General features: G+C 45.2%; 1 protein-coding gene across 1 annotated transcript; it reads left to right on the forward strand.

The window, feature by feature from the left end:
• Positions 1-11,052: 11,052 nt before the first annotated feature.
• Positions 11,053-26,552, forward strand: slitrk6 (SLIT and NTRK-like family, member 6). The gene is made up of 2 exons (XM_080519598.1): positions 11,053-11,244; positions 22,803-26,552. Exon 2 carries the CDS (start codon positions 22,818-22,820, stop codon positions 25,347-25,349), a length of 2,532 nt encoding a protein of 843 aa, XP_080375724.1. The 5' UTR covers positions 11,053-11,244; positions 22,803-22,817; the 3' UTR covers positions 25,350-26,552.
• Positions 26,553-68,056: the final 41,504 nt, after the last annotated feature.

Below are 68,056 nucleotides of genomic sequence, written 5' to 3' on the forward strand. Positions count from 1 at the left end.
TTTACTTGTATATATGAAATGCAACATTGTGTTTTTTACTTGTATATATGAATGTAACATTGTGTTTTTTACTTGTATATATGAAATGCAACATTGTGTTTTTTACTTGTATATAGTTCAGAGGTCTATCTTGCGTTTTGCAGCATCTTGTATTTTGATTTGTTAATCAAATTAAGGCGAAACAAGTGTTCAACTTCCGCAGAAACCGTTTTGGTTTGTAAAATTGTTCATCTTTGAATAAAAATAGATTTTGCTTATCTTAACTTGCATTAACTTGCTTCCCAATACATTTAAAAGAAAAGGTTTGTTTCTTGTCCTTCATTGTACGTTTGTTTGAAGCTCCCAGCGGCCCAGATGTTTATTTAACCGCTCCATGACACACTTCCTGCATCTGGAGCTACCTGGCCGTCACTGAGATCCCCAGTCTGTTTGGTGAGGCGACCTTTAGTTGCTGGAGAGCTTATCGCCGGCTTTAAAGCCCCCTGCACCCCCACAACTAATCCTTGGAGCCAAACACTGCCCGCCTAATCCTCCTCCCCCCCCCCCCCCCCCCCACCCCCCCCCCCTGCTCCCCCGAGCTCCTTGCCCCACCGCTCGCTTTAATTGTCTTCAGGTTTGCTGCCCTCTGCGCGTCATTTGTGTGAATTTCACTGATCAATGCACGGAGCTTGACTCACTCTGCCTCTGTGTGTGTGTGTGTGTGTGTGTGTGTGTGTGTGTGTGTGTGTCTGTGTGTGTGTGTGAGAGAGAGAGGAGTGTGTGTGTTTATGCATTTGACCGAGACACTGACCACGCAGCCATCAGGGTGCATTTAGCAGGATTTCCAGTGTGTGGGAGGGGATCAGGACCGGAGTCCACGACCAAAGCTGCACGGCCCGTGAGCCCAGAATTAGCATTCAGTGTGTGTGTGTGTGTGTGTGTGTGTGTGTGTGTGTGTGTGTGTGTGTGTGTGTGTGTGTGTGTGGTCACAGTGTGTGGATGAAAGTAATTGCCAGTGGAGGGCAGCCTGCAGCTGAGGCCCAGGGATGCGTCAGCCTCTGAGTTTCCGCTGTGCGGCCCGTCGCCCGTCGCCCAGCGAGCTCGCGGCCGCGCGGAATCGCCGCCGCGTCTCAACGTGCACACGCACGCACGCCGTCGTTTCCACGCCCAATCTCACAATTTCAGCTCGTTGACGTGTGATTGCACACTTTTGCATTGAAAATGCACATTTGAAAAAAAAAGGAGGGATAAAAAGCCATACATCTCACAGTTCAGGACGAGCGTTTGATGTTGCAGGCGCTGTCAGAAAAGCTGAATTTAATTAATGACAGTATATTTCACCTCAGATTTTAATTGCCTTTTGGAAGGGGGGGGAAATTATTCAAGCTGATTGGAAGCCCGTCTGTCCCGGGGTTTTGGAACCGTGATGGATGATTGGGATGTCTTGAGGGTGAAACAACAATTAGTTGCTGATTAAATTCCAAAACACGGTTTATTTGCCACAACACAAACATGTTTTTTTGTTTTCTTAGCAGCGGTGTGTACAGGCACGAACATTTGCGGGGAAAAAAAACCTTCCTTTTCTTGGATAAAAAATCATTCTCCTACTTTATTACATTTTTACTCATAAATGCACATGCAAGCTTTGCCTTATAGTGGAGTGGATTGCTGTTGCATTTAATGGCCAGCAGAGGGCGATACAATCCAACAATTGGCAGCACATGTTCCTTCCAGCCTGTAAAGCTCTGATGGTGAAAACAGAGAGAAAAACTGCATCTCTCAGTAAATTGCAGTTTTTTTCCCCCCTCTGGGGTTTGCATGCATGAAACGATGACTAATGGCATGTTTATTGTTTGATCAACACATTAAACTTGCAGACAGATAAATATGAGTGTTTTGCTTGCAGAAAGGAGCCAAAATGGCCACCAGTGACCCGCTGTGACCGACGGCAGCAGAACGAGGGGAACCGTGGCGGAGGGCGAGCGCCCGGAGGCTTCTGCAGTCCTTCAGAGGAGCAGAGTCCTCGTCTGGATGGTAGAGGGAGCCGTGGCCACAAAAGGCGAGGGGGGGGGAGGGGGGGGGGGGGGGGGGAAGGGCGTCCTGATCACAATAGCCTCACATCCTTCCTTTTTGCGGACACAAAAGGCGGCGTTAATTAAAAGTGGTCCCCGGTGAACAATAAGCAGGATATTGCTCAGGTAGTCATCTTTTGTTGCAGGTTCTCCGGGTCGGGCAGGTGCTGGCGCTTATCGCCCGGTGACTCACGCAGGTGGCTAGCAGACCGGGGGAAGGGCACCGCGGCACCGATGCAACCAGATCACAAATACGATCATCTATTGTTCTTGTGGCTTGATGATGGTTGAATGAGCTGTTTGAGCATCGCGTGTCCGAGAACGCTCGGACCGGAGCGTCGTCCGACTTCACAGTCGTCTTGGTGCGAGACAAGATTTTCAAGGTGTTCGTGGCCTTGGGATGCCATGGTTTTGGTCCTGTCTGGGTCTTGTTCCCTTAAAGTCTTGGTCTCGTCTTGGTCTGGGGAGGCCATGGTTTTGGTCCTGTCTGGGTCTTGTTCCCTTAAAGTCTTGATCTCGTCTTGGTCTGGGGAGGCCATGGTTTTGGTCTTACTGGGTCTTGCTCCCTTAATGTCTTGGCCTTGTCTTGGTATTGTCTGGGTCTTGTTCCCTTAAAGTCTTGGTCTTGTCTTGGTCTCAACCCTTTAAAAGTCTTGATCTCGTCTTGGTCTCGGGATGCCATGGTTTTGGTCCTGTCTGGGTCTTGTTCCCTTAAAGTCTTGGTCTCGTCTTGGTCTGGGGAGGCCATGGTTTTGGTCTTGTCAGGGTCTTGTTCCCTTAATGTCTTGGCCTTGTCTTGGTCTTGGGATGCCTTGGTTTTGGTCTTGACTCAATCTCGTCCCCTTAAAGTCTTGGTCTTGTCTTGGTCCCAGCCCTTTAAAAGTCTTGATCTCGTCTTGGTCTCGGGATGCCATGGTTTTGGTCTTCTCTGGGTCTTGTTCCCTTAAAGTCTTGGTCTCATCTTGGTCTAGGGATACCCTACTTTTGGTCTTGACTCAGTCTCATTCCCTTAAAGTCTTGGTCTTGTCTGGGTCTCATTCCCTTTAAGTCTTGGTCTTGTCTGGGTCTTGTTCCCTTAAAGTCTTGGTCTTGTCTTGGTCTTGGGATGCCTTGGTTTTGGTCTTGACTCAATCTCGTCCCCTTAAAGTCTTGGTCTTGTCTTGGTCTCGGAATGCCATGGTTTTGGTCTTCTCTGGGTCCTGTTCCCTTAAAGTCTTGGTCTCATCTTGGTCTAGGGATACCCTACTTTTGGTCTGAGTCGGTCTCAGGCTAGGTGGTCTTGACACCAACACTACTGGATCATCTTGAACGACAGTAGAATTGTACAGTCTCTGTTCACACTTATTGGTCTGAAGTCCCGTTGGCAGGTTAAACCTTGGACACGGGGAAGACGTGGCTTACAAAGTTATACCAATACTTGAGTTCTAAATACTTTCTTGTATTTCCGAAGTTTCATGTCTACAATGCAGAGATAATGTTATTTTTCAGGTTTTATCTTTTTTGGCCATCTATAGTAGATTTAGCTGTTAGCATGTTTAGCATTTCTTGCTATCTGGCTGTTTTCACTCAGCTGTGCTTCTTCTTTAATTATTTTTAAAAGTTCCCTAACTCTATTTGACCAAATTCCATTGATTCTGTTTAATGATTCTGATTATGTTTTATACCTTTTGTGCGATTTAGTCGTCTGTAGCTACTAATTCTGCCATTTAAACACTTTTAGCAGTTTAAGGCAATTTTAGGGGTTCAGGCAATTTTTTTGTCTTTTGTAAGCAATTTTAGAAATTTAAATTGTTTTAACTCTCACCTTTTTTGTTGATTTTTAGTCAATCTAATGACTCCAAGAAACTTTGGCTGTTTCTGCTGTTTTTAAAATGATTTTAGTTATTTTGACTCTGAGGTAATCCCAGTAGTTTTGTTTTGTTTTTGCTTTTTATTCGCTTTTTGCCAATTTAGCAATTATACCATTTTTGCCTTTTTTTGTTTTTTAACCAGGATTTGAGAATTTTTGCGAAACGGCTCCAAGTGTCCAACCCCTGGGTTGCACACAGATTGATCAGACATATAGAAATAATGTGTTTAGTTCTGATTAATTCCACCCGTAAATTAACTACGTTCCCATGTACTCTTGCAGGGCAGGAGTTCCTCATTTAAAACCATCACAAGGCGCTGGATCCCATATTTGAGGTCTAAACCTTCCGTAGTCTGTGATTTCCAGCAACGATCCTCATAGAGGAAATAAAGTGGCACTTCTTTTTTCTGTCCTTTCCTGTCAGATCAGCCATTTGCACCTGTTTCCTCTCGCTCTGTCGTGGCCCCCGAGGGGGAGTGGGATCAAATCCGACACCTGCCATGTTCCCCCGAGCTGCTGCGTCTGTGCATCCGACTGCCACAAGTTCATTTCTGCCAAAAAAGAAATAAAAAATGCCTTGCTAAAACCGGTGACATTTTCCTGCGGTGGGCAGGCGATGGAAAGTCAAAACAAAGAGGACGAAATTAGAGCGAGTCGGTCTGCACCGTCGGCCTGTTTGTCAAAGAGGCGGGGTCTCAATCCCGCCACGGAGGAAGCGCTCTTTGTCGTCTCGCTCGCTAAGTCGCTGGGCTAACAGTGTGAACCAGCTGACTCCAAATGTCAACTGTCTTGCATGTGAGTGTACCTGAACACACAGCCTTTTATTTCAACCTCAACAAAAACAAATTACAAAAATGAACATGTTTACAGCTTTTGCTGATGCTCCTCGCCCGTCCTCAGATTTGTTGAAGCGGTCGAGGACGTTAGCCGCTATCTTCTCCGGCAGCTTTAAAGGACGACTGAGAAGCCGCTCATGCGTCCCGCTGCGGTCTGGCGCTCTGCGTTAGCGATAACCGAAGGTTTCAATGCTTTTCCTTATCATTAACGGCTCCGAGTTTGAACCGGAGAACACTTGTTGGGGAGTTTTATGTGCGTAGCATACGGCTGGCTCAGCCGTCGGCGGATCACGAGTACACTCAGCGTTAGCTTGAAGCAGGCAGCGCACGAGGACGCTCAGACCAATCAGAGGAGCACTTTTAGGCTCCTCGTCTCGCTGAGAGGCTCTCCGCCCGCTTGATGTGTGATGTATGGATGTATGGATGTATGGATGTATGGATGTATGGATGTATGGATGTATGGATGTATGGATGTATGGATGTATGGATGTATGGATGTATGGATGGCAATGAGGAGCTGCAGTCGCAACGGAAGCATCTGAGATGTGTCAAAGTCTGGTCAAATACACACCAGATGAATAAATGCGACGTGTTTTCCCTTTTTGAAAAGTTTTGCATTTACATGAGAGCAAAGTTGTTGTGCAATGATATTGTACGTTTTCTCCATTGCTTAGTGTTTGAATAAGATTCTGCTTTTGATTCGTTTTTCTTCTTCCAAAACATGTTCAATACAGTTTAAAAGAAATTATCGAGCTGATTGTGGCGAGGTACAAGGCAATGAGAGCAGTGGATTGTGGGTAATGGTGCATGCACTGTCCACTGCTTTTGTGATTTTGGGCGGAGGATAGAACCAGTGACGGGCCGTAGCATTTCAGACTCAGGCCTTCACTGCTGGTCTGAGTCAATCCAGCCCTCAATAACTGTTTTATGGCTACAAAATCCATGTTGCCATGCAGAAATGCAGTATAAAAAGCCTTTGCATCACAGAGAGATGCTCGTACAGCCAGAATAAATACCTTTACGGATGAAAAAGAATCCAAGTTCACGTCTCTTCTCCTGCATGAAAAAGCGTCTGGTATTCCTGAAACCTGTGGGGGTCGAGGAGGGAGACAAACATCAGCTTGTTGTGGTCTTGAAAATCATATAATCCTGAACCCTGTCATGGAGTTTGTAGTGAGCTCTCGTAAATTACACCAAACTTGTTCCTGGAGTGCTGCGGTGCGTTCAATGACCTCTTGGAAAAGTACCTCTTGAAAATTCTTTTCACAATAAATCAGCAACCTATTGTCTTTATCTTCTCCTTTAGTCATTGTAGGTTGACAAAACCGCTATTAAATCAACATAACTTTGTTTTTGTTAGTGCAGATGCGGCCAGCTAGCGCTGGAGAGTGACTCTCTAACCGTCCAATCAGAGGGCTTGAATACTAGAAGGCTCTGAGTCGCCAATATTATAATGTGACTGGTTGAAGCAGCAGCCTGACGACACTAGTTTTACACTGCAGACGCCTGAAGAATTGAACCTGAAGGCCGGAGGCAGATTTCTTTACCCGACAACAGGTGAGGCCAAAATGTGATTTGTTAAAATATATGTAATATATTGTTAGCCTAATAGCATAATTGCCTGAGTCAATTTTTGTCCAAATTATGACATCTGCCTAACTTTACTCTCCTAACACTGCTGCATCACCTTATTCTCTATGTTCTCAGCCTATCAGAACGCTTGCTGGAGTCTAAAATGACGCTACATTTTGCTTGTTTTCCGAAAATGTTAAATATGACTTAGGCAACTATGCAACAAGGCTAACGATATTGTCTAGTATATTGTCTAATATATTGTATTGTGGCGTAAACTGGGCCATATAGGCCAGAAATTACAGTCGGGAGCATGAAGACTTTAAGCCCGGACTCAAACTGGGAGTTTCCTCACCGTGAGGCAATAGAGCAAACCGCTTCACCGCAGTCGGAAGCTATTTAAAAGCCATTTGACACAATCACAGCTGTGAAAGTGAAGAATGGTTGTTATTGATGCGACCAAAGCATTTGGTCTAATCTCACATTAAACTGGTTTTAAACCCCGGGTGACCAGCTGAAACGACTTCCTCTTAATCCCACCATACAACCAGAAATAGACTTGAAAATAGCAGCTTGACTGTCGAAGCCGCGCTGGTGTCTGACTTTCTACCTCGCTGCAGAAGTGTCGGGAAAGTGGAACGGCCTGTTAAAAAACACACAATGTGCTGTGTAGCGCTGTCAGGCGGGGAGGAATAACAAGGTCTCTGCCGCTTTGTTGGGGAATAAAAGTGCATAATAAGTATATTGGGATCAATGCAAAGACTGCAAATGTCTATGGCACGCAAAAAAGTCCTCATTGGGGGGGGGAGGGGGCGGTCAAAACTTAGTCTCCTATGGCAACCAGTGTGTATGGAAGCAGCCTTTCCCTGCAGATTTGCCTTACACTTGTATTTTTTTTGTTTTTTTCTCCCGGTGATTGAGTGCAGGAGGTGAACAGTGCAAGAATCCTGCAGTCTGTTTCTGACGGCTACGCTTCTGACAGGAGGAATAAAAAGGAGCGAGACTAAATTTACCCCCCCCCCCAAAAAAATAAAAAATAAAAAAGCCTCGCTGATGCAGAGCATGCGAGACGTCTCACGCTGCAGCACGGGAGTGTGTACTGTAGGTGGGCCCAACACACACACACACACACACACACACAGATGGGGGAGGATCCTTCACTGTCTGATATCAGGGGCGGCTTTAACCCCTCGAGGGCCACGCGAAAGTCCAGAATGCATCGGTGTGATTCCGAAAACAAGCGCCACCCAATCGAGGACCGTGATTGTGAAAATGGAAGGCAAGCAGCTGTGGAACGCACTGATGATAATTGTGCACGTTGTTACGTGGCCATTATGCAAAGTAAGCGGGAGACTCTCAACTTTCTGAAAAACAAGAAATGATGCGTGTGATCAGTTGTAGCTAAGATACTGACTAGATAACAGGGGGGGGGGGGGGGGGGGGATTGTTCCGATACAACTCCTGCCATGTTCCCGTCAATAAACAGAGGTGACGGAGAGGTAGCTCTGAAAGCAGGGATTTAGTTTTATTTTCTAAAAGTTCCCTGGTTGTTCAGTCCGTGGTGATTCTGATGGAAGCGGGACAGACGCGTCTGAACGCTCGCCAACAGACGGTTCCTTTGCGAGTGTCACCCTACTTTTTTTGCCTTCAGTTCTGCCGCCGTGCGCCGAAGCGGCTCGGTGATTTCAAGAGAGAGCGGCTGAGGAGTCCCGTGGCGACCGACATTAAAGGGATTGGGCGGGAGAATCGCTGCTGACAGCAGCGGAGAGAAGTGACTGGAGAGCTAATTGGTCGATTCCACGCACATCCTGCCGAGTTAAATAATATGGAAATAAGAAAACAGCGATGACTCACGGTGTTTATTCCGTCCTATTTTTAGAAAATTGATGTCTTGACGCTTCCAACGCCTCCGAACCACGACCCTTTCCACCATGCAGATCTTGAGATGTGTTCATCCAAAGATCACAGGACTCTAACTCTGATGAAGGCTAAGACGCTAAACCCAGGATTACGCTCTCGGTCACGTTCAGATTTTGAGAAGTGTTCATCCCCGGACCTCCACAGACTCAATATGGCCCTGGTCCACTCATCCAGACCAGGATCCTGAGCTGGAAGACACTAATCCACAGATTAAGGTCTTGGTCACGTTCAGATTCTAAGACATGTTCGTTAAGACCTCTAGACCCCCCCCAATTGATCCAGACCAGGACCTTGAACCAGACCTGGACTCTAATCGGGGAACAACCATCACTGTAAGGTTTCACCCTCACTTCGGTATTGGAATTCTTTTTTTGGCTTGTGGGCCGTCTTGTTGGGTCGTGAAATTCAAGGCAAAACGTCGGTATTGTTTGTGGTGTCCGTGGCCACGACTCACTGAGAATGCAACGTTTTACCGTCAGAACAAATCAACTGGTACTCGCCATTGTTAATGTTTGTAGTGTATTTGCAACTGACGGCGCCCCCCAGTGGCCTGGCATGCTCACCACATCATCTTCAAAACGCTTTGAAGGCTTTTCAGTAACAAAAAATGCCAAAAACGACCAACACAAACTCACGATTCAGGTCTTGGTCTTGGGAATGAATGCAAATATTGAACCGCAATACGATCAATGTCAAGTAAGACCCGAGACAATAAAGCGATTCCCTCTGTGATCACCAAGCAGATCAAGTGAATAACCGCCGCATTAACAGCCAAGTGTGGAAGTGGCCTCCGTCCACAAACGCAAGAACAAAAAGCAACACTGATCTTATCTGCGGATCCGTTCCTGTGATTTCAGCGGACTTATGATGAAGCACCTGGGCCGCCGCCGGGCGCCACATAAAGCACGCACTGACAAAAGAGCCTTAATGGCTTTTAACAGATTCCCTGCGAGGGGAGAGTAGGTGAGAGCATTTTTCAAGGAGGCCCTGAAAGGATGGGGTGTATTTACTCTCAGGGAGAGTGGGAGGCCATCAGAGGGCGAGTCTCCTGCACAGCCATTCTCCAACCCCTGCTTGATGAAAGGGCTATTAGCACTTATATCGCCGGGGGGGGCTCCATACCTCTGGCGGGGTTCTTCTTGCATAAATCAGTCGCACGTCGACTTGGCACGTTTCGTTCCTCTCCAATAAAAGCCTGCGTTTGTTTCCAAGGTTGTCGTTTTTCACCGCTTCTTCCTCAGACCACCTCTTGGGTCAAACGCTCCGTTCCAGATGGGAGTCAATTTACAATAATCCCGTCACAAAGCCACTCCGGCTTCAAGCTGTGGATGAGTAAAAAGAAAACATAAAAAACCCCAAAAGGGTGGGGTGGGGGGGGGGGGGGTACCTGCTGCATCTGAAAGCGATCAGCCCAACCCCAAGGTTGCTGGTACAGTGGTTTGATCTGCCAGACTCTCTTAGTGTTCTTAAGTTGGGATAATGATGATGGATTTGTCAGCTCCCGCAGTAAGGGGGGGTCAGGGGGTCAGGCCGAGCCGCCCCCCAGCTGGAGACCGGCAGCGGCTCAGAGTCCTGCACAAGGACACGGAGCAGCATGAACCTCCCTTTTCTACTTGAGTTTTCTACTACAAAGCACCAAAATGTCCGAAAATATCTGCGAGGTAGAATATTAGTGTTGTTGGATTGCACTCCATGCTCATCCCACAAATGTGTGTCCTTCCACATTCTCCTTTACGTGAACACCGATCAATACTTTGAACCATTTTCAATTAAATAAACCCATTAAAGAACGAATCCGATAAAAATAAGTGAGCCAATAATAACATAAACATGTAATAACTATAATGAATAATGTAATAACATATACAGGACTGCATTACTGCAGTTATTTGCAGTTTTCCCATCAAAACCATTTGCTGGCACAGGAACTATATATCCGTTCACATTATGCAGTGCTCTTGATTATTGTTGTAATTTTTCATTGTTACATTAAAAATTGATCACGACGCAATTGTCAACTATTTTGAGATTAATAGTCACTTGCATGTCATTTTACGACACATCGTGTTGTCGGGATTAATGAAGCATTTCTCTATTCTATAAAACTATGTGCCCAAAATAAATAATTGCATCGGGGTTTGTAGCTGCATCCAAAGCTATTTAAAGCTCATCAATGCAAGATTTTTCTCTTTTTTCTCTTCCTTCCCTGGTGTAGTGAGAATCTCCATGAGGAGGAGCTCTGACTAACTGATATGGAGCGTTCCAAAATGTGTCAAAACACCCAGATTTACGCACGCAGGTGACCAGAAGCTTCACATTTTCTGCCTCACACACGGATAAAAATTTATTCTTTTTAATCTTGTGGTTGGGAGCAGTTTTAAGCTCAATGACAAACAAAACAAGAAATGATCAAATGATCAAATGTCTGGTGTGTTGCAGTGTTTGCAGTGGAGTTGCAGGACGCATAACGTGCAAAAGAAATGCGTCTTTAATTGTGAAGGTGTCCTCCGGATCTGCTGCTGCACACTCCCTCCGCCTTGCCTCTGCCTTACCCTCCTCCTCCAGTCCACCTCGACAGCATGTAAATTGCCGAGCAAGTCCAATATATCGCAGATTGCTTCAAGTACGCAGAGCGCGCGGCGCGGCGCGAGAGCGGGGCAGCTGGTGCGCGTTCCCCGAGCGGACTGTACAAGGATGGAAGAAAGACGCGCGCGTGTGATTACAACTCCGCCGCATCCCCGCAACTTAAAACCCTTCAATTAATTTGGGAGAGCGGGGGGGAGGGAGGGAGGGAGTGCAGGCTGCTGCGCTCATCATCCCGGGACTGGAGCGGCACCCGCACCGGCGTGCGCACCGGGGATCATAAGAGGGAGCTGTACAGGACCCCCGTGAAGTTTTTTTCTTTTCTTTTTCCTTTTTTTCTTTTAAGGAGAGAACTGCGAAAGCCTGTTCAATGCGTCGCTTCCTCACGCGCACATCTGGACTAACCTGCCTCTTTTGTCATCAGTTGTAGTCGGTAAGTCAAGAACCAGGGTCGATGGTTCCATATCTGTGTTTGGATGTAACCCCGGCATGCGAGTGGTGACCTATTTCCTGCGCATTTGGGTTTTTGTTTTTGGAGGGGGGGGGGGGGGTTGTAAAAGGTGAATCCAGGTGTCCTTTATGGGCAGGTTGTGACTGGCTGAAGTATGTGGCAACGGTCTGACTTTTACGCACGGCGCGCCCCAATAAATCAACGCATGTGTGTGCCAAGAGGATAGGCAGTGTTAAAAAACAAACAAACCAAAAAAAAGAGTATCACAGGCTTGTCGGGGAGAGTGGAGGGACATGGAGTTTTCCTGAGGGGGCTCCATTACCTCCAGCACACCTGGCTGCCTGCCACACGCAGTTACTGTATCCTACAGCGCTGCGCTGCCTTATGGTAATCCGGACACACACACACACACACACACACACACACACACACACACACACACACACACACACACACACACACACACACAGCCCTGAAACTTCGCTTTAACTGGCGCATTTTTTTTATTTTCTTTGCACATCTGCACGGACCAGATTGCTTCACCTTACCGTTTCTCCTCCCCGGCCACTCCAGTTTGGCGTGAACACTCAGCTAAATATAGTTCTTACTCATGCATGCTTGTAATTCCTGCTCCTGCTTAATCACAGGTGTATTGTTTTTTTTTTTTTTTTTGCTTTAATAGCGGAGGCCTTGCGTCATGGCTTGTGGCAGCCAATCAGACAGCTCCCTCGCGCCATCTCATTAGGTGTAGTGACGTTAACACTGTTGGCCCAGCTCGGTCTCCTCTTTGATTAAACAAATGTGGAAGAATTTGTGCCTAATTTAATCAGTTTGCACTTTGTCTCGCGCGGAGTGCGCATTTTGCTCTCTCTTCAATTAGACAAGGAGGTTACAGTTTAATTAAGTGCACATTAATGAGCAAAGTGCTGTCCAATTAGCTTTAAGTTGCACATGGAATAATTGAGTCCTGATCCCAATTTATTGCATGGATGAATCAGTGGTGAATGTATAGACCTCTATTTAATGTGCCTGAATGGGAGATTAATTAATGGTTGGTGAGTTTGGAGATATAAAGGTAGTGGGGATAATTGAGAAAGTCTGTGAAAATTCACAGGCCTTGCTTATATATATATATATATATATGTATATATATATATATATTCTGAACCTCCCCACGGTTTTCATGAGAGAAAAAAATAAAGCCCCTCACTGTTTACCTGTTGTGGATATCAGCCGGTGCAGTGGAGCTTTAGACCCGCGCTGAACAAACTGTTTGCAACGGAGAGAAGCACAAATATGTGTTTGAATAGGTGTTGTACGGCGTGCAGCAGCCAAAGGAAATCGGCCTGACAGGTGCGAGCAGCCTGCAGATTCTCCAGCGGAGGCAGGAGCTGCAGGCCCGGTGGAAGAATCCACGCTCAAACTTTATTAATGCACGCCATTTCCACACACACAATCCTGCAGATGCACTGGAGAAGCTTGCGGAAAGGAAGTAGGCAGCCGCAGAATATTGAATCAGTCAAATATGTATTGTTTAAAAAAAACCGGAGGAAGAAGAACAAGGGGCAGGAGAGTTGAACTATCTCTTGCCTCTTGAGTGGGCGGATGTCATAATTATCATTTCTCCAGGACGGCGGTGGAGCACCGCGGGCGCTGGCAGGATCTCTGCAGATACGTGGGTGTAGCGGTGGTGTCGACCCTGCAGGCCAGGCCACATCACTTCCAATGCAGAGGGAGGAGGGACAAGTCCCGCCGTAATTGGTGCCTGGGAACAGAGCGGGGCGCTCGGGCGAGAGAGAGGGAGAGTGTGTGTGTGTGTGTGTGTGTGTGTGTGTGTGTGTGTGTGTGTGTGTGTGTGTGTGTAAACAAAGACGAGACGCACACACACTCTGTAATCTGCAATCCCATGTCAGGCTGAAATGAAAAAACCCCTCGCTGGACGCAACAAGTCTCACTGTCTTGCATCTCACTTGTGATTCGCCGTTCCAGGCCTTGAGCGCCCTGAAGTCAGTCTCTCGGCGAGTCCTGGCCGGGAGTGTGTCGTCTCACCAACACACACACACACACACGGGAGGAAATAGCTCTTCCCATCAAGCTCCCTGTCAGGAGCAATAGAGGTGGTGTGAGCTCCAGGCCAGTGCATCTCTTATTGCAGTCTGGCGAGTCAATAGAGTCCTTGCACGGCTCCTCAATATAGTTTTTCTTTTTTCTTTTTCTTTTTCCTTACTTGGAGCCTTAGCAACCACATGCAAGTCTTACAGTCTCTTTTCGACACACCAGACTCATGATCTGCTTCTAAGATCACAAGGGGGACGGAAACAAAACAACAAGCACTATGATTTTGTAGTTTGTTGTTTCTGTTGAGGTACCGAGCCTCCAATCTGTCCGTTTCCACAAATTTCCTCATGAATATTGATTTTTAAAAAACCCCAAAAAACACCCAGCCACCGGGAGCGTGGCGTGTTGGCGGTGTTGGTCTGTGGTTAGCCGAAACGCTCAGTGAGCAGATTATTCAGGACAATAAACACCCCGCTGCCTTTGTTTGAGACGCAGCCCCCCCCCCCCCCGTGTCACATGGCCTCGTGCACAGGCAGCGTGTTGTCTGTAAATGCATTTAATCCTTAACGTCTTGTTATGGTTCCAAACATTTTTATTTTATTTTATGCTTGGCAGTTAAAAGAAGAAAAAAAACACCTTTAAATTGGACTTTTCCTCACAAGTAGGAGCTGGAGGTGCTGTCCACTGACTTCTACCCTACTCAGTGATTAAAGCGTCCACCACAAATCAACTTGACGTCTGACCGTCTTGAGACCATTGCAGGTCTGTTGGTCGATCCCAGAGCTCCGCCTCCGATACCCACTGTTCCAATGAGGCTTGTTCTTTCCTCCGGCTTCAACGCTGGATTCCCTTCAGCCGAATTTGCATCGGCGAGCCCGGGAGCGTCAGCTGGGCGGAGTTCTCCGTTCGACTGGCTCTGCATCACAAAGCAACTTATACCGATCCCAGAGTGACGCGGGAATGAATTATGGAAGTGTCTGGCGAATAAATCGGGAGAGGGCAGAGAACAGAGAGAACGGGGCGACGCCATCCAAGCACTGATTTCTCTCTTGTGGCTTTTATTTTGACAGATAAAACTTGCCAGCACACGTTCACCCAACAGAGCGAGGCAGCATGTGACTCCGCGCTAATCCTGTTTGCTGTCACAACTTTCCCTTTAACCCATGGAGACCCGGACTAAGAGTTTGACGCAATCTTGGCTGATGCAACGGGAACACGATTCCCAAGGTTTCACGACTTTATCAGCCCGGGATTGCTGCGAGAGCGAAACCTTTTCTCCAAACCACCTGGAGTGGACGCATTCAAATTCTCCCCCTGAGTTCAATGGTCTGACCTTGGCGCTTGAGAACATTTGTTTAGGTTTTGGTTTGGTTAACCCACAGCTAATCCTCAGGGCTCCGGTGGTTTGTGAACTTCGCCTATCGTTTACATGCTAAAATGATCAAATCAGGACTGCGGCCCCGTTTAGAAACTCTGAAAAAGATGTAGTTAGCATGTAGGGATGTTTAGGTTTGTAATGAAACCCCAGCTACATGCACGCACAAAACAATACGCTATAAACACAAACAATGGGAGAGCAAGGACATGCGTATGGACGGACCGCCATGACGGTGCACAGTCAAGTAGGGCTTGGCAAAAAAATCGATTTAATGGTTGATCGAATTTGTTCCGAAAACCATTTTTCATTTTGTGTTTTTGGGGAATTTTTCACATTCCTTTCTACCCCTCCTTGTGGGTTTCCGCAGTTGCCGTTGCACTTTTGCTTAAACCTGCGTTAAAGCTTCAATTTGTTGAACGACGGAGCCTCGTTTACTAATTACTTATATGCATTTTAACTCTGAGGACAATCACAGCAATAAAGTTGCACTTTTGATGAGATATCTGATGTCTGTTGTCATTTTTAAATGCATTGAGGGAAAAAAAATTGACAATCCAATCAAAATCATAGATTGTTTATTGTTTTTATGTCCAGATTGCCCAGCCCGACTGTCAAGTGTAAAAACTACCAAGTCCCAGGAGAATCTGCACTGGGAGTCACAACGCTCTTGTTCCATGGTGCGCATGTGTCGCAGTGGCGTTTCCGTCGTCTCCATGGAGACGAAGCCCGGGCGTTTTGGGAAAGCTGTGGTTTTCCACTGTTTTCAAGAAAACTTGAGTCATAACGCTTCCGAAAAGTTGCATTTTTCGTGGCTCCGAGCACCGTTGTGGTGTAAACGGTGCCCCCAACACACTACCAGAGTTTTGCGTTTTCACTTCCTCAGTCCCGTCGGTTGCATTCTTCATCGTCGGTTGGCCAACCTGTGGTCTTGGACTCTGGTCTGGGACTCTGGTCTGGGACTCTGGTCTGGCAGGACGCTGGGGTTTTGTCCTTCTTGCTCTAGAACAAGAAGAATACAATCCGGGGGAAACCTACAAGGTGTCAGACTTTGTCTTTTCGGAGGCTTTTCCCTGCTAATTGTCACCTGAGCGGATCCCATTCAGCTGTTACTAATGATCGCAGCCGCTAGCAGCTGTGGCCATAAAACAAACAGCTCATGACTTTGCAGTAAGCTCGTCCAATTAGTCGACTCAGCAGAGTCCCTACGAAGAACCGTAGGTGTGCGTCGTCATACAATTATCACCTTTTGATACGAGGCTTGTCGGAAACGACCCTCAAGCTTCCGTGATCTCACAAAGCAGCGGCTTTTTATTTGTTAGCGTTGGTTTGATGTCTTTGGCACTTCTGTTTAAAAGCATGTTCAGACCATCACCGGCAGTTAAAACTCTTTTTAAAGCCAAATTATGACGATTCAGTTCGCCGAATACTTTGTTTGTCGTTGTTTTTTTCGCGCCTCTGGCAACAGAAGCTGCCTTGTTAGCATTGTTGCGCGGGGCACAGAATGTCCCGGGTGGCGCCTCGTCTTTTGTTTCCCCTGTGCGAGCAGGTCCGTCCACCTACATTATGTGGCTCCGCTGAGACTGAGGGCCTTTTTGTCTATCACACGGCGGATCTTCACCTATTTCTGGAGTGAATCATAAGACTGTCATTACCATTAGCCCGTGGCCTTTTTCTCTTCACTGAGGGTTGGATGCTTCTCTTTAAACGGCCGATTGAGACGAGATAAAGATTTTAAAAAAGACGAGGAACAACGTGGTATTTAAAAGCGAGGAATGAATGCTCCCAAAATGAAGGACTGACACAACTTTACCGGAGCACAAATATGGAAACTGCGACAAATATGCTTATTTACTGACGTTTGCTGCTCGAGTATTCTGAACAAATGTATCTACAGTTTGCCAGTCCTGCTGGTGAGTCACTCTTGAATATTAAAAGTGTCCCTCTCGCTCATTCTCATTTTTTTTTTTTTTTTAAAGGGACAGTGGAAAATATACATGTGTTTGGCACAGATGGGTCTGCTTACGAAACACACCTCGACGCCACTGTATACACAGCATAATATGCCTGCTCATTTCTAGGGGAACTAATTACCGCGCATTAGTTAAACAGACCATTTGAAATGCAGGCCTGCGAAATCACGCTCGCCAGTGGAGCCCCCCCCCCCCCCCCCCCCCCTCCTCCTCCTCCCCGCTCCACGCAGCCTTTGTGTTCTATTATTAGTTCTATCGTGCAATATGTTCTCCGTCAGAAATGAAGGCCCACCAGCAGAGAGCGAGGCGGCGAAGACGCCGTTGCATTTTGCGTTGGTTTCTCTCGTCACCTCCGGGCCAGAGGGCGAAACAGGGGCTTCGCCACACAACTTCTGGTGAAGTTAATTTATTTTTTCTTCACACTGCACCTTCAGAAAGTGCCGGGAGTGAAGTGTCAACTCGTCTGATCGTCACGCGACTGGAGGTTTTTTATTTGGTATTTTTTGAACACGTGTTTACGTGGGCCTGACGGCGCAGCTCTCGCTCCGGCGAATTAAAACGTGCTCCTCTTCAACCTCCCTTCTTGTCAACATCCATTAATCACTGCAGCTGCAGGTAAGCTGGCGAGCGGGGGCGCCGAGGTCGCTCACGCTGAGGCCACTGTGAGGCTTTTCACAAAGCAACTTCAAGAAAACCCCCCCCCCCCCAAAAAAAAAAACTCTGCGTTATCCGCCAGATCTTTGGAAAACACAAACACGGGCTGACTTTTATCAGTTGTGACGGAGTTGGGGAGAATGGTTCTATCTGCCGGGTGCCACTAGGGATAACAAGCCTTTCATACTTGTACATCAAGTTGCCTCACGCTACAGAAAAAGGAATTAAGTCTTTCTGCCTTATGGGCTATTTGTGGCTCCAGCGTGCTTTACTTCCTTTGACAGTGACGAGGACAGAACTTGACTATAGCTACGTTCGTATTATCTAAAAATAATATTCTGAACCGTCAGGCGGAAAGTGTGCGCCGCTCCACGCCGCTCACATCCGCGTCTGCGTTGTGTCCATTGGGCGACAAAGCATGACGGACTCTAGAAGCTCGCCCACGACTCTCCGGGTGAAACACGTCGGCGGACGCCGTCAACGACAAGACGGCATCGGGGCAACTAAGGAGGGAATCACGAGTTGACCGGTAAAGGTTTGCGCTCCGGAGACAAGCCGCGGCCGTTAACGTAACATGTCCCGGGGTCTTGTTACGCCGGCTGGTTGCTGAGGGAAGAAATAACGTGGACATAAGTACAAAGTCCTTTGTAAGACTTCCTGTCTGGATTGTGAACGTCCAAACAAGACGTCTGGATGGCGTGACGAAAAATGTGTGGATTGGAATCTTGCCTGTCGTAAAAGAGGTTTGGGTTCGAGTCCAGGTGTCGTCGCAATTTATTACTTTCTTTTTTTCATCGCGTATCGTCATCCTGGGGTCTTGTTTGGACGTCCAGAAAGGACGTCCATTCAATGTCCAGGAAAGACGTGCAAGAACCCTTCCACTTCCCCGAAGACGGTCTTATGGGGGAATGGAACTGACGTCTTAAACATGTGATTTGGATTCTTTGCTCATTGGAAAAACTGGAAGGCGGTGAACCCGGCCCGACTTTTCGTCTCGCTTCAGCGGCCTTGAGCCCAAAAAATAAAATAAAAACACTGAATTATTCACATGTGCAAGACTTGTAGCTTCACCTGACCTCTGACCTCGGAGATGTTTGGGGAAAGTTGAACTCCAGGCCGCTGTTTAGGTTTTTATGAGGGTGCAGCAGATCCCAGACTAATGAGCAGCAACCGAGAGAACGACTCCACTACTTGATACGACGCTCACGAGGAACCACATCGTGACATTATGAAACACTTCGCTGGGCCGGAACAATACAGTTTATTGCAAATGAAGCATGAATTGGCTATTTATGGGCTTGTAAGTGGACAGAGCCCGTTGAGTAATAAATGTATATGTTTCCCTTCTCGTCTCCCCCTTTGCTCTCAAGCTCTCCCACAGCTACACTTGGTTTTATTTTTTTTCTGGTTTTGTTTGATGTGGAGACGAGCAGCGTCGCCCAGATGCACGAGGAGATCTCGTAGGGCTTCAGGAGATTCCTCATTCAACTGTACGAGCAGCAAGAGATGCACTTTTTTCTTTTTTAAAGCAAAAAGCGGAAGTGTTTCATCTCGCGCTCGTCACGTTGCGCCCCCCCCCCCCCCCCAATGCAACATTGATTGCCTGGAAAATGCATCAGTTCCAGAAGTCTGTTTGAAATGGAAGCAGAAAGCCCCGCCTCTCCAGATCTGCCCTCTGCAGCCGTCATGCAGCTTCGATAGCATCTGTTCATGCCGTCATGTCCCACAAGCCCTCGGGGTCGGGAAGGTGAGCGCCGGGCCGCCGCCACACTCACAAACAAGCAAACGCCGATCAATTAATGAAGAGACGGAGATATTTGGGAGCCTTCGTGCGAACGCTATCACCGGCGAAACAATACATATTTAATGGGGCTGACACATTATGCTGGGCGTTTATTTCTCTTCTGGTGACAAACGGGGAGCTTTCTAATCTAATGGGTCTATTTTTAACAGGCTGATAATAGAAGAAATGAAAAGGAAGACATGTTTCAACTCTATGCGACCAGTTGCAGTTGGTGTACTCGGATAATCTTCATGTGATTTAAGAAAAATGTGGATTATCACTATAATTTTGCATACAGTGAAGGGAGCGCAAAACTGTATATTATTCTTAACATCTGTAATATACAATTCTCAAAAGACTGATTGAAATGCAAAAAAAGAAAATCTACATGTCTGACTCATCAGATTCTTTACTTTGAAAATGAATTTATATTAATTAAAGAATATAAATGGCTAAAATCAAAACAAGACTGCTCTTTGATCCCACAGATGCTTGTAAAAAGAAAATATATATATATAAAGATGTTCTGGTTAAAATTGGGTCCCAATAGAGAAAGAAGACTGTTAATTGGAGAACAGAGACGTCGTAGATATTTCCGTGTTTGGTCATTTATCGCCCATCACGTGGTGATCGCAGTAACTGATGTAGACGGTCGGTGGATTGATGTCCTTTGAACTTGTTTGCCTTCCACTTTGATTCCTTTGCTCTCCTGAGGTGCAGGTCAAGGGGCAGATTCCCTCTCCTCGTCCCTGCAGGCAGAAACACTCCAGTAACTATTGATCGTGTCCGACGTCGTGCCGATTCCCCGTACAAGTCCGTCAGCGGAGGCGGAAAGACATTATCAATAATCGTTTGGCAAGAAGCATTTCAGATTCTTCTTCTTAATTGACCTGATGATGAGGTTTTCATGGTGTGCTTGATATTTAAATCGATAATCTGTGGAGTGAGGACTCGTGATCAACTGTGGGAAAAGTTACGGGAGACCTTGAAGTGCCTACGCCTGAAAACCCAGAGTACATCGGAGATTCTGTTGACTCGGTTTATCAATATATATATATATATTTCTTTCTTTTTTCCCCACTTTACCCAGAAGCACAGAAGATGCATGAGAGCGTGGCGAGACGGGCAAAAAGTGAGAAATAGAAGCAAAGTTGCAACTTCAGGGAATATTTCAGATCGGCTCTTTGCTTTGACTGATATTTCCCTTCAAGCAAGTCTGCTTATATCAAGTATTTATTGACATTGTACACTGCGGCACAACATAAAGAAAGCACTACTGGCCGCGGGCGGCTGTGAACCCTGGATGTGTGCACCATGTGTCACTCCTCTCACCAGGACGAGGGCGGAGGTCAGAGGAAGGTCGGGTGCTATTTAAGACGTCCACCTCGTGACTCAGAGCTTCTCCGTGGGACTGGCTCCAGCTCGTCACGCCCGGGCCTGCCCCAGGGAAACTGTGTTGATTTGATTGGGATTCCTTTAACAAGGCGAAGCAGTCCACGCTCAAGCCTTTGGAGAACTCGCACTGCCAAAACAAGCAACCTGCATCGTGCGCTGCCACAGAGACATTGATTGATGCTCAATACTAGAACTGAAACTTTGCAATCCACTGTTGTTTGTCTGGCCTACTGTCGATAATAACTCTGATATTGTTGGGTTGGAGAGCAATCGTTAATATTCTTTAACAACAGAACTATGGGCTGAGCAAAATAAAGTCATTTAATATATATTGAATTTGCAAAAAAGTTTATTTAATCGATATATGGACTTTGTCTCAAACAATTTGAGTCCCCCCCCCCCCACCTCCCCCCCCCCACACTGGTTTTGTTGACATTTTTCACATTTCCTTCTACCATTCTTTGTGGGTTTCCGTAGTTGCCGTGTCACTTTTTGCTTAAACCCGGATTAAAGCTTGTGAAAGTGTTGAATGACGGAGCCTTATGTACCTTTTATTCTGGGATTGTTTATAAGTATTTTAGTTCCGAGGACAATCGCAGCAATAAAGTTGCACTTTTGACGATATATCTGATGTCTGCAGTGATTTTTAAGTGCAATGAGAAAAAAAATGGAATCGAAAATGGAATTTTTCTTTAAAAAAAATCCTAGATGTGGGCCAAATATGTCTGTTTTGCTGCCAGCCATCAAGGCTCAATATACAATTCTGACCTTTTACACCTTTAAATGTGATCAAAGTTGTTTTTTTTATAGATTGCATTATTGAGAAGTGATAAACATTTTCAAATGATGGGTGCTGACACGGCAATAGGCTAACATGATACAAGCTAATCATGCGATCTACCAAAACAAGTACAATCAACGTGTTTATCATTCATGAATGCCGACGCAGAATGAAAATGCACTTGTGAGGTCAAGATTATCTATAGATCTATTATTCATACGCTTCTCCACATTTGGAATTCCTCCCGATTCTTGTACCGAGCAACCTCCATAGGGTAAACTACTGAAAAGACGGGTTTTTTGTTGGGTTTTTTTCCACCTTCAATTGTGATTGGTTGGAGTGTTAAAGGGTGCTGTTTGTTCTCGGAGCTGTGGGAACTTTCCCATCCTTACTTCTTCCAGAATACTCAGTTATCTCAGTGAATATTTGATTGGTGGACGTTGAGTTTTCATTTCACGAAGTGATGCTGGGCCCTGCAGTCGGGGCTTTATAAGGACTGTTCTTGCCGGTCTCAGTGTTTTTAGAGATCAGCGCTACACTAAATCTATGTTTCACTATACATTCTACCACTCTGGAATGTTTTGAGAAATAAAAAATCCACTTTCCCCCCCATTTATGTTCACAAAGTGAAAATATTCAAATGTAAGCAAGCGAGCGCCACTCTTCCCGGCGCTGTTCTTCCAGGAGTGCAGGTGTGGAGGCATAAATACACATTTGACATTAATTGTTGAATAAATTTCACGGTGAACGGAACATCGAGTGCTGAGCAGTCTTGGGCTGAATACATGTATTGCATGTGTCGTTCAGCCACAAAAGGAAATCGATTGATTCACTCTCCTGTTTTAAAAAAAAACAAAAAACATTGCTCATTATCATATCTGTAGGTAGAAAAGCGCTTCGACGTCGACTGACTTTTCGCTTCTCCGGTGACTCACACTGAGTAACTTCTAGTTCAGATGAGTCCTCATGGAAGAGGGCGAAGGAATGCCAAAGTCTTTTCTCTTCTTTTTTTAAAGCAGTATTGTCTTACTGTGAGTCATTCGGAAGAATCTTGCTCGTCATACTTTTGAAATATATATTTACACGCGAGTAAAATTCCGCATCCAGACAGAAAGTGTTTGTCAGGATTCTCATCAGCAGGACAGGCCACATTAATACCTACGCTGCTCTTGGGCTGCTAAATATAGGAGCCTCTTTTCACTGTGTGTTTGGAAATCTATCAACTTAATAAGGCATGCAGGAGACAATGCTTGCCGCTGCTATATATTTTTCATGCTTCTTCATTTATTTTCTTTTGCTATGTAAAGGCGTTTCTACAATGCACAAATGATTCCAAGATGACTGTGTCTTCTCTCCATGCATATAATGTTCTCATAAATGTGATTTGACACTCTTTTTTTTTTTTAAAGCGTACAACAAGGCGAGTCTATAACACATGCAACTTGGATGACACAAAGCTCAGACATTCTGTATGATTTTTTTTTGAACACTTCTTTTTCTGCCATCTCTCTGTGTCTGCAGATACCCCAGGCCGAAATGCTGCCCCGCCTCCTTTTCCTCGGCTTGTTTCTCACCGCGGCCCGACCCCAAGACGCCCAGCCCTCCGAGGCGCCGTCCTCCGCCGCCGAGTCCTGTGACTCCCTGTGCTCCTGCGAGGGGAAAGATGGCGTCCTCCACCTCAACTGCGAGCAGAGGAACATCAGCAAGATCTCGCAAGTCAGAGTCCCGCCGGGCGTGCCCTTCCACCTCAATCTGTACAAGAACGACTTGGTGGAACTGCGCGCCGAGGAAATGGACGGGCTGAGGAATGCTCTTTCGCTGCACATTGGGGGCAACAGCATCCAGGAGCTGGAGCCGGGGGTCTTCGGTGCGCTCGGCTCGCTGAAGAAACTGCACATCAACAGCAATTTCCTCGTCACTTTGAAGGAGGACACGTTTCAAGGCCTGGTGAATTTGGAGTTCCTCCAAGCCGACACCAACTTCATCCGGGTCATCGAGCCGGGGGCCTTCAACAAGCTGATCCGTCTCAAGGTCCTGATCCTCAACGACAACGCCATCGAGTTCCTGCCCAGCAACATATTCCGCTTCGTGCCCCTCACGCACCTGGACCTGCGGGGCAACAAGCTGCAGACGCTGCCCTACGTGGGCTTCCTGGAGCACGTCGGGCGCATCATGGAGCTCCTGCTGGAGGACAACGAGTGGGTCTGCGACTGCGACATCCTGCACCTGAAGATCTGGGTGGAGAACATGAGGGCGCAGTCGGCCATCGGGGACGTGATCTGCGCCACGCCGCATCACCTCAAGGGAACCATCCTGGCTAAAGTCAAGCGGGACGTCCTCTGCCCGTCCCACGCCGACATCAACCTGGAGGAGCCGTCCAAGTCCCTGGACATGGTCGTGACTCCCTCCACCAAAGTGTCCCAGATCCCCAAGCTGACTGACGCCAAAGACGACGCCGGGGCGCCGACGCCGTCCCACGTCCCCGACAGTCCGTGCGTGGAGCACTGCTCCTGCCACAAGCACCCGGTGGCGGGCTTTCTCATGCACTGTCAGGATCGAGGGATTCAAAAGGTGTCGGATATCGGAATCCTCCAGCAGAGCCCCACTAAGCTGGTCATGACGGGAAACATGATCCAGAAACTCTTGAAGTACGATTTTGTCACGTACGACAGCTTAGAGCTGCTCAACCTGGCCAACAACAGAATCGATTACGTCGACAACGAAACCTTCCTGAGTCTGAGCAGTTTGAAAAAGCTGTATTTGAACGGCAACCGCATCGAGAAGCTCTCCTCCACCATGTTCGTGGGACTTCACAACCTGGAATACCTGTACCTGGAATACAACCTGATCAAGGAGATCGCCCCCGGCACCTTCAATCCCCTGCCCAACCTCAAGCTGCTGTCGCTGAACAACAACCTGCTCGGCTCGCTGCCCGCGCAGATCTTCCGCAACGTGCCGCTCACCAAGCTCAACCTGAGGAAGAACCTGCTGATGCACCTGCCGGTGAGCAACGTGCTGGACCAGCTGGACTCGCTGGAGCTGATCTATCTGGAGGACAACCCCTGGGACTGCAGCTGCGACTTGCTCAGCCTCAAGCAGTGGGTGGAGCAGCTGAGGAAGGACGCGGTGGTGGGCTCCATCCTGTGCCACACGCCAAAGAAGGTGATGCAGACGGAGCTGCGGAACCTCCATCACGACACGCTGTGCCCCGGCTTGGGGACGTACCAACCGGCGGCGGGCGGGGAGGAGGGCGTGACGGCGACGGCGGGCCCCGGCGGCGGCGGCGAGCGGAACGTCTTCCTCGCCCTCACCGACACCATCCCGCTCTCGGCTCTCATCCTGAGCCTGCTCGTCTTCGTGCTCATGGTCATCTTCTGCTCGGCGGGGCTGGTGGTGCTCGTGGTCCACCGGAGGCGGCGGCGGCGGGCCAAGAGGAAGGCGGCCGAGGAGCAGCCGCGCGAGAGCGCCAGCGGCAGCTCGCCCATACACCTGCACTACAGCATGTACGGGCAGAAGACCACCCACCACACCCTGACGCAGCGGACCGGCTCCGCCACGCTGTACGAGGAGCGCTCGCACAGCCCCGTCGTGCAGATCTGCCGCAACCCCACCTACTGCTCGCAGCACAAGGACGCCGACCTGGACTACGGCGCGGACGAGCCCGGCGTCAAGCAGCACCTCTGCCGGAGCATCATGGAGAAGGAGAACACCTCGCCGCTCACCGGCAACCCCAGGTTCCGCCAGGCGGGCGGGGAGTGCCCGGCGGAGTTCGTCACGCTGGGGAACCCCGGCTCCTTGTACCGCAACCTCCTGGAGCGGGAGAAAGAGCTGCAGCAGCTCGGCATCAGCGAGTACCTGCGCAAGAACATGCCGCAGCTGCAGCAGGCCGTGGACCTGCAGGTGCCGGGCCACCAGGAGGAGCTGAAGCTCATGGAGGCCATCATGTACGCGCGGCCACGCAAGGTCATGCTGGAGCAGACCAAGAACGAGTACTTTGAGCTCAAGGCCAACCTGCACACCGAGCCGGACTACCTGGAGGTCCTGGAGCATCAGACTGCCTTCAACTGAGCAGACGGCCACTCCAGACCTGGTCCGAACCAAGTGCCTTTGTCCTGTTTGCCCTCTTTTACTTTACACAGCGTGAAACAGAATCTAAATATATATGATAGTATATTATATTATATCATGGGCACATGTGTTTCACTGTAGCACAGAATGTAACTGCTTGATTTCTTCTGTTGAAAAGGTGCAACACATTGGGCCAAAGGATTTTTGTTCCTACGATTGATTAGATCTCCACAAGCAGCCAAATGAATTGACCCCCCCCCACCCCCACCCCCACCCCCACCCCACTCCTCTTGTCTACATCTTATGGGATCAAGTCGAGAAGGAGTGAATTCCAATCACCACTTGACCCAGAACTCCTGTTTTTTTTAATCAGCGTGACCCGATTCCAGCGTCTCGTCAACACGACCAGCTGGAACGCTGCGACCTGAAAACGCTGGTGGTGCCGCCGAGTCGGCAAATTGCCAACGTGTCCGTCGGAGAAACCAGTCGGCCACCGAACGAACCCGCAGCCAGAAGATCTATATTTATTTACAGCTGAGATTTCTATCTATCTATATATTTCCCCCTTCCCTCCAGTCGGTTCAGTAGTGCACTTCGACGATATCCACAACTGTAACCTTGTACAAAACGCATTGCACTAATCAAACGCCATAAGATGGTGCATGACAATCAAGAGTCCTGCTGAAACTCCTTAGTCTGTTTTATTTTACATTTTTATTTGTACCAGATGGAATGAGCCACTTGTGTGTGATCATTTAGTGTGTGTGTGTGTGTGTATATGTGTGTGTGTGTGTGTGTGTGTGTGTGTGTGTGTGTGTGTGTGTGTGTGTGTGTGTGTGTGTGTGTGTGTGTGTGTGTGTGTGTGTGTGTGTGTGTGTGTGTGTGTGTGTGTGTGTGTGTGTGAGAGAGAGAGATGCCACTATTGAGTTTTGTTGACGTTGGACCGTCGCAGCGACATTTCAGGATTTATACAATTCACCATTCAAAGCAGTCCATGTACGCACACACACACACACACACACACACACACACACGCACACACACACACACCATGTAGCTTTTCTACCTACTTAGATTGAATTATTTATTCTGTATATTTTGTACATACCTCGGTTCCATTCTCTCTTTTCTTTTGGTTTTTGTGTGCCTTCAGTGATGTACAGAACATAAACAGAAGTTGTAACTGAAAACAGGAAATAAAGAATTGCAATACGAGCGAAGGTGGAGGTGTGTGTGTGTGTGTGTGTGTGTGTGTGTGAGAGAGAGAGAGAGAGAGAGAGAGAGAGACTGGTGGTTCTCCCCAATAATCGAGACGCCAGACGGTAAGAGAAAGGCGTTATCGTCTCTTCCACAGAGCACATGTGTAGAAACAACATCCACTGTTCTTCCTGCAGCGTGAATAATTCAGCCCCCCCACTGTGGCCCCGGCCCAGTCCTTCATCACACCACGGCGGCTGCAGGCTTTTCTGCGTGACATGTTTTTTTCTTTTTCCCTCCGTCTCTCCGGGGAAAACGGCAGACCTCCACTAATTCCTCCCGTTTCTCGTCATAATTGATGCATGTGACGCTTTGGCGTGCAGCATCCAGAGGTCCGACGTCCCACATGAATTAATAAATGTTTATAGATTGGGTGTGTGCGCACATCTTTGAATGCACGCACACAAACGTGAGACACTAGCAGAGTGCAGAACTCTGTTCACAGGGACTATTTACCTGCTCCCATCATGCAACAGCACTGGCCAAGTTGATTTAAGACAAAGACGTTGTGTCACGAGTTTGATCATTCAATCTGAGTCCCATGTTTTGAGTTTTGATGTCTGCAAATGTCAGGGTGACTCAGGATTCCCGTTTTGTTGTCCGTCCACTGAGCGTGTGCAGAAGAACTATGGCTGTGATGCGCAGGAGCAGCGTTTCAGGAAAGCTGCGTTTTCAAAAAGTTGGTCCGAGCGTTTTCGAAACGTTGCATTTTTCCCAGTTTCCATGCAAACAGTTGGAGAATTTTCAAAAAGTTCTATTCCATCTATGGAGCGTGTGCAGGAAAGCCATTTGCTACTGCCACGGTGGGCACGTGCCGCATTTCACAAATGTTTTAACAGATTTACGTGGAAAAGGAAAACAGAGTCGGAGCGTTTAAAAAAAGTTGTTTTCCCATGAAAACAGTCTTAGAATTTTCAAAAAGTTGTGTTTTCCCCAAATTTCAATAGAAACAGAGTCAGAGTATTTAAAAAAAAAAATTTCCCAGGGAAACAGGCTTAGCATTTTCAAAAAGTTGTGTTTTCCCCAAATTTCCATAGAAATAGAGTTGGAGCATTACGAAAAAAGTTGTTTTCCCATGAAAACAGTCTTAGAATTTTCAAAAAGTTGTGTTTTCCCCAAATTTCAATAGAAACAGAGTCAGAGTATTTAAAAAAAAAAAATTCCCAGGGAAACAGGCTTAGCATTTTCAAAAAGTTGTGTTTTCCCCAAATTTCCATAGAAATAGAGTTGGAGCATTACGAAAAAAGTTGTTTTCCCAGGGAAACAGAGTCTTAGAATTTTCAAAAAGTTGTGTTTTTCCATAATTTCCATAGAAACAGAGTTGGAGCATTTTCAAAAAGTTGTGTTTTTCCCCAATTTCTATAGAAACAGAGTCGGCGCGTTTTCAAAAAGTTGTGATTTTACTAATTTCCATAGAAACCGAGGTTAAACATTTTTAAAAAAATGTAAAAAATGTGTTTACTATGCGGTGCAACGACACCACCGCCTACGACTTTTCAAAAAAATTGCTTTTAGTCGGAGCGTTTTCAAAAAGTTCCACCTTGAGACACACTTTTTGAAATTTTGCATTTGTGTCCACGTACATTCTGCGTGCCATAAGTCCCCTGTTCCTGTTTAACTGGAGCTAACGTCGTCACACAACCGTGAACACGCGACTAATGTGGAAACGACAACGGCGCTAACTAGCGGTTAGCAGTAGCCGTGAAGCCACATGGGGTTTTGCACATTGACACACTCGAGCTAAATGCTAAACAAACCAGCTTTTCTGCGTGACATGTTTTTTTTCTTTTTCCCTCCGTTTCTCCCCCGTCTCTCCGGGGAAAACGGCAGACCTCCACTAATTCCTCCCGTTTCTCGTCATAATTGATGCATGTGACGCTTTGGCGTGCAGCATCCAGAGGTCCGACGTCCCACATGAATTAATAAATGTTTATAGATTGGGTGTGTGCGCACATCTTTGAATGCACGCACACAAACGTGAGACACTAGCAGAGTGCAGAACTCTGTTCACAGGGACTGTTTACCTGCTCCCATCATGCAACAGCACTGGCCAAGTTGATTTAAGAGACAGATGTTGTGTCACGAGTTTGATCATTCAATCTGAGTCCCATGTTTTGAGTTTTGATGTCTGGGAATGTCAGGGTGACTCAGGATTCCCGTTTTGTTGTCCGTCCACTGAGCGTGTGCAGAAGAACTATGGCTGTGATGCGCAGGAGCAGCGTTTCAGGAAAGCTGCGTTTTCAAAAAGTTGGTCAGAGCGTTTTCGAAATGTTGCATTTTTCCCAGTTTCCATGCAAACAGTTGGAGAATTTTCAAAAAGTTCTATTCCATCTATGGAGCGTGTGCAGGAAAGCCATTTGCTACTGCCACGGTGGGCACGTGCCGCATTTCACAAATGTTTTAACAGATTTACGTGGAAAAGGAAAACAGAGTCGGAGCGTTTAAAAAAAGTTGTTTTCCCATGAAAACAGTCTTAGAATTTTCAAAAAGTTGTGTTTTCCCCAAATTTCAATAGAAACAGAGTCAGAGTATTTTTTTTTTTTTTTATTCCCAGGGAAACAGGCTTAGCATTTTCAAAAAGTTGTGTTTTCCCCACATTTCCATAGAAATAGAGTTGGAGCATTACGAAAAAAGTTGTTTTCCCAGGGAAACAGAGTCTTAGAATTTTCAAAAAGTTGTGTTTTTCCATAATTTCCATAGAAACAGAGTTGGAGCATTTTCAAAAAGTTGTGTTTTTCCCCAATTTCTATAGAAACAGAGTCGGCGCGTTTTCAAAAAGTTGTGATTTTACTAATTTCCATAGAAACCGAGGTTAAACATTTTTAAAAAATGTAAAAAATGTGTTTACTATGCGGTGCAACGACACCACCGCCTACGACTTTTCAAAAAAACTGCTTTTAGTCGGAGCGTTTTCAAAAAGTTCCACCTTGAGACACACTTTTTGAAATGTTGCATTTGTGTCCACGTACATTCTGCATGCCATAAGTCCCCTGCTCCTGTTTAACTGGAGCTAACGTCGTCACACAACCGTGAACACGCGACTAATGTGGAAACGACTGCGGCGCTAACTAGCGGTTAGCAGTAGCCGTGAAGCCACATGGGGTTTTGCACATTGACACACTCGAGCTAAATGCTAAACATACCAGACCAGCTGTGACTGTAGACGCGGCTAGCGCTCGTTGATCCTGTGACCTGAGGTATAATTACACAAACTCTGCGCTCGGTTGTTTTTAACTCCAAATAACAAACGGAAAGATTTTACAAACAAGCAAAACGGCTTATAATTACAAAATATTAGCATTTATCTCCCGCTAATTAGTGCTGCGGATGATACATTAGCTCTATTAGCACAAGTCTGAAACATCGACGGAGCCGCGGGGAGTTATTATTTATGAAATGTGCTCCCTCTGTCCTCCAGCTCATTAATATTCATATCAGAGATCGGCTCTGCTCGGTCGCAGTATCGACGGCTGAGACATTCGCCCTTCGCTCTTTTGTTGTTGGCGGGAGTCAATTAACGCCTCGCACGCTAGTGTTTAACTCCTGCCGACGTTTGGCGACTGATGGAGCGGCAGAACAATCGAATGTGAGGGGGGGGGGGAGGGGGCGGGGGGGGGGGGGACTTTAGAGCTTCCACGAGGTTTTGCAGAAAAGGTGAAATTAAAATTCTCCCCACAACGTCTTTCAGCTTGGAGCCCGCATGTGGTCGTTTTAATTGATGGGAGAGTGTTTTTTTTTTTTTTTAAATGTCCGCTGTGGAGCATCTTCCCAGCATGCACTGCAGAGGTGGAGGTGCGGGTTTGTTTTTTTTGTTCTCCAATGAGCACGTTTGTTGGTAAAATGAGGAGAAAGCAAAGAGACATTGATCCAAACGATGTGTCCGCATGCTGAGAAGAGATGAAGCGAGGACTTTGTTCTGAACGGAGGTTTTCTTGCCCCGGGGTTGTTGGCGCCGTTTAAACACCCGAGCCGGTGACCCACTTTTCAACATCACAAGTAGTCCGTCATGGGACGTTCTGTGTTGTGAGCTTCTGTTGCCTCTCAGGTATGACGGAGGGGAGAAAGAATAGACTTTAAAAAAATACTTCAAATCTAACACACCCTCTGACTTGTGAATTTTCTGGGTCTGCTTTGTTTTTGGGACAGCAGCTCTATTTCAGGAGTCTTTTATTTTGGAGTTTCCATGTCCTCCCTGGGCATTTCCTCCCAAAAGATTAAGACAGTAGATTTCAATGTCCTAGGCCCTGTTTACTCCTTGTCAAGTGAAAACGTAAAAACTTTCGTTGTATTGAAGCTTTTTTTTTTTTTTAAACGGCTCGCAAGGTGGAACTTTTCGAAAACAAAGTCAGAAAACTCTGTCTCTGTGGAAATGGGGGAAAGTGTACATTTCTGAAACCACTCCAACTCTGTTGCCAAAGAAATGGGCAAAAACACAACTTTAAAACACTCCCAACTGTGTTGCCAAGAAAAATGAAGGGAAGGGGCAACTTTTTGAAAACATTAACTATTATGAAAGAAAAGAGGAGAAAATGCAACTTTTTCAAACCACTCCAACTCTGTTGCCAAGAAAAACGAAGGGAAAGTGCAACTTTTTGAAAAACACTCCAACTCTGCTGCCAAAGAAATGGGGGAAAGTGCAACTTTTTAAAGCACAGTGTGTGTGTGTGTGTGTGTGTGTGTGTGTGTGTGTGTGTGTGTGTGTGTGTGTGTGTGTGTACAGGTTACACTACAAAAGCAAACACACAGAATTGTACTGTTATTGTCGCCATAGTAACCGAGCTAAAGGTTAGAGACAGCAGCTCCACAACTCTTTCCACCATTCCTTCATCATTGTAACTACATTTCACAAGAGTAATCAGTTACTTCCCACTTTAAATCTCAATTACTCCAACTGCTCTGCCTGCTAATTCCTCGGCGTCCCAAAGAAATTCAGCCACGTTTCCAGAGACGTGGTCGCCGTTCAGCGAAGACGTTTCCAGAGACGTGGTCGCCGTTCAGCGAAGACGTTTCCAGAGACGTGGTCGCCGTTCAGCGAAGACGTTTCCAGAGACGTGGTCGCCGTTCAGCGAAGACGTTTCCAGAGACGTCGTGGCCGTTCAGCGAAGACGTTTCCAGAGACGTGGTGGCCGTTCAGCGAAGACGTTTCCAGAGACGTGGTCGCCGTTCAGCGAAGACGTTTCCAGAGACGTGGTCGCCGTTCAGCGAAGACGTTTCCAGAGACGTCGTGGCCGTTCAGCGAAGACGTTTCCAGAGACGTGGTGGCCGTTCAGCGAAGACGTTTCCAGAGACGTGATCGCCGTTCAGCGAAGACGTTTCCAGAGACGCGAAGACGTTTCCAGAGACGTGGTCGCCGTTCAGCGAAGACGTTTCCAGAGACGTGGTCGCCGTTCAGCGAAGACGTTTCCAGAGACGTGGTGGCCGTTCAGCGAAGACGTTTCCAGAGACGTGGTCGCCGTTCAGCGAAGACGTTTCCAGAGACGTGGTCGCCGTTCAGCGAAGACGTTTCCAGAGACGTGATCGCCGTTCAGCGAAGACGTTTCCAAAGACGTCGTGGCCGTTCAGCGAAGACGTTTCCAGAAACGTCGTGGCCGTTCAGCGAAGACGTTTCCAGAGACGTGGTCGCCGTTCAGCGAAGACGTTTCCAGAGACGTGGTCGCCGTTCAGCGAAGACGTTTCCAGAGACGTGGTCGCCGTTCAGCGAAGACGTTTCCAGAGACGTGGTCGCCGTTCAGCGAAGACGTTTCCAGAGACGTGGTCGCCGTTCAGCGAAGACGTTTCCAGAGACGTGGTGGCCGTTCAGCGAAGACGTTTCCAGAGACGTGGTCGCCGTTCAGCGAAGACGTTTCCAGAGACGTGGTCGCCGTTCAGCGAAGACGTTTCCAGAGACGTGGTGGCCGTTCAGCGAAGACGTTTCCAGAGACGTGGTCGCCGTTCAGCGAAGACGTTTCCAGAGACGTGGTCGCCGTTCAGCGAAGACGTTTCCAGAGACGTGGTCGCCGTTCAGCGAAGACGTTTCCAGAGACGTGGTGGCCGTTCAGCGAAGACGTTTCCAGAGACGTGGTCGCCGTTCAGCGAAGACGTTTCCAGAGACGTGGTGGCCGTTCAGCGAAGACGTTTCCAGAGACGTGGTCGCCGTTCAGCGAAGACGTTTCCAGAGACGTGGTCGCCGTTGAGCGAAGACGTTTCGAGAGACGTGGTCGCCGTTCAGCGAAGACGTTTCCAGAGACGTGGTCGCCGTTGAGCGAAGACGTTTCCAGAGACGTGGTCGCCGTTCAGCGAAGACGTTTCCAGAGACGTGGTCGCCGTTGAGCGAAGACGCTCCCGGAGAGAAAGCGAGCGCCCAAAAAGTACAAATCCTAAATGAAGTCGCTGCACTCAATCACCAAGCAGCTCAGAGAAATGACCCGTAACAGTAAGAGCGGAGAGTTTTATTGGGTCTCCACACATGTAACCACGTGAGAACGGATGGAGTGTAATGAAGGGAAATGTAAAGTGTGAGTGAGATCATAACCAAGTGATGGATTCAACATGGAGGACAAAGTTTTATGAACGCCATCGATTCTTCACGAAGGAGCCGCTTCGTCTTAAATCAATGTGGGAACGCAGGCGAAGAAAACTAATCATCCTTTATTGATTAACCTTATTAAATGCTCGCCCGCGTCACGATGGAAGCCGCCCTGACGCCTGGAGTATTAAACTCGTTCCAGAGCCCAAGAACATGTAACTCAATAATTGTGCGAATCGCTGTTATTTTAGAATGTGATGCTAATTACGCGAATGTTGTTACTGCTTGTCAAATGGAGAGAAACCGACGCTACATAGCGTAGCATGGCTAGCATTATACTTCAAAACTATCTTTCCCATTTTTTTTTCTTGTAGATTTTAGCAGAACAATTTTCTAGAACTGTAGTGACTTGTCTAAATACTGATTGCCGTGTAGTTATTTTGACCGAAGTTCCTCTGTAGCGGCTCCCTGAAGCTAATAGCCATTTGGTTTTCCCTTTTGTGTTATTGACTTTCACAACGGGTTCCATTTTAAGATTAAAAGCTGCTAAATTATGTAAAACAGGAAGAATAGATGGATTCGTTAAAATTAAAATTACAAAAAAAGTGTATGAAGGAAGAATGGTCCAATCTGCATCTCCATTCTTAAGTCTCAGCGTGTTGCAGATGTGTCCTGCCGTCACGTTTCGTTAGCTGGGTTAGCTTGCACAGCGCTCTTAGCTTTAACTACAAGAATCTGCATCAGGAGCAAGTCAATCCTGATACCCCCCCCCCCCCCCGTAGGCGTCATGGTAAAACTCACGCCTCGGCGCTCTTGGAGCAGCGCTATCATGCTGTACCTTGTTTTCACGCGCTAATGCCCGATAGCGGCGAGCTAAAATCGAAACCGAGATCCGCCGAGGAGGTCCGCTGACTTCGCCCTGAACTATACGTATCCTACACCCCCCCCCCCCCCCCCTCCACCCCCCCCCCACCGCGCCGTTTCCTCCCCCGTTGCTGAAGAGCCGCCTGGAGCGGAAAAAAACAAGCGAGCACGGTTGATGCAACACAGCTGACCTCTGACCCCACAGGACGGGAACAGCAGATACAAGCAAGCGTAACTGGATGAACCTCGTCCGATAAGTCCCCCCCCCCCCCCCCCTCCCCCTCCTCTTCCTCCTCGATATGGAAGCAATGAATTGGATTTTATAGGCGAGGAAAAGCCCATTCATGCGAGAATATTATGCATGCGGCATGTTTATGTTCCCATAAGAGACTTTTCCTTTGTTACGTCTTGGAAAGTCGGGATCAGACGGGGGGGGGGGGGGGGGGGGCGGAGCCAGAGACCCTCGCCGTTTCCCTCCCTCCCGCCAAACGACGGGGCAATTAAACGTCTCGCATAGGAGCCACTGCCGAGCGAAAGAGACGTGAGCTTATTCCTCGTCTCGCTCGCTCTTTCTTTTTTTTTGTTTTTTTTTTTTATTCTGTTTTCATCTGTTCGCCTCATTTCAACTTTTTTTTTTTTTTTTTTTGTCTCAGTGGCTCGGAGGATCATCTGATCCATATCAATTAGGCAGGTAAACTATATGCTTCTGCCCTGCAGATGATCCCGTCTCTGCTTCAAGGTAAAAATAAAAAAAGAAACAAATCAACAGATCCAGAGAGGAAGACGCTATGTGGGGAAAACTTAAAACGAAGTCATCAGAGCGCGGAGAAGACGGGAATGTTTTAGTTTAGCGGAGAAAGAAAGGGACACATTTGTTGAGGTAAATCATGCATAACTACATGTATGATTAAACACCGTCGCATTGTGATCGTGGAGGAAGTCATGGACGTCCCAGGGTTGTGGTATTTGATCTCTCGCTTGTTTTCTCTCCCCGGCGCTCTGAAAAAAAATCTAAAATTCCATCCACATGTCACTATGTACAGGCTTAAGGGAGTGTAGTACGCATGCCAGGCCTGTAGGGGCACTGTGACTCACCACACACACCAGAAACAGATAGAATTGTAGAAGTCGACCCCTCATAGATTCTACATGACTATTGGAAGTGGTGTGCCCAACCTCTCAGGCAGGATTTGTACTTTTTAACAATCAAAAAGCGATTCTGAAATCTGTGTCTGGAATCAATTAGTGATTTCAGCGACTTAATCCAGAAGACGACTGGTTATATATTGTGTTGCTCAAATCCAGGGCAGGTGTGTGATGACGCACTGTTATATTCTGCTAATCTGGAGCGATGGCGGCTGATTGAACCGCAAGGTGGGGTGATACGATGGAGAACCTGCTTCTGGGACCTTCATCACTTGTGAGTAGAAGAAGAAAAACACCGACGCCACAGACGGATGAGCTGAACTCAGACATCAAAGGCTTTGTGCTGCAGGAGGATTTAATCTACAAGTGACGGGTGAGTGCTGCTTTTTTACTTTCTCTGGATTAGACTGCGCTGCTGTTGGCATCTGTTGCAGTTTTTCTATTGTAAAGTAGTGTTTCCCATACAATCGTACACAAACACAAGCATGACAGCAGTGCACAAGACCCCCCCCTCCCCCCCCCCCCCATTGATGTGTTGTTGGTGTGGATTACGTACTGATGCATAGTAGTGGCGCACTACTGTCTATTGGTATATTATATTAAAAAAGCAATGTGTTAAACATTATTGTTTAAAGATGCTATAAGATAAAGGAATTTGTTCCAGTGATAATCAGCGTCACCACATTTAGTTTTAGATTTTATCGCCACTAAAATGCCTTTTTAGTTTTACATAACGAGAATATTTGAAAAAGACTGGAAATGTTCTAAACGACTTCTTGTGGTGAAACGCGACACAACGTCCCCAAAACAAGCGTTGAATTTCGCCTTGTCATGCGACTTCATCAGCGCGGTCGGACGAACTTCACCGCAGCGACGCCCAATAACGCAAATATTGCATTTCCCAGTTTATCTGTCCACGTTCCTCTCACGATGGCCGAGTGGCTGAAGAGTAATCGATTTGTCCCGGCGCCAGTTACTGAGCTTAGTCCCGGCTCTCCCCACATTGTTCCTCCTGTCCGCGTGCGATTAGCCGCTTTGCACACGTTTTGGCCGCCGCCGCCGCCACTGCCACCACCGCCGCCACCGCCACCACCACCACCACCACCACCGCTTCCCCCGAACCCAGACGTAGTTTATCAGGCCGGCGCAGAGCGAGGACCCGCCGCCTCTTTAAGGGTTAAAGCAAGTTTTCAGACAGTGGCAGCGATGTATTGGGAAGTTTGCTGGTCACACGCGCCCCCCGGGACTCACCGCCGCCGCCGCCGCCGCCCGGGAGACGCACACGTCCACGGTCTGTTTGGGGGCTTAGCACCGTCCCTCGGTGAATTCGTTAAGTCCCCGAAGTCTCTTATGTGGATTTTTGAAGCCTCTTAGTTGGAATTATAGCCAGCCGCCCTAATCTGGTGGATTTAAGAGAAGCGGATTGCTCTCCAAGAAAAAGGAAAACATTGTGGCGAGCAGAGAAAAGACCTTCATTTCTATTAAAAATAAATAAATAAAACTGTCAATTAGCTGAGAGTTCTTCTGGAAAACATTAGTGTTGATGAGGTTAAAAACTCTCTACATATATATTTATTTAAGCTCCCGTAAGGTTTGTGTGGCTCCTCGTTGTTTTTCCCTCAAAACAATTAAAGTCGCTCTTCGCACAGATTTTTTTAAAACACAGATTTTCTTTTCTCCACAAAGATCTGGGACGTATTAAATATTTATCCCTGCCGCGGTTTTTACACTTCGTGTTGCAGCAGCTTTTTATTTTGAGGGGGGGAGAAAAAAAAATCCCTAATTAGTGACAGTTTGAAGCCACACTTCACAGACTTTAACTGCACCAGTTGTTTGACAAGGATACACTTCTTTTTTTTTTATTCCTTCATTTCCATTCCTCCGTGGGGCTGCAGTTTTATATAGCGCAGCCGTTGTTGATGCTACACAGGTGATAAATGTCAGCGGTGGAATACACACACACACACACACACACACAGCAGGGAGTTCTTCAGAGGAGGAGGGGGTGAGGGGTGCTTGATTTGCATACCACGGGATGCTTGTATGAGGAGACCCGCACGCCCACGCCTGCAGCAGCGTGTGGAACTCGATACCACCCACGACGGCTCTCACACACACACATGCACGCACACACACACGCACACACTACTACTGCATACTACTTCCTGTGACTCACAATCTCATAACATATATATATATATATTTATATTTTTTTTTTAAATCAATATTTGCATGTGGTTCTCGCTGAGCTGCACCAGATCGATAATCAATAGTTGCCATAGTTACCTTGAAAAAGTAATCCGATTACTGGTTACGTGTTTTTAAAAGCAACTCATTTAGATTACAAGTAGCCTTCGAGTTACTTCGAGCAGCTGCCCCCCCCCCCCCACAGTCTCCACATTTATCTATCTATTTATTTGTACTACCTGCTCTATACAACCTTTTAATTGGGACAAATAAATGATTTGATTGATTGATTGATGAATCGATTGGAAAAAGGGGCGGGGCTTCCTGTCAATATATGTTTTTACTCAGGGAAAGGACAACAAATAGTGTAACTGCACTGCCACCTGAATGCACCGTAGTGCTACAATAATCATTATAAGTAACGCTACAATAGTAACGCTACAATAGTAACTCTACCATAGTAACTCTACCATAGTAAAACTACAATAGTAACTCTACCATAGTAAAACTACAATAGTAACTCTACCCTATTGTAGCATTACTATTGTAGTGTTACTATTGTAGAGTACAATAGTAACGCTACAATAGTAACGCTACAATAGTAACTCTACCATAGTAACTCTACCATAGTAAAACTACAATAGTAACTCTACCATAGTAACTCTACCATAGTAAAACTACAATAGTAACTCTACCCTATTGTAGCATTACTATTGTAGTGTTACTATTGTAGAGTACAATAGTAACGCTACAATAGTAATGCTACAATAGTAACGCTACAATAGTAACTCTACCATAGTAACTCTACAATAGTAACTCTACCATAGTAAAACTACAATAGTAACTCTACCATAGTAACTCTACAATAGTAACTCTACCATAGTAATGCTACAATAGTAACTCTACCCTATTGTAGCATTACTATTGTAGAGTACAATAGTAACGCTACAATAGTAATGCTACAATAGTAACACTACAATAGTAACGCTACAATAGTAACCCTACAATAGTAACCCTACAATAGTAATGCTACAATAGTAACGCTGCAATAGTAATAATACAATAGTAACACTACAATAGTAAAGCTACAATAGTAATGCTACAATAGTCACACTACAATAGTAATGCTACAATGACTGGGATCAGTAACTTTAACCTGATTTCTGGTTTGGAAATAGTAATGCATTGATTACTTGTTACTGGTAAAAAAAAAAAAAAAGTGGTCATATGAGAGTAACACGTTAATTACGAACATCGCTAGTGGGGGGGGGTTAGGGTTAGGGTTACCCTAACCCCCCCCCCCCACTAGCAGCACAAGATTGGCTTCCACTTCTACCATCTTGACGTTGGAGAGACGCAGCGAGGCGCCACTCTCCTCTCCTGCTCCATCGCCCCGTCAGGCTATATTTAGCTGCACCGACAAACGAGCCCACTCCACCATCGTGCAGCGTGCATCGCCCACGGAAGGAAAAAAGAAAAAGAAAGAAAGAAAAAGAAGTTGCAAATCTCCCCGGATGGGACCTGGAATCCTCCAGGAGACGATCCCCGATGTGACGGCGAGGTTCCTCCCTGCCTTGTTTTTCTCTTTGGCACTATGGAATTACTCAAGCATCCCAGCTATGTGCTCTTTGTGCTCCGCTGTCAATCACGGCTCCAGGAAAAAACAGGCGTGTTGCAGTTTTGCATGTTGGAGGTACGAATGCTGGAGGACATACATACAGCTCGTATCTCCTTTGTTTTGGCGATCCGATGGGTTCTGTCGTGACCGAAGCCAGACGGGCTGCATTTCTGCTGTCAGCTGCAGGTGTGGCCAGAATCGCTGGTGGAGCCACTTTGTTACCAAAATAAAAACCTCACCGAAGTCGTCAAAAGATTGAATTTACACTTGTTATTTTAACAAAAACCTGCTGCATTCTGCAACACACCAGCAACACAACAACCCCTACAGGGCTGAAAGACTTGTTTTGGTTGTGTTTTTGTTTCGTTATTTACCCGACTCACCAACACCTTGTAAAATGTCTAAAGTTGTCTGAGCAATAGCAGGAATTGTGACGTGCTACAGAGACACCCGAGCGTCTGACACCTGTCAAGTCTCGTCTTTGAATGCAGCTGCAACCAGAGAAGCAGACAGACCAGACTTCAGTCCATCTGCGCCGCAGCGCAGTGACAAGGCTGCGCCGGAATCCACGGAGAAACGCATTGGAGTTGCAGATCGGCTCAATAAAAGAATGCAAAAGGCAATTTTGTTTTTATTGCAATCACAGGTGAGTAAACATCCAGATAAATTGAATATTATTGAAATGTTTTTCTTCAATTTTGAATTGCATTAGCACATTTCTATCTATCTATCTATCTATCTATCTATCTATCTATCTATCTATCTATCTATCTATCTATCTATCTATCTATCTGTCTGTCTGTCTAATATGCATATATGGTTACAAACAAAAAAGATAGTTTGTTAATATTATCCCTATTATAATTCCCAGTGTGATTTAACAAATTAATTCTTTAAATGAATTAATAAAGAAACAAATAAATGAATAAACACAGTATGTTATACAGGTATTCTCTTTAAAATTCACGGGGAAAAAACATTCATAGGAGAAGCTTTATCTCCACCGTGAAATCAACATTTTCCTGTAAGTTGTATGTTTTATAATTGAAGAGAACCAAAAGGAGACACTTAATCTTACGGCCAGAATCATGACATTTTGTGGTTTTTGGTGTATTTCTGGATTTGCTGTGGCGTTACAGCGTCTCTACAGGCCAGATGTAAATACTACAGTGTCATCAGCATATAGCTATTTCTTTTTGCGATTTCATGTATAAACAAAACTATTTTGTTCTTCATGTGAAGAACTGGGTCCACGTGTGGGCAGAAACCGCAATATAATAATCTGCAGACTGATATAAATAAAAACCATATCATTTCTAATAAGTTAATTGTTTCTTTTCAAGATGATCTTCAACCTGTGATGCTATGATTTTAGATGCTGTAATTCCATTTTCAGGGATTATGAGCTAAAATAGTAAAGAAAAGTTTGTTTTTGTGCAATCCATGGAAAATGTATTGAATTTCAAAGGTTTCATTCCATTGGATAGGAGAAAAATAAATGTTTGAAATGTTTCTTCATGTTCTTGGTTGGAGTGTGTGTGGCCCATGTCCTGCAGGTGTACGATCACACACACCTGCAGCCCATTTGTCTGCTCAGTGGGGGATAAAAACCTGCAGAAAGCACAGCTTCTGTTTGGCCAGAAGCCTGAGAGGGAGTTGTTTGGCTCACGGTTGCTTCTTTAAACAGTCAGGTTGTGGACAAATGTAATTCCAGATCTCATTTTGAAAAAAGAAAAAAAAAAAAAGGCACTATTGCATCCCAATAACCTAGATATTGCCTCGGAGGAGATAAAAGACAAAAAAAAAAAGTTTGGTAATGACTTTGAGAGTGGAAAACTGAGAGAAATTCGGCCTTAATGCTTGTTTTCAAGTGCTGCTCCGAACATGAGCTTACAGCAAGTTACAGCTTCCCTTCCATTTCTTTTTTTACAATCATGTTTTCCTCAAGGACTCTGCAGCCGAGCGCAAAGGCACGTGGAGGATTACCTAAACTTAAGGTTTATTACACATAACGTGAGCCACAGGTATTGGAGTAGTGACTTTGTGTTAAATCATGGAGAAAATCTGGAAGACGTTGACATGGCCCATTCCCCTTTGTGTCAAGATAATGACACGCTGCAAGGTTATGTATAGGAGGGCTTTAATGAGGCTCTTTTTTTTTGGCTGGGTGGGGGGGGGGGGGGGGGGGGTTGTATCGTTTGCGCTGGGATGCCCACACAGTGCGAGGTGACTCATCGCCTTTCAGGGGCCGCAAAGCTTCTGTGCGCCGAGAACGTCAGCTGTCAATTACACGGCAAATGAGTGAAATATCGGTGTCGCCGGGTTTCCTCGCGATGAAGAGCGAGGCGCGCCAGCTGCAATGTAATATACAATTAAGGGCTTAATGTGCGGCTGCCAAAATTTATAATGAGAGATTTAATGTGATTGCGGAGCGGTGTCCTGAGCGGGGGTTGTAATGTGCAGCCTCTGAAGCCGCTGCTCAATTCCGCCAGTCAGCATTCGCCCGTCACCTGCTCCGACACAAGCGCTGCTATTTTAATTAAGAAGAGCGTCTCTGGACTGGCGTCACGGCGGCCTGCATGCGACTGCTCCATCACAGGTGTTGCTGTCTATTTTTAACCGTTTAATCCCACTGGAAAGAAAGTCAAAGAAAATGTGTGCAAATTGGCCCGTTTACTGTGCTTATCTACAAGCTAGCAATGATGCATGTTTCACCTAAACAACAAATGCACGCATGTAGGTGTTTGATCATTTTCAGACTCGCGTTGGATGTGTGATGTTCGCAAGGACAAGGATGAAAACAACATGAAAGTGGGAGCAAAAAAACCCACTGTGAATCCAGAGATAACGCGAGTAACATGGCTGTGACAAAAGTGAATGCACAAAATAAATAAACTACAACACAAAAACATAAAGCTGCGACAGTCCTGCAAAAGTCCAAAACACAAATGCAGAAGTCCCCTATGAAAATATGAAGGCCTGCGTAGAGGCAAAAAGCTTGGAAGTCTATGAAAAAATCTGGAACATGAATGCAAAAGTTGAAACATAAATGCAAAAAGTTGACAAATGAAGGCAAAAAGTTGAAACATGAAGGCAAAACGTCATAACATAAATGTAAAAGTTGCTACATGAATGCAAAAAGTCACAACATGAATGATGATGTTGCAACACGAATGCAAAAGTTGCTACACGAATGCACAAGTTGCAACATGAATGCACAAGTTGGTACATGAATGCAAAAAGTCACAACATGAATGATAATGTTGCAACATGAATGCACAAGTTGCTACACGAATGCACAAGTTGCAACATGAATGCACAAGTTGGTACATGAATGCAAAAAGTCACAACATGAATGCACAAGTTGCAACATGAATGCAAAAGTTGTACCATTAATGCAAAAAGTGATGACATGAGGGCAAAATGTCATAACAAATGCAAAAGTAGCGACATGAATGCACAAGTTGCTACATGAATGCAAAAATTGAAACATGAATGCACAAGTTGCTACATGAATGCAAAAATTGAAACATGAATGCACAAGTTGGTACATGAATGCACAAGTTGCTACATGAATGCAAATGTTGTACCATTAATGCAAAAAGTGACGACATGAGGGCAAAAAGTCATAATATGATTTCAAAAGTTGCAACATTAATGCAAAAAGTGACAACATGAATGCAAAAGTTTCTACATGAATGCAATAATCAGATCATGAATGCAAAAGTTGAAACATTAATGCAAAAAGTGACCGTATGAATGCTAAACACCACAACATGAATGCAAAACAGCCTTGACACGAATGCAAAAATTAACTGCATACATGTAAACTATGACAACATGAATGCAAAAAGCAGATTCAACAAGGCAAAAAGTCACATGATGACCGAAAAAGCTCACAACTCCCGAAGGCAGAATGATACATTGATGATGCAAAATCCCAAAACACAAAATCGCAGCGGTTTCATTCGTCAGCGTTTCTTCTCCGTCTGCGGCAGGACAGTTTATTGCGGTGCTTTGACTTCCAATGATCATGTTTTATGGAGGCAACGCTACTGCGAGAGCCAGTGAGCCTCTGCCGCTGACTGACAGCATCGATCACTCTGGATGATATTAATAATAATGCGAGTCATCCGGCGGGCAAAGAAGAACCCGCTGATGCAAATCGGAAGTGACGAGGAGCGGCTTTGATTTTGTTTGTCGAGTGAAACATAAACGCTGCATCACAGGAAGGACGGCGTCGCCTCGGCGGCGTCTGTCGCACCGACTCAGACTTTACCCATTCCCGTTGAGCGCCCATCGTTCAGGTGAGCGGCGGCGGCGCCGCCATTCCGCCGCTTGTTCTCCAGATTACGACGAACGACGACGACGAGGGCCGCATTTCTAATGAGCTTTTGATTGTGTTGTTTGCGTTCTAAAGATAAAAAGGAAACGGCGGTCGGGCTTCAAAGGGACTCGTGACACATAGCGAGATGGATGTGGCAAAGTGGGGGTGGGGGGAGGGGGGGTATCGCGCTCCAGCCGGTGTCGGGCGGATTGGCGTGTAAACGTAACGCTGATATGAAGACGCTCGAGCGCGACACAATGAAAAAAAAAAAAAAAGCCGATTCAACAAACTTTGACAAAAGCCCAAATTAAGACTTTGCAGCTTCACGATGATGGATCGCCTCGGCGGAGTGGCGGCGGCGGCAATTTTCAGCTTGTTTCAAGTGTAGAATTGAGTGGCAGTAAATAGCTTATTCTAAAAGGATGAAAACAAGAAGGGGGGGGGGGGGAATCCTTTCACTCTGTAAAACTCAATGATTGATTTTCTTCTCCTTAATTCCAGGCTTTGTGCTCCAGAGCAGCGCTGTCCCACTGCTACTAGCTAACAATTTTACATTTACAAAAGCACAGATTTTCAAAGGGGGAGGGGGTCAAATGAAATTGCGGCCACATGGACTGATGGGAGTCGTCAAAGAATCACTTAAAAGGGAGTAAATAGATGTGGAAAGAGGACAATTACGCCTTACAGACAAGGCTCAGGGCCATAGAATCCCTACTGCTTAAAGGAGATTAGTCTCTAGATTTGCCTAAAAGACCCCTCAGGAGTCCGTCAACACGTTTCCCCCCCGAGGCTATAATTCTCTTACCCCTGCCCTCATCAGCTGGGAGATAATCTGGTTCCAGACTTCTAGAGGGGGGGGGGTCCTGATTGGAACCAGATCTGCGTCTGCTGGCTCAACAGGGATTAAAACAAATGTTTGTAAAAATCCTGTGGTAGTGTTGAAGTGATAAATACTGCCGGAGTGTACAGGTGATCAGTCTTGTACTCGTCACTCTGTCATGCAGCGTGTAATTCAAACAAACCGCCACAAGGTCACTTCAAGGCACTTTAGCCCAGAAAAACCCAACATCTCTACGCCAACGTGCAGGAGAGTAAACGCTCCTCTGATGGACGGCGAGGATTTCAAGTGAAAATGCAAAACTCTTGTTTCACGTGTCGGAAATACGACTTTTTTTGGAAGGAAGGAAGGAAGCAAGCCTTGGCCGATCATCCACTATGGTTTCCGGTGGAGAATTTGAGAACGCTGATGATGTCATCACCCCCATCTTTGGACGTGGTTGCCCTGTGATGTCACTTAATAACAGTAATGGTGGACGACATGCTCCAGATGGTGCGGTGGAAGCTACCGACGGTTTAATAACGCAACATGCTGGCTGTGCGTCTTCTTCTCCATTTTTGTTGTATTTCTTTTCCATCGGTACAGCACCACCTACAGGCCTGGCATGTGTACTACATCGTGTTCACGGTGTCTCGTGGATGCAGAACGTTTCCCGTGTGGACAGGAAACTGTTTAAGAATGAGTCAATACGTCATGTGAACATGTGTGAGTGCACTGACAATAACAGAAATGGCGGCCTTCAGGGTGTCACCACTCCCAGGCCTTACACTCTGAAAGGAAAACACCAAAACGGCAGGTTTTTACTTTGAAATGTGTAAATAGAACCAGACTGCAAACCTTTGCAGACCCAGAAGACTCTAGGACAGAAAGGCGGATTGTTTGGAGGGATTCAAACCCGGGTTGGGTTCAGGGAGGCGATCTTCTCTATTCAACTCAAGACATAAATGTCCTCGCTGCAGAGGAGATAGAAATCACAAGACTTCAAAGGTCTGGAGGGCTGAAAATTCCTTCATGGTGGAGCTTGATCAGACCCTCTCAGATGACAGTGCTCAGGGGTTTCCTGTCCGCCATGACGGCAAGACGACTGCACGCGGTACAGAACCCTCCATTGTTTGCAGCCGTCCTCCACCCTCAGTACGAACCCCTCACTGGAGTGACTTAGCTCGGCGCTACTCCCAGCCAACGCCCTGCATGTCTCCCCCATCTCCTTCACGCGGAAAATCCAAATTAATGAGTCACAACGCAGCGTTTACCGACTCCGCCGTGACCCAGAGGGACATTTCAGGGTGCGATCACACTTGTCACGTCCGATCTTAGTTCCGCCGACCCCAGAAGGATTCATTGCCAGGTCGCGGTTCGTTAACGGATTAAAGAGTCGGTCCACTTCCAGATGAACTCCTGCGTGGTTTGATTTTAGTTTCAGTGAAGGACAGATGGAGAAGTTGCAACCGTCGTACTTGTGCAAGTAGCAAGTAGCTCATTCTTACAAGGAACAAACTGCTGTTGAATTCTCGAAGGGTCAAAATGTCTGCGGGGAACTCAATCAGGCAATTATTTGGTTATGACACTCTCGCTTTTTAAACACTGCCTTTCTTGTTGAATATGTAGCGAGACATCAGCTGACGGGTTCCAACGCCTGAGGCCGGCGATGGAGCGACGCCTGCTCCATCGTACAGAGTCCTTGAACCTTCACAGAGAGCGATGGAAATGTATAGCGGAGCGGAGTGAACTTAACCATTTGTGCCAAAGTGCCGCAAAGCCAGAGACTTTCAAACTGGCTCTCCGTCACTTGGGCGAGACGGGCTGTGGACGGCTGACATGTGATTCTCAGAAGCTGCGAGGAGGACACCCTGAGGGGGACGGGCGGCGGCATGGGGACGGTCCCGGCTGCCACAAAGGGTTCATATACACTCTGTTCCGAAAAAAGAAACGGCTCCATCGCTAATAGCATTCCTCTGATCTTGAATAGTTTGCTTATGCCGGTGGTAAACAAACCCGCTCATTGAAGAAGAGCCTTAATCTGGCATCTAAAGGACGGCGAAAGGACAGCGCTCCACTTGTACAGTTACGTGAAGCGGATTCCCACTCTTTCCCCCTCGTTTCTCCTTCATCAGCAGCTGTGGACGTCTCGCGTCACCGAGTCCTTCAGCAAAATCCAAACAGCGCTAAGGCCATGTAAACTGTCACTACTTCATTTTGGGGGAAGGAACTGACCTTGCTAAATGTCTGTGGGCGGGGAATAAAACACAAACAAAATAAAGAAGGAAGTGGAGCGCTGCTAGATCTACCTTTTCTTAGAGGTTGTTTCTTTCCCCCTTGGACCCGACCGGAGGGAAGAAAGAGACGTCCGTCGACTCGCTGCTTTCATCTGAATCAGAATTATCTGACTGAGCCGCGGCGAATTATCGTCGGAGGCGAAGCGTTAATGACTCTGGAGGTCTGACTTTTGAGAAAGGCATTTTATAAAAAAGAGAGAGAGAGAGAAAAAACCCTTCTAAAAGAGCTCATTACTATCCTGCGATCCCTCGCGACTGGTTGTACTGTACATTAAGCCCGCATTCGCAGTATAATGACCTTGTGTTGTTACACGCCTGTCATGGGTTATATCAGTAATGGTCCTCAAGCCACTGTCTATCACTGTTGCTTAGAAAATGACACAAGTTAAGGACACACACACACACGCACACACACACACACACTCACACACACACACACACACACACACACACACACACACATTTAAAGTTGGTGACAGTGCTTTTCCCAGGCCATCCCCAAAGGAGCAGAGAGCTACTGGCCGAGTCGTGCTGTTCCGACACCTTGTCACAACTCTGGGTCTTGAGTGGTGGGGATTGTGTGAGTGTGTGAGTGTGTGTGTGTGTGTGTGTGTGTGTGTGTGTGTGTGTGTGTGTGTGTGTGTGTGTGTGTGTGTGTGTGTGTGTGTGTGTGTGTGTGTGTGTGTGTGTGTGTGTGATCTGCTCAGCCATATCAATGTGACACGGCAAAACGCAAAGCTGATTGCGGGCATTTCTCTCTCGGGGTGTTTGATGGTGGCTTCCTATTACCCCCCCCCCCCCCACACCCTCTTTCCCGGAAAAAAAAAAAAAAAAGTAATTTACATGAAGTGTGACTTGATGTATATTGGGCCATTTTCATTTGGCTATTAGATAACTGGGTTACGTCCATTTCACACTTGGCTGATCAAGAGTTTTTTTTATTTCTCTTCTGGTGACGGATCGCTTCAGATAACCACAAGTGACGCGGCGCGAAAGGGGGGGGGTTAATTTCTCCAACTTTGCGGAGTTTAAAATGAGGACGCTCTCCGGACCAACAGGAGGTTTTGAAGACGCCGCCTGCGTTCCTCCTTTGATGTGGTCGCTTGATCATGCAAGCCGGCCGCCGCCGACTGTAATGTAAAAATACATTCCGGGTGACACATCCTCCTAAATGTGCCTCAGATCAAAGGAAGTACATAAATTTTGTTTTCCTCCTCCACGTTATATATATATATTTATTTATTTATTTTTTGCTCCCAGGTCCACTGTGCATCATCTATTTGACAGACTTCTTCTACCTTTCGGGGGGAAACGGCGAGGTGGGAGGGAGCGTTTGTCTGGCGAACGTGAGGAACAAAGGGATCACAGATTTGGAGACGACGTCTTCCTTTCCCCAATCTGCAGGGTTCTCAGGTGGGAGCGGCGTACCGGCGTACCGGCGTACCGGCGCTGGCTCACAGTGTCTGGACGGGGTTTTTGAATTATTAATGTCCGACATGAAAGTAAACAGAAAATGCTTGTCTGCGTTGTTTAGGGCGGTGAAATTGTCTCATTTCCCTGTCGATTAGTTTTTCTGTTTTTGAATGTCTCCAGTAGAGGACTGGTGTCTCATCAGCAACATTTAAAAATGCTGTATCACCCTTTGAATTCACAAGTAATGCACTTTTTTTTTTTTTTTATCTCCAGCTAGTTTATATTTCAACGACGATTCTTTTCTTTTTTTTTCTTTCCCTGAACCGTCCTGGACGAGGATCCTGTCACCAATAATACGTTTATATGTTTCCCATCCGTCACAGCGAACAGAGATATGATCTCCGCAGCTTAATATCTGGAGATAAGAGAGAAAGTAATTAATTTTTAAATCCTTCCTCTTGCTCCTTTGTGTGTTTGTGTGAAGTTTCTTTTACGCGACTTTCCTCCGAACCTGCCGATAGGCAAAGTGAAGGGATGGAAAACTCCCACCTTTATTTAATCCCCCAGCGTTGGAAGCTTTTATTTTAACTGAATCGACTTTGTTAAATAACACATGTCCTCTAAAAGACCTTGAGAATTTGGAAAATTCATTTTATTTGTCTAAAACAACTGAAAGCCTGGTCATCCATGATTATTCTCTCATGCTATAACAGGCGTCGGCAACCTTTAATGCTCAAAGAGCCAGTTGGTCCCGTTTAGCGACGATCGAATTTGAACGAATCGTTCAAAACCCGCGGGTCACTTTGCTGAACGGTGACTCACAAGTGATCACATTCATTAACTCGTTCACTGAGTCATTCTTGCTGCAGCCTCCAGCCAGAGAGGAAAATATAAATGTCACTGTTCTGCAGCTCGTCTAACTCCATTACTCACTTTAGTCGCCCTGTGAGAAAAGCAGCTGTAATGCTAACGCGAGCCGCTAACGTTAGCTGCTAACGCTAGCCGCTAGCGCTAGCTGCTAAGCACAGCAGCTTCCGGCTCCTTACAGTCACGTGAGGCTTTCAGCAGCTCCAGTCAGCTTGGAGGTGAAGTTCAGCACGAATGACCGACTCACCTCACTTCAGTCGTTCAGCTCACAAACCCGAGTCACCTGGAAACTGGAAAGAGTCGTTCACTGAATTGTTCAGTAGCACTTCACCTGGTGAGCGGTGAGGCTCCGCCCCTCCCTCACCTGGAAATCTGCAGAGGTGCTCAGAAAGTTTCTGAGTGACGGTGGAGAAAAAAACTAACACACATTGTTTGTTTCACAAAGCTTGTAGAGATAAATACATGAATAATACATGGATAAATACACAATAAACAATGTTAAAATACCACTGTAGCAGGTATTGTGTTACATTTAATATTGTCCCCTATACTTAGTTCTGCCCTATGAACGTCACATTATTTATTGATACTAAGAAAAATTTTTAATCAAAATGTTGGAAGGGAAAGAAATGTAAAATCATATGTATATATTAATATATACTGTATATATGTCAGGTATTTATTGCCAGGTATTTATTCAGTTTAATCACTTATTTAATTTATTTTCTGATTCTAATTAACCTCAGAAACAACACACATAAACTGGAATAAAGAGACCAGGACCACTAAAAACTAATGTGTACTTATTGTTTATTTTCCTCAGAAGTGTTTCATCATCCTACGATGAATAAATGATTCTCCCCCGTTTTGTGTTTTCATGCTATTTGTATTGTTTTGCATTGGGAATTAACACCAAAATAATAGAGTGGGATGCAGAGATCTAGAAACGACCCCGAAAAGTTTCTGCAGATAGAAAATCTGATGCAAAATAAAAAAAAAAAAATGTTTTCTGGAAGGAGAAGCGACCAGAGTCCCTCCACGATCTCCATTCATCTTCCTCTCTCCCTGCTGCTTTGCATCTTGGGTCCCCAAAGCCCAGAGACATCTTTTTTAATCTCCACCTGCAAAAGCTCCCCTGAATTCTGTCTATTATGGCGCGACTATAAAGTCTAAATGAAGAACTTCTGGCTTGACAGATGAGAGACGCTTGGAATCATTTGGAATGCAGCAACTGTCCTTATTCTCATAAGTAGGCCAGATTGAGGTGGGAAACTTCTTTTTCTTTTAGCCAAAGTAAAGAGCGAGCAACAATGACTCGGTACATTTCTGATTCTGAGCTCGTTGTGGATTCAGTGAAATGGTGAATGGCTTCAGCAGTCGCTTTGCATTTACATTGGTTGATCACATTCACCCGTTCACACACCAGTTCAGTGGACAGATGGGGAATCGAACTCGCAACCTTCCAACTGAGAGACGAACTCGTTTAGTTTCCTGTTTCGGGAGTTTTGGCTAAAAACCCCAAAAACATCAACATTGTGATTTATGTATTTTTTTTATACATTCAAAAACCATATTTAATCTTGCATTTACGGTGTTTTGTAACTTCACTTTCAAGTGTTACACAAATTAATTTTAACCTGTTTCGTAACCACACTCCAATGCTTGAAACGACATTTTATATTACATTTAATATTGAAAGTATAGAAGTTTTTATGGTTCTTTTTAAAGCCTTAAACTATTTTCTCATCTTTCTAACCTGACTGTGACACTAGTTACCAATATATAAGCTTTTGTTGCTTTTGGCGGTTTAAATAACACTTTTCCACCAACAGAATGAGGTAGATTAAATTCTTTTTTTTTTAACAAGTAATCAAGCACAGACCTTCATTACTGCAGTGCAACACACTCCAGGGTTTAGAAGTTCCCACTTTGTTCGCCGTTCGTTGTTAATTTACAATAGTGAAGCCACGCTGTGACACAACTCTTCTCTATTAGCATTTTTGCAACACGGCAATTTATATTTCATTACTGGTGGTCGCAGGGTCGCCTGTGGAGGAGTGGGGAGGGTGAAATTGTTCAAATAGATTGTGGGGTAAAAAAAAAAACAAGCTTGAGAGAAACAAATCCTGCAAAATCTGCAACTTTAAAATGATAATTGGCTTTTTGAGCCTAGAATAAAGGAGTTGTTGTCTGGCGGCGTAATGCGGCATGTTTCACAACATGCAGCTTGAATCGCTCGACACCTTCAAGGCATCGATCCTGAAAGTCAGCCCGGAGGGCGAACTCGCCCCGGAGCCTCGCCGCCAAATCCCTCAAGTGCATGTTTGTTGTTGTTGTTGTTGATGCTTGTGCAATGAGTCTGAGGATAAACCTTTGCATGCCACTTGTATTCATGAGCTGCTTCACCAACATTTGTGTGTGTGTGTGTGTGTGTGTGTTTCTTTCTCCCCCCGTCTGGGTGGAGAGGTGGAGGGTTGATTTGATAGCAGATGGAGGCGGTTGGGGTGATACAATTGCAGCTGGAAAAGCTGGAGAGGCGCCGGAGGATCCTGAGACGGATGGACCCGGACACGTCGTGTCAGTTCTACAACGGCCCCCTTGATTAAAATGTTAATTAGGATTACAGGTAGCATCTAGAACCCAGTCCCCGGCCGCCTGCAGACACAGACCAGGGAATAACCGACCCATCACAACGAAATACACTGCAAGTTGTTTGGGAATCGACGTTTAATAAAAAAAAAAGAAAAAAAGTTTCGCCATAACTTGGCGGGAACTCAAAAGACTTCCCCCTTCGTTTCCCATCAGAGGAGGAACCTGAATGATTTAAATGAAGCCAGGTCACATGCTTCAAGCGATGCATCCGATGGGATTATGAAGAGCTCTTCAGATGGATTTGTGTCAGTGTGTGTGTGGTGTGTGTGGTGTGTGTGTGTGTGTGTGTGTGTGTGTGTGTGTGTGTGTGTGTGTGTGTGTGTGTGTGTGTGTGTGTGTGTGTGTGTGTGTGTGTGTGTGTGTGTGTGTGTGTGTGTGTGTGTGTGTGTGTGTGTGTGTGAACAGATCTTGAGCTCTCTGCAGCCAGATGTCTGCCAAACAATCCCTCTGCACAATTACCTCCGGACATCTGGGACCGATAAACAAAGCTCCGTCTCTCTTTCTGCTCTTAGTGTCTCTTCATCATTGTCCCTCGAGTCCTACTTCCTGTTCGTGTTGTGTTTTTTATGTGCACACGCTTGTTTTTTTGGCTCGTCTTCTCCATGCATATATTCATTCCCCTCTCCGTCCTCCATACGTGTTCTCTCTCTCTCTCTCTCTCTGCCCACCTTGTTTCCTCCCTCGCCGTCTCGCGTCATTCCGTTTGACTCTTGTCAAAACATCGCCTCCTCCAGCGGCGGCCTGTTTGCTATTCAAATAGATGTTCATGAGACTGTCACCTGGCGCATGCCTACATGTGGAGATTCTCGCAGGCATGAATCCTCATGCAAATCGTTGCATACATGCCGATCGGCGGTGTTGAGAAGGGAAAAAAAAAAAATGCAATCAAGTACGTTCCGCTTACTTAATGCAGGCGCTGGAGGACGAGCCACTCGGAGATCTTTGATTTTGTGTTCAGGTTCAGTGAAGTGATGGTCGTGTCGGTGTGTCGGGGGAGAAGAACAAGCCTCCAGTCAGAAAGACATCGTCCTCTTAGATACATTCTTTTAACGATTCCACCTCATTACCACTGGAGTTCAAAAATAAAGTCTGCGGCGGCGAGCAAGACCAAGGCGAGGTCGACTGGGGGGGGGGGGGGGGGTTGCGTAACAGTATTTACTGAAAGAGACGCTGAACTTTTGCTCACATCACAGAGTCTCCGCCCCGAGAAGAGGTCGGGAGACACGAAGGCCGAGCGACTGAATTACAATGATGTTTAATGAGCGGCGGGACTTGGACCGGGGTGGGGGCGGGACCTGTTGGGATAATTGGTCAAGAGCAGTGATGTCATCAGTGAAGGTGAGAGAGCGGGGTTGGGACGGGGGAGGGAAAAGCTCCTCGTTATACACCTCATGTTTTCATGCCTTGCGGGGACGTTGCATCGCTGAAGGAATCCTGGGCTCAGATTGAGCCTTTACACCCGACACTTTCTCCCTTTTCTAGAAGGAAACCTGACAAAACCAAATAAATGGATGATAAAAATATAAATTTTTCTCCAATATGACACAATCTTTACCAGTAAATTTAGCAACATGGGGCTTTTAGGAGAGAATATTGACACGATACTGTATGTTCAATGTTGACCTGCCAGTTATTAAAGGTTCATTTGATGCAAAATGGTTTTCCAATGACAATATTCGTCCCCATACCTGGAACGACGCCCACAAGTGTAGACAGTGTGTCCTCTCTCTCCCTGGTTGCTCCAGGTTTTACAAAGTGTGTTGCTCCAAGCAGCCAATCAGGAATCAAACCCTATATAGTGTCATCGGGGGTTTAGCCAATCACAGTCAAGGTAGACTACTTCCCCTTTGACTCCTCCCACAATAAGACAGCTCTGCTCTGGCACATGGCGCCACGAGGGGAAGTACTTCCTCCTCTTCCCATCGATGGTCGTGTGGGCGGAGCCAGTCCAGCTCACACAGACACAGCAGATTCTGAATGCAGCTCCTCGGATCCAATAGATCTCAATTGATATCAATAATAACAGAATTGCCATTTCTTTCCACTTCATTCTTCAATTTTCAGTCCTTTATTCTGAAAGAAGCAAAGCTGATCTGCTGTTGTGCTGCAAGGTGAACAATACGAGTGTTTCAGTAGAACGGAGAGAACTCCAGGTCTTGATCTCACAAACACAAACACAAACACAAACACGCCGCTGGGATGAAGACTAAATGTTTTTTTTTGGCCCTTTGAGGTTGAGGTGTAATGATTGTTCTGGAACAAGTGTCCATTTGGCACAAGTAATCCAGCTCCGTGGGTTTGTTATTGGAGAACGGTGTACAGTAATTGCCTTTTCACTACTGTAGACATTCATTGAAGCAATAAAAACAAGGGCAGAGGAACATTATGTCTGGGACAAAGAGGCAAATCACATTGATTATTTCCAAACACGGAGAGAGAGGGGAAAAAAAAAACAAACAAAAAAAAAACAATCTCAGCCGGCAGGAACACGATCATCCTGAGAAAAATAAATAAATAAAGGTTTCTGAATCCTAATGTGGTCACTGTACGTGTCGTCCCGGGGGCCAACGGCATAATGAGACGAGGAGTGTGCGCACACGGTGGCGTCTGAAACGTGTGTTTGTGCGCCGACATAAATAATTCCTCCGCCGCCGTCTTGTGATGATTATTGGCGCCAGAGGAGTAAACGGGGCCCGAGAAAGTTTACCGTGGCCCAGATAGCTCAGGTATCCTGTCACGGCAATCTAAATATGACCGGCGATGAGGAGGGGGGGTAAACACTGGAGCACAGGAGGGTGATTTAGAGGGAACGGAGGTGGGTGGCTGGAACAACAACAATCCCTGCTGCACAACGCCACTTGCTCATTCTCACACGACGCTACGCGTTGATATGCGTCATAATCCGACACTGCAAAGTCTTTAATGAAACATAAGAAGACACCACTTGTTTCAGACTCAATGTTATTGAGCTCGTCCCCCCTCTCGTTGACTCTGAGAGTCCTTGAGGCACTCAAGGAGGCTTCAGCTGGGACCGTCCACTTGGTGATCGCTCCGGGCTACCCCCCCCCCCCAAAGAATCCTGGATCAGCAGCAGGGTGACGGGAACCTGCTTCAAGTGGATCAACTCAAGAGTTCAGTCTGAACATCGGACATCTTTTCAGATCATCATCAAACCAAACACAAGACATTAAAGCAGGAGAGTCTGGAGCATTAAGCCCCGTTTTCTAACAAACTTCATCACATTTCTGTAAGAACTTGTGACAGATTGCAGCAGTTGTGACAAAATGTGGGTGTTCCACTTTGTGTTTAAGAACATTTAATAATTTGGTGCATTATGTGATAAATTGTCTTTTAATAGTAGATTGAAAATTGAAAATTCAAATTCAGTTGGATGAGAATTATGTCACTTTTTGTTTTTCCTGCCAACATATCAATGGTAGAATCCAGGGTTTAAAACTCTACCAGACACAATGGCAGGTGATTTTGTGTGTGTGTGTGTGTGTGTGTGTGTGTGTGTGTGTGTGTGTGTGTGTGTGTGTGTGTGTGTGTGTGTGTGTGTGTGTGTGTGTGTGTGTGTGTGTGTGTGTGTGTGTGTGTGTGTGTGTGTGTGATATAGGGGGATGACCACACATATCCCACTGCTGAAACGGGAGATTGATGCTGTCAGGGTGCGACACCTGAGCCTGTGACCTTTGACCCGTGTGTGGAGAGGCAAAGAAAACAGGTTCCGGGGCTAAAAGACGGCAAAATGAAGTGTTTACACACTGAATCCCACACTGCAGTCAAAGATTTAGGAACACAAAGGTGATCGGTGATACGATGACCCACCTCTGCTCCCGACTGGACGACTCATCGGATTCCTTCATGTGGCTTCAAGACTCGCGTCTCCACACTGCGCTATGTGTACTATATACTGTAGACCGAGCTCACTGTAGCTCCAGCTAGCTCCAGTGTATCCATCATACTTTCACCATGGTTAGCATGCGGCATCGCTAAAATGTGGGCCCCCGAGACACTTTAGCATGTGCCATTGCTAATATGTTCGCCCTGAAATACTTTAGCATGTAGCACCGTTACTATATGGGCCCAAAAACTCTTTAGCATGTAGCATGTTGCATCGCTAATATGTGGGCTTCGAAACAGTTTAGCATGTTGCATCGCTAATATATGGGCCCTGAAACACTTTAGCATGTAGCATCGCTAATATATGGGCCCTGAAACACTTTAGCATGTAGCATCGCTAATATATGGGCCCTGAAACACTTTAGCATGTAGCATTGCTAACATGTGGACTCAAACACTTTTGCATGTTGCATCGCTAATATGTAGGCCCTGAAACACTTTAGCATGTAGCCTGTAGCATCGCTAATATGTGGACCCAGAAACATTTTAGCATGTAGCATTGCTAATATGTAGGCCCTGAAACACTTTAGCATGTAGCCTGTAGCATCGCTAATATATGGGCCCTGAAACGCTTTAGCATGTAGCCTGTAGCATCGCTAATATATGGGCCCTGAAACACTTTAGCATGTAGCCTGTAGCATCGCTAATATGTGGACCCCAAACCCCTTCAGCATGTACCATCGTTCGGAGTGGTAGTTGAACTATTGCGCCACATCTGGTGTTTCAGATTAACTGGTTTCCCTGTTGACAGGTGATCGACTTCCTTTTGCGTCCTAACTACAAATGTAAAAGTAAGTTTGATTGACACTAAGAACGTTATTGTAAATGCGACCAAATGGCCTTGGCAGCAACAGATTTTTAACATGTTCTGTTACCAGCAGTGAAGATGATGAAAGGAAGTCGGTCAGCTGTTAACAGGGAAACCAATTCATCCAAAACACCAGCAAACTGCAGTACCAAGCCTTATGTTCTAGGACTACTAAATAAGCACAAACATATTGGATTTTAATTGCTTAAACATGCAAGGTGAAGCTTTTGCCCCTTGGGATCACCTTCAGACATGTTTATCCACTGACTTTAAACACCGTCCAGGAGTTTACTTCACTCAGTGTAAACCATCGCCGGACTAAAAAAAAAAAAGCGATTTTCGAGCGATTCAAGAGGTTCTATCTTCGAAGACAGCCGGACAGGAAACAGACAGCGTGGCCAAACAATGAACTTCCCTCTCATGTAAACCTCTTCTTGTCTGTTTAGCCGTTTTACGAGGCATCGCAGCGGGAACTTTTAGCCTGATGCTACATTATTGAACTCCGGCAACCACTTCTTTTGTTTATCTCAAGAAAAACACCCAGAAAACAACCTGTTCTCAGGAACGTCTCCCTCGATTGAGAACTCCAGGATGCAAACAGGCAACATGTGGCTGCAGTATGTAGCATGTGCCCCCATCCTGCCTTGATCTCCACCCGACGGCCATCCGTCACATGCTAGGAGGGAAAAGTGAAAGCAGATCATAAGTGTGACTGAAAGCAGAGCCGGCCGGGGGTCGTCCTGGTCTCGTAAACGAACGAGGCCCCCTTCCACTGTAAACATCTTCCACTTTCAGGTCGCTACGCTAAGCTACGCTAAGCTACGCTAAGCTACGCTAAGCTACGCTAAGCAGACTCTGACACCACACATCAGTCACAACTGTGACGTTAAGAATTAGCCTCCGATTTATTTCGCTGCCACTCGGGTTGTGATTTTCTTTTTCAGCTGTCTGTCAGACGCGCAGATCTCGAGGTGAAAGACTTCCGTCACAGTGCTAAAAATCACGTTACAATGCAGGTTGCAGAGCTGCTGTCTCTTTGTATCGAGCTCCACAAGGAGTCCTATCAATAGCAAAACCAAAAGTTGTTACCCTGATCCAGGAGTCTGCAACCTGCGGCTCTTCAGGGCCCCCTGTGGCGGCTCCATGACAATTTCAATTATTTGTAAATAAATATTTTGCTTATTTTATTTATTTAATTTGAATGCCATATAAAAAATGGTTCCAATAAAAAAATGTCAAATTGCCACGAAAAGAAGAAAAGGAATAAAGGACAAAATAGAAAAGCAGAAAAGATAAAAAAGGAAACAAAAAAGAATAAAAAGGAAAAGAGAAAAATGGCTATTATCGCTCAAATGCACTGTGGCTAAAAATAGTTTGATAGCCAAAGTACCTAAAATGGCCAAGATACATAAAGTTAAATTTGGGAAATCCATGAAAAAAAGTGGAAAAATCTCTAAAAATGTCGAGAAGAGTTAAAAGTGCAATAAAATATATCTCAATTCTACCCATTACACTTAATTCCACCAGATTTTCTTCACCACAGAAGTTTTGTGGCTCCGGACACATTTTATTTGACACTAAGTTTGCTGACTATCCTTAATCGATAACTTCTTTAATATTTATTTATTGGTATATATATATTGTGTATTTTACCAACTTTTCACAAAAAACATTTCACCTGAATTGTCTGAAATTTTCAGGGATGATTTGTCACCATCAAAGGCCAAAGTTGTGACTTTTGAAAACATATTTTCATCAGAACATGGTCAGTTTTAAATGTCAAACCAATGGCATAATATAGCATTTTTAAATCCTTATTATCATATATGCGCAATGATGCACAATGCAGTGACGTCATGACCCTGGTTAATGGTTGGGGGTCAAAGGTCAGGAGTTCACACACAAATGACGGTAATATGTGTGTGAAACCGTGATTCCACGAAGCATTTCAAACGACCATAAGAAATGATGGAAAGAGTGGCGTGGTGGATCTAATGACCTCGTAATCCATTGGTTTCCATGGTGACAAATGTGGCGATGGCGAAGGGCTGCGCTCTGCCGCGCGCCCGCTCTCGCCTGCAATGTCGCGCTGTTATTTTCCGATGAGTCACGCCTTTGTACTTGTTATTAATGTTTTTAAAGACATCGATGCCTCCGAGCTACAAACGGCAGCCAGCTACTGCTCCAGCTTTCATCCCATTATATTTCTTTATTGGCCATTACACAGCGGGTCAGAAATGCTGCGATCCAAATCTACCAAATTGCTTCTGATGACTAAACGAGCCCTACCCCCCCCAAAAAATAAAAGCTCTGTGACATGCAGTCACAGTTCGCCATCGCTCCATCCTTCCTTTCTCTCTCTGAGCTGTACGAACCCACCCCGGTTTGGTATTTCCTCCCAAGACTGTGCTCCCATTCATCGCCCCATGACTTTGATAGCAGACGTCCTCTGAAGCCCCCGATGACCTCACTGCAGAGTTCCCCCAAATCGCTGCAGATCAAAGATCGCTGGCTTTGATCTCCCCCCCCAGACGATACAGACCACAAAAGCTCAGATCAGACCTCTTTTGTGACCTAGATAAAGAGAGAATAGCTTCTATTTAATCACTATTTTTGCATCATTTTTAAGGATTTGTATTTTGGGGGGGGGGGGGTTGAGGAGCCAAACAAAAGTGTTTACGTGTGTTTGTTGATTGCGCGGCGGGCGTGATTGTGGCGTGACACCTCGACAAGATCACATTCTTCAAAAGTGCTTGGAGTGGCCCTCATCATCATCATGTCGCCGTTTACATATTCATGAGGAGCGGCCCACATTTCGAGAGCTTCATCAGTGCTCGGCGGCGATGACAAATTGGGGAACAGACGAGCAAAAAATAAAAAAAACGAAGAAGATGAACCAAGGGCGTCTTGTGGCTAAATGTGCCCCGCTCTGCACTTTCTGCATGACCCCCCCCCCCCCCCCCCCCCCCTACTCAGACCCTCTGAACGACCAGCACCGCCGCCGTGAATATCAATGTCACGCGTGTCGGGCCGTGTCAATGCATGCACGCTCGCGTTTCTGTCACCTTGAAATGCAGACGTCACTTTGAGGAATGCAAAAGCGAATGAGATCTGCAATCTCAAACGACTCCGTCACTGTCAGCCGCTGCAGGAGGAACAGTTTTATCACAAGATGCAAGAACGACTGCGAAAACAAAAACAGGCAGGATGGAGACGCCGGGGTTACGCTGATGTCGAGCTACTTTGTGCTTCATTTAAGTTCCAGGAACAAAGAGAACCGTTTCTCAGATTTTAGTCATGGACGACAAACAACCTCTCGTTTCCCCAAACAAATAAAACCTATTGTGAAAAATAAATTAATTGTACAAATGCCAAATGCAAAAAAAACCCATTTAAGTGAAAATTCAAATATTTTAGCTGATAAAACGCAAAGATATTCTTCCTTCAATGCTAATTGGAATAAATCCTTCCGGAGTCAAGATTATTGACGAAGATTAATTAATTAAGTCATATGAAGGACTGAATGTGCCAAATCAAATACGCCAAGAAATAAATATAACATTAATTTAATAAAATTGGAATTAAATATATCAATGTGTCATTAAATAATTAATTAATTATATGTGAAACACATCTAATTATCTCCCTATTTAATTAATTATTTCATTGCCGAAATGTGCCAAAATAAATGAATAAATACACCATTAGTTAATCAAATTAAACATATAAATGTGAAATTAAATCATTAACTAATTAATTAAATGGACTTAATTAATTAATTAATTAGTTCTATGTAAAACACCTATATAATTATTTCACTAATTATTTCATATTATTTCATAAATTAATAAATACACCATTAAATAATTAGTTGAATGTGTCAATTACCTAAATATCAATTCATTTGATGTAAAACACATTCAATTATTTCACTATTTAATTTATTCCATTGCCTAAATGTGCCAAAATGTAATTAATGACATCGTAAAATAATTAATTAAATGGGTAAATAAATGTCATTAAATCACTAAATAATTAATCAAATGTGTCATTAATTAATTAAAATAGCAATTCATTTGATGTAAAACACATATAATTATTTCACTATTTAATTATTTCATTCCCTAAATGTGCCAAAATTAAATGAATAAATATACCATTAAATAATTAATTAAATGGAAATTAAATTGGAATTAAATATACAAAGGTGTCACTAAATACTTAATTCAATTGTATTGACTTGTGTCACGCTGCCAAATCTACTAATAAAAGCTAAAAATCACAAAAATGGCTATATACTTTATATCAGATTTGAATTTAATAAAAGGTGAAACGCTCAAAATTACAAATTAAGAAACTATGAAAATATGTAAGCAATGAGTTCTGAACACGTTTTGATGTTCCCAAGTGGAGAATAAAAATAAAAAAAGTGTCTTTTGGTCATTAAGTTTGCATGTTCTCCCTTTGTTCTGCAGGTACTTTGGTTTCCTCCCACAGGCATTAATATACAAGCGCTAATTCCTGTGATATGATCCACATCTCTGGTATGAAGCACCTTGATCAGTGCGGCAGCGACGGCGACGGCGACATCAATAATTGATTCAGCGGCTTGTGTCTGCAGTCGGTTTTATTCCTCGCTGAAAAGACAAAAAAAAAAAAAAAAAAAAGTTCTACTTTCTCTCCCTTTGAAGATAATCTGAATTGAATTGACAAGTCCAGAGCGAGGCGGTTTATCTCTCGGGGAAAACACTGGAATACCAGCTCTGGGAACCAGAAGGTCAGAGATGGAGGTGCATGAACATGCTGCAAAGGCTCCTGGGAAAACGCCGAGCTGCCACGGCGGTTCCTCGCAGTGGGGGGGGGGGGAGATTATATGCGTGCATTTTAAAGTGCTGCATCCATGGAGTTAAAGTGGAGGAACAAATGCACTCTGGTTAGCAGGCAGGATGAGACATGGCAGCTGAAGTTTATCGACAGAAAAAAAAGAAAAAGCAATTTCATCACTCCAGTCGGTTTAATGGGTGCAGTTAATGAAAATCTGCTTGAATTGTTCCTATCCTAAGATAAAAGCATCAATCATGTGACGATAACTTTTACCTGGGAACAAGAAATCAACAGTGAAGAAATTTGCAGAAATGTGAACTTTTATCATTATGGTTTGTGCAATTTTCGGATTTCCTGCATCGAGTTCTATGCCGATGACGTTGCAGTTTTTTGAGCGGGAAGAAATTAGCTTATGCTACTTGTCATCAAGAAATGGATCTGATGTGGTGGAGAAGAAGAATCATCAATGCATCAGATGTGATTCCTTGGGTTTCCAGCTCTTGTGAGTCAGTTTTTGATCTGCCTCGAGTCCTCCTCGTCGAAAGTTTTGTTCCTAATCAGAGAATCCATGTCTCTTCATGGGGGGGAGGGGGGGGGGGGGTGTCCATGATGTAATTAGCATCCAATCCCGTCCCGCGCGTTAATCAAAGCTGACTCCGAGGTTAGATATAATAAGACGGGATTAGATGAAACTCATTGTCCTCCGAGGACTTTTCCCGCGGCTCAATTAACTCGGCAAATAACCTGAATAAAATACGAGCGCGTTGCAATATTAATTTCTGCTCAGGAAGGGATACTGGATGAATTATGCAGCGCAAAGAGAAAAAAACGTGCTCTCCATATGCCAGAACATATTTATGGTGTAAAAATGGTGATATGTAGTTGTTTGTTTTTTTAAATTTTTTATCATCAACCTTTTTCTTCTGAGAATCTTAGAGGCTCATTAAAACACATCTGGACTTTCAGCGCACCGTTCAAAAGAGAGGACATAATCCGCCTACAATTATCTACACTTCTTTTATTCTCTTGCACAGATATGTCCGTTCATCTTGTGCGATGTCCCAAACCTCGTGTCCTCTGTTCTGTCTCGCTGTTCTTTATGTCCTTAAAGGTACAGATGGTGGAATTCCAGAACTAGAATTCTGTTAACTACAATATCTAAGCAGTAAATCCTCTCTCTTGCTGTATATTTGACCTGTGCTACTAAATAAACCACAACTTTTGATCGTGAGCATCACCAATGGCCATCTTTTATTCTCTCGCTCGAGAGAAAATGTCCAAATTGTTTCCTTTAAGACCATCGGTTCCACATGCAGCAGTTCAATAAACAAGCCAGACATCAGAGTGTAACAGTATTATTGTTTCACCTTCAACTTCACAATGTGATGGTATAAAGTGGTGTTACAAGACTGAAAAAATAGAATAGAATTGAAAAAAGTGCCATTTTAATAGTTATTTTCTAGACTCATGGACTAAAAAGTTTAAACATTTGTAAAGATTTAGTATATAGATTATACAAAAAACTTTTTTTTTATTAAAATTGAGAATGAATCCAGTTATTGAGCTTTTTAGGCAAATAAGTTATTGTGTCTTTGTCCAGATTGTGTCTATGGAATATCTGAGTGTCAATCTCAGGAAACAAAAAGAGGATTTTTAAACAATAAGAAGATAGAGTGTGACCAAATGTGTCTGAATGGAGTATATTTCTACATGTGTATACAGTATGTGTGAATACATTTATATACAGATTAATTGCATGTATGTATATTTAAATAAATCAATGCATGCCTAATTAGGTATGGATAAGCAAGTTTATTATTCAATATTACATATAATTCTTTTTAAAGTAATTAATTAATACCTTGTCATCAGATAATTTGTCTTAATGTAAAATTGTATTTCTTCCCACTTCTTTTGGGACATGCTTTCTGATTATATTGTTCTGTAGTTATTTACTGTTTGTGTGTTGAACTACCTTTGTTAATCTGGTGTGTACTGTGGTCCAAATTATAAAATAAATTAAATGTCTTTTAAAGTAACTTGGTAGTCGGCAGCTGTGTTTTGTCGCCTCTTCAACAGGGAAAACCTCCACAGAAGGACTCGCACACGGGCAGAAGCCCTGACTCCTCAAAACCAATCCTCTTTCCGCACGGCTCATTTGTCACTCTGGTGATAATCGATAATCGCCAGGTCGGCTGCTTGTGTACGCTGAATTTAGCTGCAGCTACTGTGCATTTATTTTGGCAAAAGGTCAAAAAAAAAAAAGGAGACCAAAAATAAAATGGGGGGGGGGGGGGGTAGTTTAAATTGAGCCACATTTCTACAGAAGCACAATAATTTGGAATGTTTTATTAACTAGAGGTTTGCATTTCCTGGGGAAAATACAAGTGTGAATGCTAGGGGTTGAAATAAAGCTGATCTCCTTTGATTTCTGCTTCTCTGCTAAGATGAAATATTTTCTCTTGCTTTGATCTGCTTTGATCATGATGACGAGCCTTTTTTTTGTAGTTTTTTTTTTATTTGAAAATTGTTAAAGATATAAAAAGCACAAATGTAAGGAGATCTCCTTTGATCTCAGCAGAGGAGATCTCCTTTACTCAGTTGTCTTATTTGTAAAATAATAAAGTTAGAAATAAAAATCTACAAGTTTCTGATGACGTTTCTCTCTGAAAACACAGTTTTCCATGTTAAAAATGTTGTCTTGTCAGTGGAAATCTTCTGAGGAGTCGTCATGTGAAGAAAGTCTTGGAAAAGCAAATTTTTAAAAGAGGGAATCGGAGGAAAAGTTAAAAAATGTTAATATTTAGTAAACAAGCCAAAATGTACGAGAGTCAAAATGGCTAAAATGCCTAAAGAGTGACTACTGAAATGACCAAAAAGGTTAAAGACAATAAAAACTGTTGAAACGGCTGCAAAATATAAAATTGCTAAAGGTTGAAGGTTTCTATATTCGTACCCTTGGGTAGATTTGTTTTACAGATTTGGTCCGAGACCAACAATTCAAGCTTAGCGTTCTACTATTCATTGATAAAGCAAAATAAGAGAAGATCAAAATACATTTAAAAAAGCCCACAAGAAAACACAATAAAAACCTTTTAGATAAGTAAAAAAAAGCTTTATTTGTTTAAAAAATCAGGATAAGAGCATACAATATGCAATAAGAGTCACAATATTTAATAGAGGTAAGAATGAATCGAATAAGAATAAAAATATTAAAAAAATAGCCAATTAAAGAGCTAAAACTTTCGGTTCTATAGTTTGACTCTTAAGACTTTAGACGACTGCTGTGAAGTGAACAAGTTGGGGAACGTTTCTGAAAAGGAGACAGGAGATGCTAAGTTTAAACCGACCCAACATGCTAATAACGGGCTTCCAGGGTGGCGTTCCAACTCGGTGAGGAACTGGTTTTCCACCCCGACCGAGCAGGTCACAGCTGGAAGGGGCTATACGGAGCAGCTCCCGGTTTCACTCCAGCACACTCTCCTTAAAGACTTGCTACATCAAAGTGTGTTTACAGGTCTGAGGAGCACCACTGCACATGTGAAACAAGTTATATAAAGTCTTTTCAGGCTCCGGAGGGAACCGCTTGAAGTCGGATCAACAGACTGAAGTCTGAAAAAAGAAATAAAACCAAAAAATCTGCGGCGTTAGAGAGAAGGACCTCTGAGGCCGTTAGATGCTATGCTAACCGCTAGTGATGGGAAGTTTGGATTGTGGGGTGATAAAAGGGTTGCAAGGAGGAGGAAGTTGTGGAGAATCTGTTTAGTTAGACACAAAATGTCTTGACAGAATGTAAATGAACATGCCACTGATGTGCTGGATTTCAGGAGCTAAAAATGCTAAAGTAGCATCTAGAATCTACGAGAAACATTTTACTTTTAACTTCAAACTAAAACTACCAAAAGTGCCACATAAAAAAACAACAACAAGTGAAACGGCTGAACTACAAAAGGAAGTTAAATGGCTAAAATGGCTTTAAAAAGAGTGAAACACCATTTTCTGAACCGGTTGACATTGCTTAGAGCGGAAACAAATTCTAAGAGGGAAATCGTCCCGAAGAGGGGAAATAGTTTAAATAACTAGAGTTTCAAATGTCAGAAATCACACACAAAAAAAAAAAAACTACCCCAGAAGGTAAAACACCTCAAAGAAGTGAAAAGGCTGAAATTGAGAACATTTTTCTCAATTGCTGAAACAAAACTCAGCTGAAACTGTCAAATTGTGAAAATTGCTGTACCTAGAAACTGCTGAATGTGAACAAATGTCCTGAAAGAGACAAAAGGGCTCAAATATATTTCCCTCGACACTGATAAGAAACTGACCAGTTGGAACATTTATTCTCAACATTGCAATAAAAACCATATAATGTCTTTAAGAGGGTTTATGCTGCATTACTGGAAAGCTCATGTCTATGTGGTGATTCTCACCACGTCACTAAATCAAGAACAACAGTTTCCTGTGAAGATCCATCCATGGGGCGCAAGAGTCTTCGAACAGTCTTCCTGAGCTGGCCGTCGCGGCCCCCTGCGGGCCATCTTGGCCCCCTGCGGGTCGGCCATCGCGGCCCCCTGAGGGCCATCTTGGCCCCCCGCGGGTCGGCCATCGTGGCCCCCTGGTGGTCGGCCATCGTGGTCCCCTGCTGGTCGGCCATCGTGGCCCCCTGCTGGTCGGCCATCACGGCCCCCTGGTGGTCGGCCATCGTGGCCCCCTGGTGGTCGGCCATCGTGGCCCCCCTGCTGGTCGGCCATCACGGCCCCCTGGTGGTCGGCCATCGTGGTCCCCTGCTGGTCGGCCATCGTGGCCCCCTGCTGGTCGGCCATCGTGACCCCCTGCGGGCCATCGCGGCCCCCTGGTGGTCGGCCATCGTGGCCCCCTGCTGGTCGGCCATCACGGCCCCCTGGTGGTCGGCCATCGTGATCCCCTGCTGGTCGGCCATCGTGGCCCCCTGCTGGTCGGCCATCGTGGCCCCCTGGTGGTCGGCCATCACGGCCCCCTGGTGGTCGGCCATCGTGGCCCCCCTGCTGGTCGGCCATCGTGGCCCCCCAGCTGGTCGGCCATCGTGGCCCCCCCGCGGGTCGGCCGTCGGGGCCCCACGCGGGTCGGCCATCGTGGCCCCCCCGCTGGTCGGCCATCTTGGCCCTCCGTGGGTCGGCCATCTTGGCCCCCCGGTGGTCGGCCATCACGACCTCCTGCTCTGAACCCCCGAAACTCATGGAACCAACACGACTTCCAAAGTCCCCTGAGCGGCCGATCAGGAAACAATTCCCCACATCGTTGGCTGCATCTCACCGGTGGTCGATGTCGGACCGAGACTCTTCCTTCACTGCTCCTGTTCTTTCCTCCTTGTTCAAAGCGGAGGAAAGAACTCCTCAACAGTCGCCTGATAACGTCGCCCAGCTAAAGCCCCGCTACAAAACCCGTCAATCAAGCCGCCGCGGATCCATCAACTATTTGATTTCTCTTGAAGTTTGAGTGGGCGATGTTCTCTTCTTCTCCTTTGTTCCCTTGTTTTCCCTCAAGCTAGGGGAGGTGACGGGAAAGTAACAACAATGGCAGGTTGGGTGAATTTGTTCAGCTATTTATGTCACGTTAACGTGTTTCTGAGTTTCCTGATCATTAAATTAAAAGCGTGGGTTTGAAGACAGCTGCCTGCTTCTCCCAGTTTGTTCCTCTCTCTCCAGCTACAGGTCTGTAACGCTTCTGTCAAAATGTGCAGATGTACAGGTCATATTATTAGAATATCATGATTTATTTCATTAGTTCCATTCAGAAAGTCAAACGTGTAGAATGTATATATTCAGTCCAAACAGACTGATGATTGAAGACACCTGGTGCCACACTCTAATTAGCTAATTAACTCAAAACACCTGGAAAAGCCTTTAAATGGTCTCTGGGCTTGATTCTGCATGACACTTGCCGTACATGCTGAAACTTTCCATGTTTATACTTTTCAGTTGGCCCACATTTCTAAAAAATCTTTTTTTGTATTAGTCGTAACTAATATTCTAATTTTCTGAGATACTGAATTTGTGCTTTTCAGTAATTGTCAGTACTAATCATCCAAATTAAAAGAAATAAACATTTCAAATATAGAACTCTGTGTGCAATGAATTGATATAATATGTAAGTTTCACGTTCTGAATATAATTCCTGAAATAAATCAACTTTTTCATGGTATTCTAATAATATGACCAATAACTTAACATGTGATAATCGATGAGTCTGTGAAGGTTGTGGCTCCTTTTGCCACCAAAAAAACACTTAGAAAGTTGTATTTCTCTGAGAAAGTTGTATTTCTCTTAGAAAGTTGTATTTCTCTGAGAAAGTTGTATTTATCTTAGAAAGTTGTATTTCTCTTAGAAAGTTGTATTTCTCTGAGAAAGTTGTATTTCTCTGAGAAAGTTGTATTTCTCTTAGAAAGTTGTATTTCTCTGAGAAAGTTGTATTTCTCTTAGAAAGTTGTATTTCTCTTAGAAAGTTGTATTTCTCCACCAAAAAACCAGTAGTTTTTGTCCTTTCAGCATTTTTAGCTGTTTTTGTTTTTGAGCTTTTTAATTTTTTACAAAGAAATATTTAAACGCCGTCCGTATCTCAAGCAACATTCTGGATATTGCCGGACGAGTCGACTCAGTGAAGCCTGCAGGCGCTGCCTTCACTCACCTCGCCTTCACTCACCTCGCCTCACTTCCTGTTTACAGCCACGCCCCAAACAGTTTTCATTTGCACCGCACACTTGATTTATTCCATTGAATTAGAATTGATGTTCTAGTCTTTCACTGTTTGAATGAAGTGCACACATTTTTACACTGAAAGACTATAATTTGCCACATTTCTTTTGCATTAATTCTGTTTTTCTATTGTGGAGTTCCTCTGCTGACGGGCGGAGTCGTCGGCCCCCACCATCTCCGACGTAGCAGAGGGGGGTTTCTGTTAGGTTCAGTACTTTCCCCCACCAGTAGTTGGTGTATCGTCATTTGTTTCCCCCCTTGTGTTTTAGTTGGTTTCCCCCGATCCCTATATAAACCCCCCGAGTAGTTCTTTTGGTACGTCAGCATCTCAGTGTTTCACACAGTTTGACTTTGTTTTGTTGACCTTGTTTTCTGTTCATTGGTCCGTCGTGTTTTGTTGGGTAAATAAAACCTTTTTCAAAGAAACCTGTTTGCCTCCTGCTGGGTCCCCGACAGGATTCACTTGTAGAAATACACAGGTAAAAAAAAACTGT

This window comes from Blennius ocellaris (genome assembly GCF_963422515.1).
Source record: "Blennius ocellaris genome assembly, chromosome: 24".
Taxonomy (NCBI): Eukaryota; Metazoa; Chordata; class Actinopteri; order Blenniiformes; family Blenniidae; genus Blennius; species Blennius ocellaris.

Excerpts from the sequence above, each read along its gene's own strand:
- slitrk6 (XM_080519598.1), top strand. The coding sequence starts at position 22,818 with ATGCTGCCCCGCCTCCTTTTCCTCGGCTTGTTTCTCACCGCGGCCCGA.